We start from the raw sequence: 60,948 nt of genomic DNA, 5'->3' as shown, positions 1-60,948 counted from the left end.
AAGGATTTTTTTTTCATTTAATCCTGAGCCAAAGTACTCATTTGGTACAGCAGATAAATAGTCCCTTTGACTTATCCAAAAGCAATCCCACATTAAGCGATTAATTGGATGAGACAATGAAGAAGTGAAATCACATCTGTTCTTGGTTTTTCTCTCTGGTTACATATGGAATATATTAGTCACACGCAGACACTAACCTTGGATAAACCCCCCCCCCCCCCCCCCAGTGCAACAGTCCTAATGTTAACATGTTTGCATTAATAACATCCTGGCAGGATTTAAAGGACTTGATGTGCTACCATTCACTGCAGAGGTTCTCATTCTGAGAAATTATGGTTCTCAGTGGCGGTCATGTGTCCTCCCTGCACAATTACTTAATGGCTTCAGCAATTACACATATCTACAGGAGTAAAAAGACATAAATGTCAGCCAGTTGAAAATAACTGATTTATTTCCTTAGTCTGTATCAAAGCGTTAGTTAAGAGAGTTTATGACATGGTAAACGTATTCGATAAAGACAACGCAGCTAAAAGCATACGCACATGCTGTAGATATTTCAAGGACCATTTACAGTATGCAAATGTGAATTTGAGCTTCCAAATGCACAAATGCAGAAATTCCATCACTGGCCAGAGTTCAATAACTCTTCAGTCTTCAAGTGTCTGGATAATGGTCACTGTGACTGCACATCACTGCAATTCAAAACCTCAACTATCCATCACTGGACAATGTTTGCCACTAAAACAACATGGATAAGGGAGTGCGTGTTGATGCCGGTGGGGCCCTGTGCTATTGTAAGTGACGGCGAGTGATGGACAGCAGAAGACGGGTACATACCATTCACGGTGCTCCATTTGGCAGCTTGCATTTTCACCCTGGTACAGTATGTTTGTCAGCCACAGACAGCGCAGACACTTACGTAGTGCCGTGGGCACGCAAAGTAGTGTTTGGCCAGGCGACTGCGTCATGGGCACATGCATGTCCTACGTACCACAGCGGAGTCCCTGGTGATACATGCCTGCATGCTTTGTAATGACAGATGTAAGATCTAGGCCTCCTATAGAGATGCCCAGACCTCAAAGCATCTTGATATTTCATTTTAAGTACAAGCACAAACGTCTTCTCCCCAAAATAATCACATATACTTACCTTAAACATTACTAGTGCTGTGTTCAAAGTGTTAGGAATTTTGGCACTTTATGTGAAGATGTATGGGTACACATTTATAAATGCCCTCACTATCACAAAAAGAAGCAATGGTTTGCACCACTTTTTTTATTCTAGTAAAGAGGTTTCAAGGCACATAGACTATTAACTGCATTTAAAAGAATGCACAGGCAGTTATGGCAAGATTAGACTTCAGTACCACCATTCTTTGAGAGGAAGAAATTACATGATAATAGACCATAATCGCGTTCAGTGAAAATTTATATTCTTTTATTGCAAAAATGGATGAGTGAATGAACAAAGGAATGAATGAACTGAGAGCATCAGATCCTCTCATTGACATGGCAAGAAAATGTCCTGTTTAACAAGTTTCCTGTAGAGATTACCACAGCGCCCATGGTGTTCATCTCTACATTTAGAACATGAGAAAAGTGATCTTTGAAGTTGAGGGGATTCAGAATCAGAGCACTGAGTAATAGGGTATTCACTTTAATGTGTTTGAGTCAAAAGCCTTGTGAGTCACAGGGCAGAACTGTGATGTCTAATGTTAGGGCTACAGCGTGGTGCCACACACGGACTGTTATAATATGTATTTTTGGGAAAAGATACACTCATCTGAATGCTCCCATGGGGCGTCTCAATGCTGTATGACAAAGATTGGGCAAAGTGAGCAAGGGCAAATAGTCATTTTGATCATTTTAATATACATGTACAAGAAACTTGCTGCTTCCAGAAAATGTTTATTTTGTTCATAAACCTTTCATAAAAATAACAACATCAATATTAATTTAAAGTATTGTAGAAACTGTGTATATACAAAATCTTTACTTGAACAGTTAATATAACTTAAGGCGAGTTAAATTACTTTTTTGCAGTACCCTGTTGGTGACAATTCCACCAAACGTCAACGTTTTTTTTTTTTTTTTTTGCTAAAGTGAACATTTCAGCATACGGTATCTCCAGCAAAAGATACCAGGAGTCAAAACCCTTTCATGGTAAACTCGCAGCAATGTGTGCTACCTGATTACTCAAAGCAATGTTTTTTATGATTTGCTAGTCATTTCTAGCTTGATTAAACATACTTCTGTACATACTGTAAAATCATTTTTGTTGAAAAGCTGTAGCACAACTAGTGTACATACTGGTCCCTTTTAAGATCAGCAGTTCAATTAAATAACTCTTATCAAACCAACAATGGGATGAATTTCGAAAATGTTTCTGATATCAAATTGTAACATTTAAAATATTGTGTTACTAAACAATAGCCCTCAAAAACCAAGACATTATTAATGATTTAGAATACATTTCACCTTGATAAATGGCGCTCAAATGTGATAAATGTAAAATATACAGTTAGCTATAAAAATACAAAGAAGTACAGTAATACAAATATATTTATTTCCCATTTATGATATATCTTTCACAATTGTAATAATCCAAACAATTGTAACACAACACAAAGACCAATGACAAAAAACACTGACGGCCAAATGATAAGAAGTTAAACAAACACTAAATTTGATCAAAGATGGACAGCTTTATGGTCAAAGCCATAAATATGTTAGCCTACATTCATGTCAATAACCCTCACTGTGGAGTGAAGGAGTACCTTGACAGTGGTTGATATTCCGTTTAAAGGAAAGAAAACACTGACATAAACATGCATTTTAAGAAACATAGTCCAAACCATTGCTCTAAGAATGCTAAAAGCAGAAAATAAGAATCTTAAATGGAGATATTAATAATCTTTAAGTGCAATCCATACAGGCTCAGAGGCGATGGAGGCTGGAGCTGTCCAGATGAAGAGGTGCTGAACAGCAGTCATGCAATGCCGCAGCAGAGAGGTTTGGCTCTACTGACATTAACAGCAACAAGTCACTGTTGATCTGTCTACCGACTTTAACAACTTATGCATCTTTGCATAAAGTCAGCAGCATCAGCAGCAGGCAATAAGGCCGAAGCAGACCTCTCCCTCAGTTTCTGCTCCTCAAAAAAATGCAATATTTGCAAAAAAACCTCTTGTGCCAGGCATTGGCTTGCCAGTCAAACCAACTCGGACATCAACTTGTAGTTATCTGGCTTATCTTCCAAGACGGAAAGATCCTAATGTTGTATGTGGGGACACACAGCCTTGTCTTCAAATTCCCTCAGGAAGAGTGAAAGTCCATGCGCCGGTGGTCACCTGTGGCTTTATTTCCATTTTCTCCTTCTGTTTCAGGTGTACGCGTCCGTGCCGTTTCCTCTCGTCGCTCCGGGCGAACCGTTTGCCGCAGACGTCGCAGGAAAACGGCTTCTCCCCGGTGTGAGTCCTGGTGTGGGTGGTCAGGTGATCGCTACGGCTGAAACTGCGCAAACAGATGCGGACACTGGAAAGGTTTGTGGCCCGTGTGGATGCGGATGTGCCGGTTGAGCTCATCCGAGCGAGAGAAGCGCCGGTCGCAGCTCTCCATGGGGCAGGTGAAAGGTTTCTCTTTGGCTGGGCCGTGAGAGGCGGCGGGGCTCTTCCTGGCCCTGGTGGGCTTCGTCGCACGGGGGGTGTAACTTTGGGCGAAAGAATCTGGCAACAAGGAAGAGTACAGGATGGAGTCTATGGTGCTCGGTAAAGCTGGTGATGTGTATAAGGAATCACACTGATTAGATGGCTGTGGGGGTTCGGGGAAGGGTTTCAGGTTAGAGGAGAGGCCCATGGGAGGTGGTGGGAGGTAATTATTGTACAGGGGGCTGGAGTAGCTCTGAGAACAGGTGTCAGAGAAACACGGCTCCTGTTTGATACCTCCCTCCACTTTAAACTCCATCTCTGGATTGGGACAGATTGGGGGAAATGTGTCTAAAAGTTCCTTAACATCCATTTGCTGGTCAGGGGGGAAATCGCTTGACATCGGGAAGGTTTCTGTCTGGAAACTTGTCTCCAAACAGCCAGATTTGTTAAATGTTCCCCACTCGTAGCAGCTGCTTTCAAACTCATTCTTGACCACAACAGGGAAAGAAGCGGCCTCTGACTTTGGTTCGTCCTTCTTCTGGTTTTGAGCTCGGGGGGAGCCGAAGCTCAGTTGGGAAGTGGACGGGTCTTGGGCCTGGCTGCCGGCCTGATCATCAGCATACCTCGGGCACGTCTGGTCTGGAGAGTAAACAGGGGGAGAGGGTCCGGAGCAGGTGTAGGATTGCCTCTTGACGCCGGGGTCTCCAAAATTACCATTGCTGCTGTCCATCGGCGCAGGCGATGGATAAGTTCCCCGACTGTTGCCGCTGTGTTGCACTTCTAAAAGTGGCAGTGTGGATATACCCACGATCTCAGTGATCATATTGAGAAGTGTTTCAGTGCTGCACGGCGCTCCCTGAGATGCCTCAACATAGAAACTGCCAGAGTAGGCGAGCGAGGAGGGGGTGTAGGAGTCTTTTGGGCACTCGCAGGGGTTAAAAGCAAATTCCGAGTTGGAGGCTTCGGTTTTGAGGGTTGCAGGGGCTCCTTCTGTTGAATTAGCAAGAGAGAAAACTTTGTCATCGCGAGTGTTTTATATATGAATCAGTGCAAATTAAACGAGGAAGAAAAATCAGCGTTACATAAACATTCATGCGTGTTTTGGCACAGGAATGCCTTGATACGATGCCTTGATCTAGCCTACACGACTGCACGGGAAGAGTTCTCTATTTCCCGTGGTACTCATATTAAACACATTTAAATTCTCATGCATGCAAATGTTATCGACTGTGCAAAGATGCGAACTCACCGTGGCCAAACTGGGCAGGTACCCCCCGCTCTGCATCGACATACACCTCCTGGTTATCTTTCCGCACGCTGTTTTCCATTCCCATGGAAGAACTGTTGCAATTCTCAAACTGAGGGTAAAAAGAATCTTTCGCATTCAAATCCATATTGTTCAACATACTGATGCTGCACTTAGAAGTCCGTCTCTCCCAGGGAAAAAGGTAAAAGGGGAAAATGTAAAACAAATTATGCAGATGACTGTTTTCTTTCAACTCCCCTTTTGATGGTTTTCAACAAATGATCCAAAGTGGTCTGTGTCAAAAGGTGTACAAAGCAATTAAAGGTATTCCTTTTCGTCTCTGCTCCTCGGTAGGTATTTGCTTGCTGTGGATTTCACATCAGCGACTTCCCCTCTCTCTCCTTATATACACTTTGGCGGCTCCCTCGGCCCTCCTCCCCATTCATCAGCTCCAGTGAGAGGATTCCCCGCTGCGTGTAAACTTCATGCCCATACATGGACAGAGGATGTGACGGAGTCCCCCCTCCTCTAATCCTCCCTCCTCCCATACCGGAGAGATGGAGTCTGACGTTGCAACAAGTGGCGACCAGTGTTGGGTGGTAAAACGGTGTAATGATGGTAGATCTTTCCACAGTAACGATGTATCATTTCAATTAAAAGAACATTAAAGTAACGACAGTCTCGTTTACCTTGGTGTCACACCACCACCTCACAGAATATCACGCTGGAGGTGAAATATCTCAAACGGCGTAAGTACCTCCACCATCCGCCGATTTCATTTTGATAGTCCTCTAAGGTTATTAGAGGGAATACATAGAAAAGGGGACACCAGCGCTTTTTGACTGACTCGATACCTCAAAGGAGTTTTTTGGAGGCAATAAGGTAATAAGTAATAATGCAACCGCCAGGTCAGGGGGTGTAACGGGAAGGTAACGTAACGAGTAATGTGACAGATGTACTCTCAGGAAGTATTACAGTGTTGTTGAAATGAAATGTTTTTAGGTTTAAGGATAGAAACTTACTGAGGCAATTGTATCATTTTATTATAATTTACCGGGATATACTTGAAGGATATAATACTCAGGATATAGTTTATGGTCAAATATACATTCTAATACACTTTTTATGGGAAACCAGTAACAAAACAGCAACATATTTGCAACAAGTTCGTTACAGAAGATGTTTAGACACTCTATCTAATCTAATCTAATAAAATCTTATATCATTTTTTATAAGATATGAAAACTAAGAGCTCATGTCACACATTTTAGAGAGATATTGAGGCCTATAGTTGTTGCAGTAAATGAAACTGCATGTCGTAAAGGGAGTAATAATGAAACACAGATAAAAAGGAACAGAGCTACTAGAGATCAACATGCAGCAATATTAAGAAGCTATAAATATAAATACATGTGCAAGGTCAGTATGAAATAGTCGGCTATAATAGTTTAGTTGTTGTAGTTCCTTTATTAAGGATTGTGTTCATTGAAGGCAATACTAGCGTCCCAAAATCCAATTCAAGTTCAAAATCAACGAACTAAAGCAACACGTGCCATATGACGAAATAAATGTAAAAGCTGTAGAACAATAGGTTTATGTTTCGCCTTACAGGTAAGAATACCTGCTCTTAGACCTGTCAGACGACATTGTTAATCTGTGCAATTCAATGGCATGTGGCAGCTAAGTGAAGCTAATGCAAATGTACCAAATTTAACAAAGAGACAAAAGAGAGGCACAAAAGCATCACACTAAAGGACGATTAATTAAACGATTGAAGGCAAAACTCCGAGAACCTGAACAGATAATAAGATATTCTCCTGAGTCTGAGTCTGCCAGATTGTCTTTGAAGTAAGCACGAGTTAATTAATGACTTCGTTTTTAAAGACAAATACAAGAACAACCTGCAGTCTAGTTTAACTAATTTCTCTCCTGACGCTTCCCTCTCTGTCCGCCTCATATCTGGACCAGACTGCATGGCCTACATGTTTTCTAGCAGTTCAACTGAACAACTCCTCCTGGCAGTCCACCGCTTTGATTTACTTTCAGAAATGCACTCCCTCTCTTTGTGGTCGCTGGAAATTGTGGTCGCTTACACCATCAGGGCGAATAACTGCAATGCCCAGTCTAAACGAACCCTTGGCCTTTAAAAGCATTGAAGGGAGTCGATAACACCCCTGAGGTGTTCAGTGGTTGAACCCAACTGTTCACATGACATTTCAACCCCCAAAGCATTTTTTTCTGTTTCGCAACTGTTGCCGGGTGCACTCCGTGGTCACGCTTCCTATTACAAAAAGTCGATACTCTTTCATAGGACGTTGCAGTCTGCAGCAGACCTCTGGCACCGGTTGGAGGTTCAGGACCATGGATAGCGACGCTGCAGCCGCATTCAGCCGTGTAAGCACACATGAACCAGACAACACACAACCACACAAACCCTTTACTTTTCACTTTACAATCAATGGTTCTTTTTGGTTCTGCATTCATGTGCATGGCTTTCTTTAGCATAGAATCAACCCAATCAGACTATAGGAAAAAGTCACTACTTACACAATGATATTGCATTAATTATATATTAACAATATTCTACACTACACACTCATCACATTAAAGCGAGATGTTTTATTCTCTTTTTATAAAATGCAAGCCACACACAGCTCATGTTACTTGAGGTTTTTTTGTTGCTATTATGTACTTCATTTCCACTACATTTTTGAGGGTAATATCATATATTTTACTCCAGTACATATTTGACAGCTTTAGTTAGTAGTTATTTGTTAGATTGAGGTTTTACACATACATGTTCAGCCTGTAAGATATGGTGAAATAAAAACCTATGAAGTAAGAAATGATCAACTACATCATTAAAGTACTGTTTGGATGTTAATGTGTGAAATATCATTTTATAATAATATAACACAGACAGGAGACATTTTGCATAATAGTAGTTTAAGTAGTAAGGAGTCAACAATTAAAGGGGCAGTTTTCTTTTCTTTTTTCTTAAGTAACATTTTGAATGTAGGACTTTTCCTTATTTAGGAGTAACCGGTGATACGGGGTCAAGAGTGCACATGGCTGTACACAAGTAAGAATGTATCGATAAATGGACCAAAGCCCTAGAAAATCACTACCTTCACACCCCTACAGACAGCGTTTTACAAATAACCACAGATTTCTTTTTAAACTGTACTGAAAAGGCTCCTGTGAACTCAGAGCTCAGGCCATTTGAACAGTATCCGAGGCAGATTTGTTAGGGACAAGATTAACTGAAGATAGCTTGTGGGCTATACTGAATAAAATATGACTACTGCAGCACACATGCAAAGAGACTATTAGACATAATACACTGTCTGCTTATACTAGACGACTCAAATGTAATGTTGTCTCCATCGATACTGAAGGAGCAGTGGAAAATGTATCAAAGGATCACGCTGCCCTGTCATCTTTTTAAGGTAGTGTATGATAATAGCACATAAGCTCTTTCATTGCAGCAGTGACATTCTCCTGAACAAATCGTTTTCACCTCAGATGTGCACTCTAATTCTAGGCCCAGAGATGTTTAGCTTTGAGGAACTGCCTTCAAGTAATCCAGAGTCTATTAAAACCAATCTGATCACACAGAGTTCAGATCACGAGATGCTGTTATGATAACTGCAGTGTGGCTAACCTCTCTCCTCCATAAAATGCCACAGCACTGGGACTAAGTAATGGATTTATGTAATGTAAGCACTTACTGACATTATAGCGCAGGGGTAACTCCATACCTGTGAAAGTTAAATGAAAGCCTTTGTTTTATTCCTTTGCATCTGAGCACTGTGAGACATACCTGTTTCTTAGGGAATGGTGTGGTAGGTTGAGAAATAATGTAGAGCAATATAAAGTTGCTTCCATGTTTTAACAAGGATATTGACTTCAAAAGAGGTTCAAAGTACTGGCCGAGAACAGAAGATGAAACATTGCTTTAATGAAAGGATATTTTGGTACTTCTACTGAATGGATCATTTCAGCAAAGCACAAGTGAAATGCTTTAATATAGTCCTGACCTAAAATAAGCTCAACTTGTAGTATGTCTTTCCAATTTAGTGTCTAGTGTTTAGTGTCTGTCCACATACGACTGGAAATGGAGAGAGAGAGAGAGAGAGAGAGAGAGAGAGAGAGAGAGAGAGAGAGAGAGAGAGAGAGAGAGAGAGAGAGAGAGAGAGAGAGAGAGAGAGACCTCATGGTGGCACCAGAAGAAAAGTTAGAGGATCCATCATCTGGGAACCATGAATGTATGAATAAAAATTAAGCCTGAAGTATATGTTGAAATATTTCATAGGATAGGTGAAAACTTTGGCACGAGAGTAAAACTTGGAGGATCACCAAGTCAGTATGTTCCACCCTCTGGGCATCATGAATAAAACTTCATTGCAATCCATCCAATAGTTGAAATATTTCAGTCCTAAGTGATGGAGCGACAGAGTGACATCCCTAGAGCCGTTCAAGTAGCACGGCTAAAAATGCTCCTGTACAGCAAAAACAGCAAATTTTACATAAAATAAATCCTGTGTTTTTTAGTTTTTTTTTAAAAAGTACAGTAGTTTAGTCTCTACATGCTTAAAATCTCAACATCCTGGCAATTACAGATCTACTGTGACTTGCATTTAAACTGTTAATTATTTTACTCCAGCTGTATTAATTGTGTCTGTGGTGCCTTATATTACTTTCATAACTGAAGTGAAAGCTTTGCAGCCTAGGGAAAGGTAAATACTTTACTTTATATTGCATATGTAACCCCCTGGCCGTGTTATTTTCAGGTTCACTCCTGGACAGGGAGTGGGAGTTTTGCTTGCAGGTGGGTGCCTGATAGAGTTGAAGAGGCAGTGAGGAGTGACTGCCCTCTGAGATCACCGCCTGCAAGATGAAGGATAGGGTGGACAGTAATGTCTGTTCTATATTTTGACTTTTGTTACTATTCTTTTTGAGTTTTTAATAGGAAAAAGAGCTGCTATGCTGACAATACTTAACTCATCTAACCCAGTAATACAAATAAACTCAGTTGTTTCTTGCTGTATTGAGCTTTTCTCAAACATAACCACAAACAACAACAATAAAAGCATTTATTTTAACAAGATACTTTCCCTTCTACGTTCTGCATCGGACAAAGCTGAGACACATCTAAGGATGAAATCTACGTCAAGCTGTTGACAAAAAGGCGCATCGATGGATCGTATTAAACATCGAATTTAGACTTTCAACTACCCATGAGCATGAGACAAAGATCTCAAATCTCAGCCAGAGACCAGAGGTGACCAGAGGACATTTAGCAGTAATGACAGCAAAATTACTGTTGTCATTTGTTGTATTTATTGTTATCATTATTGCTTTTGTTCTGAGAAGCACATTGTAATTCTGGTGTAAACCGAATTAGGTTAAGTGGAGGACTTTCACACGTTATTGAAAATCAGTAGCCAGTTTCTCTTGCAATGGGAATTCTAAATTTAGTGTACAGTACAGCTCCACTGTTTTCTATTTTCTCAGACCTTTTAAACCCATGACTAACTTGTGTCTCAAGACTATAAGAATTGAAGTGTTATCTGCTTCTGGCGTCACGTCCACATTACTACTCGACGGTATAAAAAAACTATCATCATCAGTGAAAAGTCATTATTTCTTCAAAATGAAATATACTGTATCTCACTTGATGTACAGTAGCTCCTCAATCTCAATGCCTTGGCATGTTGTCAACCAACTATGCAACCCACACTGTTTGAGAGTAAATAATAGAAGAATCTTATCCATACCAGGAAATCCACTGAGATGCAGAGGCTGCCATTTGCTTTTTAAACGCTTCAAACCTACCATGATCTGGAGAGGTTAAACAGGAAATACTGTACCGGATCTACAAGTCAAATTCGAAAAACCTGAGATTAAAAAATAAAAAGGTGGCTAAAGCTTTGCCTGCATCCATAAAGTAATGAAATGCATATAGATCATACAGTACCCTCATTTACATTCAGCCTCAAGTGCTTGTGTTGTACTTTTGACTAATGCCTTTTTAAGTTTGTGGATGCAAAGCAGATTTTTTGGAGCATTCCTTAGAAAGCTAAGGTTGCACAAGAGCCGGAGAAATCCATCTGCCTCCCCCAAATCTCATTCTGACATGTCTCACAGTCAAATCTCCCCCGAAGGCGCTAGATGAGGGAACATCTTCAATCTAAACCTGTATACAATAGGCCCTATAAGACACCGCAAAAATGGATTGGGAGTGCTAAAACCACAGAAACCTCTGCCGGAAACACGACTTTCTATAAATACGAGATACTCGCCTCAGCTGCCAAGTTCGTTATTTTCTCTCCCTCTCTCTCTCTCTCTGTCATGTTGGGCTCTGGGTAGTTATATATACTACATCATCATTCAAACACTGGGCAATTGAAAGAGAAATAGCACAAATAAGAAAAATAAAAGCAGCGGAAGCGTGGTTCTTCTTTTGAAGGAACATCTCTCTCCTGCTCTTCCTCTGAGAGTGGGAGTGGGTTAGGGAAGCCCGGTACCAGGCCCCAATGCTGCTGCTGCTGCTGCTGTTGGTGTGGCAGGTTTCCCGTGCGATCCAAAAATACTTTCGCACTCGCCCACTTTGGTCCCCAGCCGCCTGTACTCTTTGGTTCGACAACAGGGATGGGTGAGAATCATATTCAGCTCTCCAATCGTGATTGCGGAATGCCCCAGTGTTTCTTTAACCATGCCCCCAGACTCCTCCACACACATTGCACTCGCATGGCTCCCACCTTGCCCTCTTCTCTGCTGGATCCATGCTCGCAGCACTCTGACAGTCAAATTCTTGGGCCTGATCCAGCTACTGTACCTGCTGTTATGTAACTGCTTGGACATTTTCAAGAGAAATCCGTGAAATAGAACTGTGAATTTTCATATTATCAAATGTTTGATTCAAACTAAAGAATCCCAAATAACTGATGTGTTATAGTTAACAGTGGATTAAAATGCAAATATCTAGGTTATGTGCTACACCAGTTGCAACAACTATCCCCTTCGACTGAAACTCAATGATATCCATACGCAAAATCATTATCATGCAACATGAGACTAATTGCATGTACTTTTAACCAACAGTTAGTTGACATCTACATATTCTCTGACTCATCTGCTCCCACACTGATTTCTATCTGTTACTCTTTCCCCCTATTAATTGACAGCACAACATGTATGAAAGAATAATGATAATAATTAGAAAGCATTGTTTCCATCACTGCCTTATCGATGCACATACAGTCATTAAGGGGACATGCAATGAAAACAGATTCAAACAAATAGCTAACAGCAGACATGTGAGGAAACAGATGAAGAATGTTAAGAGCTTGCAGCTAACAAAAGTAACTATGGAAACGGCCAGCTCTACATTGCACTAGCTTCCACAGCTCTCTCCAGAAATAAAAACTGTTGGGCTAAGAGCGAATCAGGTAAAGACAAAAGATCCCGGGTGAACCTATTTATAGTGGGCCTTACATAACATACATAGACCTATGTTGGCTGAGGCAAGTTTGGTGCTCAACAGCGAGCTTCTGGGGGGGGGGGCAAAGGCAGGGTACAGAGAGCTGGAGATGCTGGATCCTGCAGGGTATTTTATAGAAAGATGATGATGCTGAATTAAATAGAGGAAGGACGGCTTGCTGTTTCGATGTCAGGGAGAACAATCACTGTTACACTGTCCTGGGAGGCCAACGCCGGAGTTCCACAAACAGCATTAAAATGCATATGGAAATCGATACATTAAACAGTTCATAGCCATGAGGCTTGAGGGTTACACAAAGACGGAAAAAGGACAAATGCCTACGTCACAGGGAGCAGAAGTTCATGGCCAGTTTTCAAAAAAAGGCCTTGTTTATTTGTTTGGGAGGCAAAACAGTTGTGTCAGAGAAGGACACACACACTCACACACCTATATTATAACGCGGCCTCAGGACAAAACATCTGATATCGCCAGTGAAATAATATGAACATAAATAAGCCCACATACACACAGAAAACCTGTGTGAGAGCACTGTAATGCAGGAGCAGTGATCATCCAGAAATACAGCCTGCCACCATATCTTAAATCCAAATTGAGCCATTAGCATAATTATCCACTTATACTGCTTTAATTCTAAGTAGCTCTCCATTGTAAGTAACATGATAGCTAAACTATATTCAAAAAGCCTCTTTTCCACTCACAAATGCCTTATTAATTAGCTCCCTCTAGCATAAGTTCCCAGTAATTACATTCAATACAGCAGTCAGTGCTACAAGGGGGGTATTTCCAGCAACTTTTAGACAACTTTAGAATTACTCTGCAGATTTATAATGATTTTCCATCATAAAAATATTCTATTTTAACACAGAGCGGCGGCCATTTCGGCACTGCGTTCTTCCCATTCTCACTGCTCTCACTAGCCAATTCATTGGCAGTAGGCAATCACAAAAATATTCACTATATAGAAGCTCTGATAAGGTTGGGTTGATATGCAAATGAATACTCCCTGACTCATCTGTTTATTATGCAGTCACATTAGTTAGCTCTGATGCTGTTTGGCTATTATCCCATCTCACTGTGAAAAAAGGGTCTTGGGTGAGGGGGATGGATGGCGCAGTGAGTGCTTTAGTCACACAGATTGTCCGCACTCTTCAAAGAAATAAATGCATTTTCGACTGTAGTCGCATTGAGGGGATGTGGAATTTATTTCCTCTAAGAGAAACAGCGAAAGGCAGAGGATATGGCTCATCTGTGTCCAAATCCCTCGATACCGTGCTTTGCGTTAACAGGTCAAAGGGTCAAATGATCAGCTTGTGTCTCCCACGACTGAGCCTGAAGGCAATCACTGCACATTGATACATCATACGCTAGTTTTTGAGATCTAAACTCACAACGATTCAGCCAACTGAACGTTTCAAAAATGCTAAAAGATGGATTTAGACAGGTACTGTGTTTATTCATGTTGCTGTTTAAACTACAGGATCTACAAGTGAATCATGCATTGAAAAAAACTGAGGACATACTGTAGCTTCTAATAAATGTGTTGAAGCTACCGATCTGTGGCTTCACAGCCTATCTGCTGTTCTGCTAACTGATAGAGGCACTATTTTTAGCCATAATGCACCATGCTAAGCCTCCAACTATACAACTGCACATCTAGCCCATTCAAAGGATTGATACAAGTCTAGAGGTTGGAACTCAGTGGTCATGCACACAGACTGAGGGCCCGTATCAGTTCTCCCAGCACCTACGTTTTATATTTGGTGTCAAAGTATTAATAAGAACATTGGCACCGTATCCCCGGTGTGTAAATCTATGCCAGCACATGTCAAGGAGTGAAATGAATTTGCCATCTATGTACTCTTCATCCTTTTTGATTTTAGCTAATTAAGCACCAAGCCCTCACAGCAACTGCGCTCCATGGAAACCATGAAAAAGCAGATTGACGTCAGCTAGAGGCCTTCGAATGTGCCATCTGACAAAAGAAAGAGGACAGGGCTGCTGTACTTAAGGTCACAGCGAGCTGACAGTCTGCTTTGACTGACAGAGGAGAGCTGACATGTGTACTGAACACGTGAAGAGTTATTGACTGCAAGCTGTATAAAAATATTCTGTCATTTGAATACTTCACATTACATGCAAAACAGGGAGAGTGCATGTCAATAGCTGGATATGGAGGCAATTAACAATTTGTGCTACTTAGTTGTACTGCAAGCAAATCAATCATATTCCTACTGCTAAAGCTGCACATCTGTGCATTGTGGAAGTCATTAAATATTACAACTCCTTAATCTTCAGCATATTCATATTTTTTGGGATAATATTTCACCCCTAGGCATTTTTAGGAGAAATAGAAAGATTTTTAAAAAATACAAGAAAAGGGTGCCTCGGTAGGATTTCATCGACCGGCAACAAGAGCAACTTTACTAATCCACGAATATACTCGATCACCAAGATATAAATGTGCACATATTCAATACCCATGCTGACTGATGTGCATGTGCCATACATGTATGTACTGTAACATGGAGCTATCAGTTGTGAATAATCAGCCAGGTGTGAAGGTGTGTCAGAGCTTTACAGGTCAGGTAAAAAGGTTATTTTTGTGGTCTATTGCATTTCAAGCAGAGATTAAAGCTATAGGCTTATATTCAATACATGTTTGATTACATCCATGGAGGGAAAACACAAACATTACTAAAAGAAAATACAGTATGACAACATTTATTATTTAAACTGTTTATTGTTTTTAACAAAACAAAACCAAGGTAACAGTCAGTGTTGTATTCCCTGCAGGTCAAACCACAGGCTGTATATACAAAACATGGCTGCTTTTAGAAGCAGTCATTTTAGAAACAGAAAGACTGTGATCAAACAATTACATATCAAAATGACCAATCGTTAAGACGGAGAACTGAGGACTGATATGATTAAAGAGAAATGGCACAATAAAGAATAATGGCCCTCACTTATTTTCCCAGATAGAGACTTGAGACAAATATGATAAGAGTTCATATACAACGCCACAAGTGGACCAGCGGCTTCGTGCATTTTAAAGAAAAACACTTGATTTTTCATAATAAAACAACGCATGGTGAAGCAATGAAGTTGCACGTGGGACATGAGTTCATTAAGTGTTTCCTAAATTAATATTAAGTATAGAACTGATATAGCTCCACATACAGCAGAGACAGGGCAGCTGCACTTAAACTTGTTTGAAATTGCCTTTGAAAGATTTCCTGTGTGAAACCTGCAATTTTATTTGAAGGTTAAACGTGGATGTGATCATAAATGCCTACTGTTTTAGCTGGACATTACAGTTTGTTGAGTTTCATCAACCAGACAAGACCTATTACTATATCTTAACACCTGATCGTGTTGTGGTTTCAATCACATCCAGATAAATGAGGCCAATATCTTAAAAAACACTAGAGGACATGTGCAGTATCAGTACTGTTCAGCCATCATTAATACTGTCAGGGATGACCAGCCTGTGAACGGATGGCTCCCCTGGCCCCTGCCAGTACTGTCATTGTACTGTTCCCAGATATACCCTGTTTCAACATACTGTCTATAAACATTATTGATTATGTTAGTCCTGAGTTCCTCATAAAGAGCAGCTGCCTTGTCTTGATATGGCCCTTCTGTGTTGGTGTAGTGGTGCAGGGCTCTGACTGCCAAGTAGTTGATGTTAATCCATATCGGTCCCCTCCAGTAGGGGGCGTCGTGCTCGGTGTTTCGCTTCATATACATTGGATCGGCCTTAGAGATTGAACGCAGACCGTAGGGCGTCCACAGCTTGTTGGAGTCTCTCATGTCACGGAAGATATGTTCTAGTTGGGGTGAATCTGGTGTAAGAATGTGCAGTAAGAAAGGGAACAAGCTAACATAACCCAAAGCATTAACATACTGCAGCTTGGGGGCCCGGCGGACTGAGCGCACAAGGCGTGCCACAGGGAACTGATGACGAGGTTGTCCGGGAGGCACGTAAACCTTCTCCTGCTGCAAGGACACGGCCTGGGTGTGGTTGCCAAAGTCACTGAAAGCATGAAGTTGATCCGACCAGTGGAGCTCATTCAGCAGGTTGTTGTCACTGAGCACCTGGTGGGAGAGTTCATAGTCCTGATGCGGCTCGCCAAGAAGCCGCGCTATACTCGCCATGATGCCTGAGGACAAGGCCATCCAGCAGTGTAAGTCCACATGGCGCTCCTCTACTGAAGGGTGTGAGGCGCGAGGGTAGTCATCCAGCCCAGAAGTCAAGGTCTTGGGATTGAGGAAAAGATTGGTGTCCTTGTCACGTCCACGCCAGCGGTAAGAGTTTGGTAGGGGCCCTGTCTGGGTGGTGTTGTACCATTCAAACCAGGTTTTCAGTCTGGGGAAGAGCCGTCGTAGGAAAGGCAAGGTCGGTAGAGATGCTGCCTTCTCTGGATTTGAAGAGAGCTGTTCAATGAGTTCCTGAAGGGCTAAGAAAAGAGTAGGTGGGTTGGCATTCTCGTTACGCTGAACTACAAACTCAGCTGGGACTTTACTGCGAGCCTCGTCTCCCAGGATCTGCTCACGGGGGATCCAGCCCTCCATATTCATCAAGTCTATCCAGTGAGCAATAGACTCCCTTGTCACCTGGGGATCCCACTTGCTCAGCAGCAGCTGGTGAAAGCCCTCATCCCAAAGGAATCCTCTGGGAAAGAAAGAGCGTGATGGTACGGCAGTGAATAAAGCGCCTTCAGGGTACAGGAGCGGGTATTCATTGTAGACCGACTGTACCACTGACTGGCCATAGAAGTAGCCCATTGCACCCAACATGTTGCCGAGCGCTGCCTTGCCAAACTTAATATTTGCCTGGCTAAAACCTTTGCTCTCGAGCCCAAAAGTCTTCTCAAACTTTGAGTCGAACTCAGCTTTCCTCCTCTCCAGCTCCTGAGTCATGACTGAGCCCACAAGTTGGTTTGGACGGCTGTGGAAACTGCCAGACTCGAAGAGAACTTCGATCTGGAACGGCATCTGGACGGTCACCTGGTGAACCACAAAGTCACTTTCTTTCCTTGAGTCAGCGGGTTTCTGTTGGTTTTGGTGGTGCGGGGGCTTGTAGGTATCGACAGCTATGTAATGCCTCTTCTCACCAGAAGGAGGGCTGTAGACAAACCTGCGGTTAAGACTTTGCTTCACAATGTCAGTCAGCTTCTCCAAGCCAGGAGAGACAGTCTGAAGATAGTTGTAGCTGAAAAGACAAGACCATATTGTCAAATGTCCTGTGTTTTCAAAATCTATGAAATCAAAGCAGTCACACAAACCTTTAAAGTAGTTTATATTCAGTCATTGCCCCACAAGACATCTCAGGTGCACTAGCTATGTTTGGGAAGCCTTAACACACTGTGTCAACTTAAGAGAGAGGTTAAGTGACCGGTAAATCACAGTAAAACCAAGCGTTAAGCTCCCACTTTCAACTTCATCACCCATCTTCATCATCTTCACCCATAATTCAAACAATTCTCATGATTTCTATCAGTGAATACTGTACCTTTTCATTTTGCTATGCTTGTCTCCTCTCTCATGAAAGTGTGAAATATTAGTGCTCCCTATAGGTGTTGCCAGCAGAGAGTCCTGATCCTCTGAAACGACAGTTCTTTCTGAAGGTGGATGAACACCTTCACTAATGAAACGACAGCTGCGCCGTTTCAGAAAGGACTAGAGCCCTTATGGAAAGGGTCTGCTTTTCTTTGGCTTTTCAAATGTTATATATAATAAATATATCCTGCTATATTGTATATCAGGATGTTCAGAAAACTTTTAGAATGAAGAAAACCTAATTCCTCCAGTGTGTTTTTGAAAGGCTCAGAATCCTGCTTTTGCTGCCATCTAGTGGTTGGATTTAGTTTTTACCCCAGTAGTGAAGTTGGTTAACGCTGTAGCTCAACATGACATTATTACTGAGTATCATCCAAACACTGATGCTGGAGCGGTCCAACAGACCATTGGAATAGTGTTTTTCTTCTATATAAGATATATATACAAGTGACTCATCACACTTAAAATCACCATTTTGCATTTTTAAGAATAAACATTGTGCTCAAATGCAGTTTAAATGGCCACTGTTCAGCGATGCTATATGACAGTGTCTTCTCACCTTTCTATTGAGATGTATCTACATATGGCTTTCCAAAGCCCTGACTGTAATAATTTAACTATTTGGATCAGCACAGCAAAACAGAAGTAAAAACTGTTCATTTATTTTATTTTTTTATGTTTTAATAATTGTTGCAGACAATTCCTAATGTTCAATTTGCTGTGCTGCACATCTTTAATCTTGATAAAAACATTGGCAGTCATTGTGCAGTTCGCTCCCGCTTCCTTGTCTATGATCACGCTCTTTTGAAACTGCTGCGGACTTTAACATTCACTCCTGTATTCGTGCATTTACCTTGCATACTTGGCACTGGATGATTCCCCAGTAACTGGCTTTCGGAAGGTGATCTTAAAGTTTCCAAGCTCCTCTGAGAAACCAGCGATGGATGCGAGGCGGTTTCTATCCTCAACGTGAGCCTCCAGTGAGCCCTGGGTGTCTGCTGCTGCATAAAACATCAGGGAGATGACTGGCGCTTGAGGAGCCGAGCTCTGGTGGGTGAAGACAAAACAAGAAGCCTAAAATTATCAAAACTTAAAACAGAAATCATTAAAACGTAAGAAATAACTGCAATTGCTTGGTATATTTTAAACAAATCGTCAAATATATTTGGGTCACGTGAGGAAAGAAATCTGCTCATAACGCTGAATAAAACCGTCACACTCACATGCTGTTTGGCAGTGATCCTCCACGTCCAGTCTCCTCCGTGACCCCCTCCCATCCTCTTGACAAACTCCGTGGTTAGTGTAAAATCGTTGTCTCGGATTTCCTGGGCGCCAAAGGTGATCCCATCATGCATCATCCAGCCGTAGCTTTGCAAACGATCCCCTTGCTCACAAGTGTGCCTCAGGTTTACATCCATGTCAGAAAACTGACGCATCCACATCATACCTGGGAAGAAATATCAATGAGAGTTAAGTTATTTGGTTGTATTGTACAACACAAATGATGCACAAATATATCATTTGGAAAATAATAACTAGTCAACAGTTTCACATAAAAAGGTGAGTCCCAAAACTCACTGGCTACACGCACCATGTTGCTGGCCAGCTGGGTTGTGAGAACAGCAGCAGTGCTTAATTAACTGATGTTACTCAAAATTGGGAAATGTAGCTCACTTCGTGCTGTCAACTAATGAACAATATTTGTCGTTCAAATTGCCTGACAGGGTAAACAGTCCCAGGAACTGTGGCCAAAATTCACTTGAATTTGACAAGTGCCTGGGCTTGTTTCCCACCATTCCCCTGATCTAGTGCAATTAAACATTGAAGATTGCATCACTATTTTGTGAAATCAAAAATATATATATTAAAAGGGAAAATACATCCTTAAACAGATGTTGGTATTCCAATGACTTAAGTGAAACAGAAAAGGTTTATGTATGTACGTTTTTTGTAATTGTTATATCAGCATAATACTACAATTAACATATATGTACATTTCCCCAAAGTTCAGCCTGATACCTTTAGTATATTTAGAAACTTTAGGATCCCTGCAAGAGTTTTAAATAAAGAATCATTAGGGTTTAATCCGTTTTTTTGTTTTGAATCTTTTAAACTCATTAAGGTTAATCTGAGTGAACATTGCTTCTTAACTTGCTTTGTCATCATAGCCAACAAGTCCAAAATATGGACACATTGTTATATCATATACTGTATATCAAGACAATCTGTAAATATACTCTATACTGGGAAACTTGGCTGTACAATCTGTACAATATTTAACAACATTTATTTTACTTTTGTTTAGATTTTCCCTTCCCCTGTTCCTCCGCAAATGAATTGAGCAGCTTCAGCCTACCTGTCACAATCGACCTGGGACTCCTGGTTTTCATGCCAAAGTAGACCTGAGGCCTGTACGAGCCCCAGAATCTCTCCGTGGAGACCGCGGCACTGCTGCTATTGGCATCCAGGACGGGAGGCGATGGGTGCAGACTCATCACCCGTTTTGCCAGACTGGACCGCATGTAGAGGGCGTAAAAGAACCAGATCAGGCTGAATATGCAAAGGCCAATGGAGATGTTGATGAAGACTTTGCCAATATCAATTTTCTTTTTCTTCTCTTTACGGTTAAATGCAGGGGGCTTCTCATCTTTCCTCGGAGGGGGAGCAGCTTCACCGGTCACCACCCTCTTCCTCTGCCTGCCCATCCTGCCCTTCTGAAGCTGGAGACAAGGAGAGGAGGGAGGGAGTTATTTTTGATTTAATAGTCCAAATCCTACGTACTGATTTGTGCTTTTGACCTATATAAATAAATAATATATAAATAAATAATATATAAATAAATAACACTGACTTGAAATTGACTTGTATTTCTTGTGTGCTGGCTTTGCTGTGTGGACTGTAACAGTTCTCAAGTGTGTCTCTCTCTTTTATTTATGTTTTTATATATATATTGTAGTTTTCATAACAGGGTCATACATTCAATTGCCTTAACAATTTGTTGTTTAAATAAACTCATGTGACAAACATCGCTTCCATCAAATTGTCATGAGGTATTATACATTGTCTTTAGACTAAGAATGACAATGCTTATGTAATAACAATGCACTTAATGTCCTAACAAGTCTAATAATAAAAAAGGGAAACTCTCCAGTTTCTCTTTAAAAATAGATCCTAATCTCAATGAGACTACCTGATTAAATCAAAAATGTTTGAGTACACAAAAGTCTAGCTGATATACAGTTAAACAAACGAGAAAATACAAATGTTGGCTCGAATGTAGGCTACATAGCTGTAACAAAAAGGTAGAGATACCAACAAAAAGCACACAGGCATTGCAGTTTCTTTCCTGTTTGCACTGTAAACTACAGTTACACTCAGTTACCAGTTTATTAGGTACACTTAGCTAAAAACGAATACAGTCTAATACAACAGGCATGCAGCAAAACCTCCCTTCATGAAGGTTATATTGTTCAGTTGTTTTTTAAACTGTTTTAGAGAGGCTGCAGTTTGTGCTGACGTTCAATTGTATTGCAATGTACTGGGCATATATTTCAATACTTTGTCGACATGATTTCTTGCAGGACTGTTGTATTAGATAGCATTAGTATTAGCGGAAGTTGTGTACATAAACTCACAAAGCAGTGCAGTTTTTTTATATCAACCAAAGCAGCTGGAAATACTAGCGTTACAGGAGTATATAGCAGTACAGAACATGGCCATAATTATAATAACATCTCAGATAAAAATCGACCTAATCCTTCCTGTTGTGAATCGTTAAGTCATCTCAGGCTAAAATAAGCGGTTTAGCTAGCTAACGGTTAGGTTAACGTGAACCGTGTTGTATGATTGCAGAGAGAGTGTTATTACGGTGCCGAACATTGTATCATTAAACTCGGTTTCTATTTATAGTATCTCCAATTTAAGTAGCGACACCTGTTCTACCCAGAACACCTTCAGCTGGTAACTCGCCACTACGCCCCGGCAATACAACGTTGCCTGCAGGCTGCGCGCTCCTCGCTAGTAGTGCTAACGTTAGTTTTCTTTTCTTTTTAGCAAAACCCAACGGCTGTCGCAATATAATGTGGCATTGATTAATCATAAGCTAATACGTGTAAGACCAATTAGTAGTTCTAGCTTAATGTTCATTGACGAATGGTTACCGACCTGTCAAAATACCAAAGTCTCAGCTGCTCATTATCCGTTGCTAGCTTACTAGCCACTTCCTGGTTACGGCTCGTTCCCACTGACGTGTACTTCTTCTTCTTCTTCTTCTCTTTTTTTTTTTAAGAGAGGACACTTCAGGTGAATAGGTTAAACATTTAACTTCTACATATCACAATTAAACTTCCCCAGTTGATTACTAACGTAAAGACATTTATTTGTATTACAATTTTTCTGAAATGTTATGTTTAAATATGCAAATGAGGCATTGTCGTATTCAGCATTTGCTCATGTGCATACACTACAGAAATCTGAACAGCGGATATAGACAGGTTTAACATTCTTCTTCTTTTTTCATTGTGTTGATGTAAGTGTCAGCAGTTTTCACAGAGGGAATTTTGGATATCTCTATGCAGTCTATGCATAGTTTATGCAATAATAGATTAAACTATTGCTCAGAAAGAGCTGTTTGTCTTTTTTTCTGCATGTAGTAATGGTAATATGTATAAATACATTTGAACAAAACCTCCTTCACTTTATTCACGATTAGGTATTTATGAGAAAGCATCCAGACCTTCTTCCAATAAATATTATATACCACTGATGTGTACTCGCTCCATAGAGCATGTGCATATGATGTCAATAATTACCGTGTGGCTTGCTCCTCATACTACTAAATCAAATAAATATAACCATCATGTGTAAGAAGAAAGCATGCAAATATGACATTGTAGAGGGAATTATTTAATTTTATTGAAATGTATAAAATGAAGTTCTTGTGTCAGGAAGTGTTATGAACAGTGTACAGAGTACAAAGATGCTTGTAGGAGTACAGAACAAACGTTATAGCCTGTATTTGACAGTGGACAGCAGCATGCATGAATGAGTGTGTGCTGTGAATTACACTAGTTTTTAAAATATTAACTATTTAACATAATTTCCCTCAACCACCTATTTACACTGTAAGCATAATAAAGCGATGCTATTAAACACAGCCATGTATCTTAGATGCACCATAAATGAGAGAAGAGTCAGAGAGAAATCCAAACTTTGGCCTCAAACTGTTTCTCAGTTACAGGTTTAAATTAACATTTGTAAGCGTGCTCTGACCATTAGTCAGAGAAAGATGTGAAATGAAACTGACAGAAGATACAGGTACAAGGTTGAAATATACAATAAGGATCACAGCTGATGAATGATCAACAAATGTGATGGATGTACATCTCTACAACACTTGCCCAACTACTTACTCCTGATGACTCTTTAATCAATACTGCTGTCAGGACCAGAAAAAATAAAAATACAGAAAATTATTTTTGTTGCTTTTTAATGAATGGTATACATTTCTCAGCCACATCTTTAACTTTCATCAACATGAAGAACTGTTACAGTGGCAGAAAAGAATATGCTTGACAAATCAAAGCTGGGGTTGCCATTTCAGAGACATTAGACAGGTAAACAGGTAAACATAAGACAATTTCCAGATTTCTTCTACTCTCTCCAGAAGGTTTGACTTTATATTGTAAGGTTACCTATCCAGAATCATATCCTGCACATTTGAGCTTTAGATTCATAATTGCAAGCAAAGTCAGAGTTCTGAAAATGTTGCACCCTTGATTTTATTTACACACATCAACCCCAATTACTTTTTATATTTGTTTTTTCAGAAAAAGCGCTTCCAAAGTACATTTGCCCTAAAGTAAGTTTCAATAACCATCCACGCACTTCTTGCTTTGACTGCTTTGCTTTATAATGTGAACATTTGGCTTCAGAGACCCAAGATGCAATGAAATGAAAAAAGAACAAAAAACCTTATTTATAAAGGATCAATAGAACAACTTGAACCAGAAGGTACAAAGCATGTTGTCCTTGAAATAATTTCAAATAATTTGTGGCTTGTTGAGCTAAATATCTAAGTGCTCACTGACTGTAGAGTATGCTCTCTGTCTTTTAAGTGCTTTATTGTATTAATAGCACTTTACATTGGAAAAGAAAATAGAGACATGGCAACAGGTGACGCAAAGCAAGAGGCAAAACACCCAAATTCATCTCCCACACACCCCAGCCAGTCCACCTGCCTTTCTGCAGCTCTGACTCAAAGCGTTCTTGATAAAACAAAACAAAGACTGAGGCAAGGTGGGCGCATAAACCACAAAAATAAAGAATTTTCTTAAAAAAAAAATGTCACAAACAGTGATCAACAAGATGAATGGAACTGAACGCCTGGGCGACTTTTCAGTCTACTTTCACTGAACGTAAATGCTGGTTTGTGTAATGATAACATTATCAGGGGAGGAACAAGGAAACTTTAGACTGCCAGCATCCCCGGTTTCAGGGGAAAATGGGGTATAAGAACCTGTAGACACCCCCCCTCCTCCTCGGCCTCCTCCTGCTCTTCCTCTTCCTCTTGTGGATTAGGTCTTGATCGCGCCTCCATCTCCTTCGCTTACAAAACGCTTCCGTCCTCTGGTGGAGGAAATGGAGTTTGAGAAACATGTCGTATATTTGGGATTCACCTTAGAATACTGACAGGTTTATAAGGCTAGATATGTTTGATAGTTGTTGTTTTTTTATTGTCAACAAAACCCTGTGAAAATACCAAAAATATTAAGTATTTAAGTACCATAAGTATTTTCTGTGCTGTCAAAGCCGGATATATCATATTCCTCTGTGCCATAGAGCTCCTTTGTTGTCCAAAAACTATTAAAAACACATCAATGAGCCCCAAATGCACTTTTTACTCCTGTAATACTTGCTATAAAAAGTATTTCAGTTGTTTTAGTAAATTACTCAGCCTTTATTAAGACATATTTGTGACACCCGTTTAAAGATTTACATCTTGAAGAGGAACATGTGGGCTTGGGGCCACAGACCAGAGCCCTGCACTGGGTCAGGAAGCCCGCACAAAACTCGGGTAAGATACATTAATATAAATTCTCAGGCGCAGGTAAAATGACCTAAATGCAGGCGGGCAGTGGGTGAGTACAAAATTGTTCTTTTTTACAGGAGAAATCAGAAATTAAAATGAAAAAATCTGCTTATATTTTCAAGTATTATCAGCCACCAGGACTTTTTAAATTATGAAAGCCGGGCACTGATGTGCCGCAGAATGTGCTCGCCATCTTGGACATAGTCATCGAGCGCAGCCAGTGAAAGAGACATTTCTTTGGCTGGATTTGTGATTCAAGAACAGTGAACCCAGCTTAAACTAGGGTAAAAAATAAAGCACTTTAAAGTGAGTCACTGTAGCAGCCAGTGCGTTGAGTCTCGTGTTGGTTCGTGGGTCTCATATTAACAGATCGGGTCAGGTCCGGTTAGCAAAACATGACTCTTCCACAGAAAAGGTAGGCGATTCAAAAAGCATTACAAAGACAAACAGACCCATTGCTGTTTTTGATCTTTTCATAGGATTTGTTGACAATAATATAAAATAACACCAGCCATTAAGAATGATTTAATTATGGAATATGAAAAAAGGAAAAGTGCTGATTAAAGGCCAACTCACCTGACTGGACAGGCATCTCTCAGCTGTTTGGTGATGACAGCCTCCTTGAAGCAGAGGTCCACAAAGGTCTCCATGATAGAGTGGGCATGTGGCACATCAAGGTTGATTTCTGGAAGCTCGTCATAGACACGCTGGAAACCCTACATGTAAAACAACGCATAAAATGCACATTTTCAAACGTGTATGTTTAACTTAAATTAGGCTACAAGCTAGAACATAAAGAAGGCACTGACCCGGTTCATCTGATCCACAGTGATGAGGCCCATTTTCCAGAAGGCCTGCAGGAGCTTTATCATCATATGACTGGCAGTGTCTCCTGTCGACTCCAGCACCATCACTACAACCTGAACAAAGCACATAAACACATAATGTGTAAGAAAGAGATGCGTTTTGCCATCATTTCATTTATTTAATATTTAACACCATCAAATACTGAAGTCAAATATCAAAAATGATCTTTTCAGAGAAGTGCGAGCTGCACAGTTCACCACATGGTGGCAGTGTTTGCCATTATTTTATACATGAGAAAGGAGAAGGTGAAGGCGTTGTAGTTCAACACTTAAAGGAACATTTTTATTTTAACTTTAATTAATTTCTGTTTATTTGTAGATCCTAAAAACCTGATAAGAAAAATGGCTGGGTGAATCCTTCCTGAATGTGCTGCACAAGTACAACAAATAGCAGCAACTACGTGTGCAACAGTACATCGTACGAAACTGATGACAAATGAAAACCCGATCTGACATTTGGAAACCAATTCATGATCACCTGTTTTTATTTACAAAAAAGGAGATGTCACGCAGAGGAAAGTTTATCGTCTTTACTCAAATAACAACCATCGCAAATGTTTATTCAGCAACACCCTGAACATACAGTGCAACCAATATGGAGGACAGCTTCATGTTATGCATTTCACTTGACTGGTGGACCAGGAAGAGAAAATACTGTCTAAAGAAATGTTCGCTCCGCTGATTTTATTTTTATTGTCATAATGTGTGAAGAAAATGGAGAAATTCGACATGTTTAACAATATCTGGTTGCTACAATTTTATGCTAAACGCTTTGTTTATTATATTTGTTATTTACAGTTTGATTGAGTTTGATTTGTGCTTCTGCATGTCAGTGTTGTAATTGGTTTGAATCTGTGTGCTTTTGTTTGTTTGTTTTCTTGGTGAATATGTGGGAACGTGTGTAATGTGTAGGTTGTTTTATGACCATACAAAGACTGACACATGAACATCACGTCTTTAATACCTCATAGACCAGCTCATGGTGGAAGTGTGGGACTTCCAGGTCCCGCAGACAGTGCTCTGCCTCCGAAATGTCTCCTGATATCAGGTACTCCTTGAGAAGGAGGTTCATCTGGAACAAAGACACACGCACACACAAATGAAACATTAGTTTTTGTTCTTTGTTGTTGAGGTTTTTGTGTGTAAACTACATCAAACGCAGCTGAAATGAAGAAAGACGCATAACTATAGTGACTGGAGGGGATTGTTCTGCATGTAAAGCCCGTCAAATTAAATAAATATCCTTTGGAGGTTTTCGGTGGGGACGGTTTTCTGTTGAGTCACAGAGTGGCGATTGTGGCATGACTATTGGTGGAATAATGCTGTGGAAATGTAAATGATGCTGAATTGTCCATGTTTAACTACAGACTTTTATCCAGGGCAAACCTTTATTTGTTTCAACACACCCTTGGATATTGAGACACCATATAGTTGTCTAAAATAAAAATAAAAAACATAACAATACATTCATATCCACAGGACTGAATGAAGACAGAGCTGAACAGAGAGCTCAATAACACTTGGAAGTATCAGTTAATATGATTTAATCAAGGCACTATATATAAGGGGATTTACTCAGGCAATAACCTGACTTCCTTGGGAAATAAAACTCGCCACACATGTCTGACGTACCTTACTATTTGAAAAATAACTGGAGCTGAGCTTGAATGTTTTAGTCTCTGCTTCATTTGTTATGTAACACTCACTGCAAAGCTGCGCACACCAACCATTTTGCTTTAAAAAAGTATTTTTGGAACAATTAGTCATCCCACTTGAGATTTGAGGGGAGCGCGATTGATGCAACAAGTTCAAAACCCCTCGTAGCTACACCGACAGTTGTGAGTCAGCTCTGGGTCTAATTCACTGAGCTCGGGGGATGCGCGTTCGTCCGAGCATCTGGGGAAAACCAACATGAGGGGATGTAATGTGGACAGGCAGGAGACAGAGGAGAGGGCGTAGAAATTGAAAGGATTAGAAGAGGCTGCGAGTAATAGCAGAACAATGGAGTAAGAAAGTGAGAGGAGCGAGGGAAAGAGGCCGTGTGCTTCCTGCAATAGTGGTTTTTCCTGCGGCTGCACACAACCGGGCAGGAAATCAAAACTGGACAGCCTGCAGGTCTGAAGGCTACTAAGGCTTTCACAATGCCATATGACTGAGGACACTCTCCTGTTTCTAAACATGCACAAAATCCATTAAAATGTTGCATAACTTACAATTTACCAGATGTGCACTTGAAACTACACTGTACACACCCACATTAGCACAAATAATACCAGAAATTCCAGATCATGGGACAATAATTATAAACAAAGACAAAGCCGACAGCACGTGGAGTGTAAGTGCATGTACATTGTGCGCGTGCATGCGCGTGTGTGTTCAGTTAAAGACTAGGGTGTGTATCCATGCTGGCCCCTCCTGTGCCCTTGTTTTTGCAATTCCAACTTCTCATGGGAGAAAAGTGCTCTGCTGACACAGCAACATAGCAGAGGGTTGGCCTGTAGCTCTCTACCCAGCATGCATTTCTGCCCTCTGTTTACCTTATGTAATATCAATGAAGAAGCAGAGCTTGTCAATACAAACACTCTGGCCTCAGGTGTTGGGGATTATGTATTCATTCATTTTGAACGTGAAAACGAGACTCGTCAGTTTATTGTTTTGTTTTTTTAATATGTGCTTACCTCTTTGACGAGATGTTTGACAGGTCTCAGGCCTCCGCCCACGCCCCACACATTATCTAGACGAACCATCTCCCTCTTCATGGTCAACAGCACTTCGGCACGGTCTAAAGCCACTCTGAAAAGAAAAAAACCCCAACATCAAAATGTAGGATTTCCTTTGCAGAGAAATGGCAGAGTATGTACATTAAGTCATTAAGTAAAAAAGAAAGACATGGGTTTGTCCTAAAAAAGTGAAAAGTAGAAGCTTTTCTCAACACAGAGGAGGAGGAAAGTTTTTGTTGCGTCAGTAATTAGCTTTTAGCTTTTCTTACAACTGTTGCATAGAAGGTGGATTTCTTTAGAGAAGCTACTGTATCTGCAATGTAGTTTTGCGCGGCTCAGATCACCTGGCATGCTCACAGTCCACTTTGCCCTTGTAACAGTCCAGGAAAGACATGGGGAGGACGTGGTCCGCTATGGCTCTGGCTACAAACTGGCCTAACATCTGCGAGACATTAGAAGAAGAAAAAAACATCAGGCTGCATCACGTATATTTTTGTAGTCCTCCTAAGTATAGCAATATGACGAAAATATAGACGTTTACCTGTGGAGCCTCCGGGGTGTCCAGCATGAGGTCTGGCAGCTCTTTGAGTATCTTGTCGAAGGCGCGGGCCATTTCACTTTGGGACAGCATCTTGCCCGACAGATCAGAGAGCAGACGGGAGGTCAGCTCTCTGTGGCTGGCTTTGCCCTCGAGGGACAGGGACACGGCCAGGGAGGAGAACTCGTACTTATGTTGGCCCAGGTTGAGCCCCTTCAGCAGCATCTGAGAGAGGGAGGACAAATAAGAACATTACAGTTAGTCGTCAATTGATCAAATCTGAAGCTTTACATATAAAAAGAAGTGTAAACTGTAACGACGTTACATAACTATATAGTCTCTCATCAGTGCTGATCTAATGATCTGTGCGTACAAAACGCTCCGTTACTTGTTCATTCGAACATCAATAAGAATTCCTGGACAGCAGTGAAGGGAAGAGGAAATGTTTTTATTTGAAATCATTTACCTGGACCTCTTTTGTGTCTCCATGTTCAAAGTACTCCTGTACAATTGGGTTGACCATTTTTTCCAGTTCCTTCTCATCTACCTCTGGAGCAACTGTTGCATAAACTGTGTCCCCCTGTGCAAGAACAAACACATGATCAGTCCATCCATATACATACGCACACATATATATGCACAACAAAAGGGGAAGCACTTTTATTATTACGATCCAAGACTGCAAAGTTATAATATGGCAGAATAATTTTAGATTTCATCCCCATTCTATCCCTCTTAGCTAATATAACATAAGCGTTTCTCTTTTTTGTCTCAACCCTCACAATCGCGTCAAAACCGGTCCAACAAACTTCTCAAGTGATGTGTTTCTTGATCAAATATAATCTTGGCAAAGATTGAATGAATAAAAAAAATAAAAAGAGCCTACAAACTATAATTATAGGTCAATAACTAGTTTAATAGAAAAGCTGGTGCCGATTTTAAAGTCCTATAAAATCTAGAGCATAAAAAATAATTACTTAATTGTCTTGACCTCTATGGATAAGCCAAAGTTTATATAACAGGAAACCAAATATCGGTATAAAAAGGGAGGATTGTAGCCAAACCGCTGATTCACTTTCCTGTTTTTACTGTGCCTGTTGTTGCATGAAGTGATCGTTGACTGTAGAACGTGAGAGAACCGAAACAATCAGTTATGTACAGGCAAACGACTGAACCTGTATTCAACATTTCTCGTCTCAGCATGGAAGCCAATGACACATTAACTAAGGATTGACCGAAAGGAAAGGAAGCATTTTCAAGCGCGTTATAGTTTCAATTCAAATTATTTTTACATATTCCCCACGTACACGACGACCTGTACCCTTCAGAAATCCTTCAGTGTGGTTCAAGAGAGTACAGTCTGCACATGTCATCTGTATTTTTCTGTAACTCTCCGACCAAGTTCCCAAGACATCTTTCCTCAACACCGCAACAACATTCAAGACTGAACCGCACTGGCTTAACAGGGCCCTTCCTAAAACAGTTTTTACTGACAGAAGCTTTGTTCCCACTCTGCATTAAGTCAGCGTGACCAGAACACGAGGCAAACAAACGCGGCCTTCAGCGTCACACGGAGCATTTGGTTGATAACAGGGTTAAAGATTAAAAAACACTGTTGATTGTGAAGGGACGGAGCCACCTGGATGAAACAATCCTGTGTGTTTTAAATGAGCTTTGAACTGTTGACCTTGACTTTTTGATATAAACCGCATTTCGCAATAGATTAATGACGTTTGTTGATAATATGCCACCCAATTACAATTCAACAAAAGAGATCGATGCGTTGGGTAATTGATTAGAGATGCAAGAGTGCATATGCTTCGCAGTATCTTTTATATTCGGTGTGTTTCAGCAGCAGCCCCTCAACATCAGCATGTTTGTTTGACACAAGAAATAAAAGGTGTCAGCTTTGATCAGTGGGCCTCTTTGGAACAAAAAAAAGCTGCTCCGCACAACTTGTCAGCCCAACAACAACTGTGACAGACTAACCTCCGCTGGTGAGGCTCTTTCATCAGAGGCAAAAACAGTGTGTACAAACTGCTGATGTTAAAGGAAACATTTGGAAAACAAAAAGGATCAACCTTCCACAGTATTTTTCAGGTTAAAAAAAAAAGGCAAATATCTTTGGGTTGGTCATTTTAGAGATTGCATAATTAATGGATTAATGGATTTACAGATTAATCAATATTGAAAAAGAATTGTTGGTTGCAGCACTACTTTAAATGATTGATAAATAAAACAGAAAGTATTACACCTACTCAGAGACAGCTCAGGGGGGATAAATGTAAATGAACATTTTATTTAAGATTATTAGCACAAAACCCCAGGCACATTGGAGCAAGTCCTGCCACCATCATTGTTGCAATGTCATTTCCCATCTCCCATGTTTCATTTCCTGTCATCTCTCTACTGCCATCTGTCTACTAAAGACATACAATGCCTCCAAAATATCAGATAAATATGCATATTATGAACAATCCAAGTCTGCTGTACTCGCTCACCTGTGCAGCCTCATCGTAGTTGGGGTCTCGCATATCAGGCTCCTCATCTTCATAAACCATCCCAGCAGCCCCCCAAACTCCTTTACCACCTGCCCCACCTGGAACCAGCAGACAAACCATAAAGGCATGCTCGCCATCATGATCACGTGAAAAGGTAATTGCCACAAACACATTTAGTGCAGGGAATGAAAAGCAGGTCATGCAATACATTTCCAACTAAACCAATTATTATTGTACTGTACTTATATTACTGTTACTGTATTTTTATTCTATTTAATTGTCATTTTACTCTCTTTGCTGTAACAACGTAAATTTCCCCATCGTGGGACAAATAAAGGATTTCTGATTCTGATTATTATCATCAACAACCAGCACACGTGCACAAATCACAGGCACCGGAAACTGTCACATCTTCATGACATATACCAATCAAGGTGTTAATCTGTGCTTTTCCATTGTCAGTCAGGTTGGTTGAGGTTATATAACCAATCAGCTGTTTATTTACACCAAAACCCTGTATGTTCATGGAAGCTCGTGTCCTCTACAAAGTGCCCTCTTCTATGTTGCTGTTAAAAGCTTTTGGCAGCTTTCAGAAAGTGTAGTGTAGCTCAAATGTACCTTTTTTTGGCAGGCCTCTGCCTTTGCCCGCCCTGGATTTGCGGTCGCTGGTGTTGACTTTGCCCTTTGGACTGTTTGGGTCACCTCCTGATACTTCTCCCGATTCAGAGATGGACTCGCTGGTGGAGTTGCGGGATGAGGACTTGCGCAGGCGGCGCTTGGCTTTGGCTTTGAGTCGCGCCTCGTGGAGTGCTTTCTCCTGAGGCGTCCAGTTACCGTTCACCTCCGCCTCATTCAGCAAGTCATCGTCAACGCTGTAGGGGCAGTTAGCCTCCGCCAGGTTTTCGTCGAAGGAGAACACCCCTGTGGTAAGAAACAGATATTGTTTGATTAAAGATACGGTTCAGATTTTACCACGATGAGATGATAACAAATATGGAAAGGGAATTTTGTCATTGTGCTGCCAGAAAAACATGTCTCAGGTGTAGGCATTATCGGACACCATTTAGCTAAACGTATTTGGACACAATAGCAACAGTTTTGGGGAAGACTCTTTCCGCCAACATGACAGTGCCACGGTGTTCAATGAGACAGAATTCAAACTCCTATGGAAAGCCTTCCCAGAAGAGTGGACGCTGTTGTATGTCTGTTTCATCACATCTACACTGGTGGAATTGACTTAAGATGAACACCATGTTTACAACTGTAGTAAAACACTTTATGACGCAGCTCTGAGACTAAATCTGAGGCTGGCTACAAGCCTAACAAGGTGAAAGTTTTCTGCTAACACAATCCTGCCATTCGGGTAAAAAGATAAGGTAGTGTTCCTCATATTGTTGCTGCACTTGAATAAATATGACTCGTGGATTTGGTATGCACCAAACAGACAATAGTGATACATAGAACACCGGATAAGGTTTCAGAAAACAATGCATTCTGGCATTCTGGCTACGTGTGCTCCAACACGTATGTCAGGGCCATGTTTTGCATATCAAGCCAAAAGGTCACATAACACCTAAAACATTACACAAGCTGGCTGCACAAATACACAAGCACAGTCTTGTGACACTCACCCGCTCTATTAGCAGGCGTTAAGTTTAGGTGTGACATTTAGTGTCAAGTAACTTCATGTACTTTTATGTGGTGTAATGAAAGTACTGTATGTAGTAACAAAACGTGGCTTCTTGCAAGTATGGAGACAACAACAACAACTACAACAACAACAAGTGGGACGGTAGTGTTCTGGCAGGCATGGGAGGAGGGAGGGACCAAAGGGGAACACATGCTGGAGAAATGCTGACTACACTGTTTTTTGTTTTTTTTGCTCCGTCTTCTCGCGATTTGTCCGCAGCAGTTAGAGTGGACCTGACTACATATGGCATGGTTGGGTCCATGACTGGTCACATGAGCAGGCTGTAGAAGAGAAGGAAAGCAGGAGGAGGAGGAATGTCTGAGGGTGTAATGAATACTTTCAGTCCTTATGCATGGACCAAAATGGCAGCTTGAGGAGTTATGGCCCTATACATTACAGAGCTTGTAGAAAACACACAGAGGGAGGGGGTGGGGTGAAAATGTTCGAGCCACAGCTAAAACTATATCTAAAAAAAAAGTCGCTGCAGCTTATAATACTTCTGGTGCGGGGGGAAACTATGCAACCTATTTTATATAAAATAAATTAAAAAAATATTTAAAAATATCTCAAATGTTTGACTTGCAGTGTGAAAAACAAATTAAAGGAAACAAAGCAGCACAAAGACACCTCCCTGAATTAACCTGTTCCAGTAAAAACAGTACCACACCCTGGGCTTCAAAATCTGACCATGTGTCATCTCCTCCTCCTGTTCCCTTGTCCTTCCCTCATTTGGCCACAGGGCCAGCCAGTAAATTGAAAACCAACCAAAGGCGGCGTGCCAAACAAACAAGCGGCCAATTGGAAAAGAGCAGAAAAATGAGAAGGCAGAAAAAGTCAGAGCAGTTTGCCAAGACGAGAGTTGCAAAACAAGCTGAACAAAATGCAGCCGAGCTAAATAAGTTTCTTAACTTGGCAGAGATCATGTGCCTCTGTGACTTCAACTTCTCACAAAGTTATTGTCTTAAGGTTTACTCTACAACAGTCTGTGTCACTGTAGCAAGAAACTCACTCTGCCGTCTTAAACCCCTGACGCCTACCAGAGCACAGCAAAATGAATAGCAAACCACACAACGCTGTCGTGATGGTTTTCAAAACCGCCCCCACATTCAACCAGTTCTTCAACACAGAGCCAGATGCAGGCCAGCAGAGGACTTCTGCCCTACATGCTGTGTCGGGAGCTTTTCACAGGCAGTGAGCCTAAACAGCAATGTTGATGTGTTTAGTTTTAGGTTTCCATATAGTAGCAGAGTTTATGAACGTGAAGGTCAGTGAAGCACATTCCTCCAGAGAGACAGTCCTACATTTCACAACTGTATACCAACTACGCAGTATTGTAATTTTGGGGTTAATCTGCCAAATGCAGCACTATTTATAGCCACCCTCCACTCAATAACCTATTGCACTTGTATGTGTTTGACACTAGAAGTCTGTTTTCACTGTTTTCCCTTTTCTTTGCTCACATTAGGTGTATACATACGAGCAGGATTTTTGACAACTGTGTCCAGCAGGCAAACTTTTGAAGTGAGCAATATTTTCATATTCATAAAGGATTTTTGCAACTTAAAGTTTTAACAAACTCACTTGTCAAAACTTTGTGAGATGAGTTTTATAAATCCCTGTGCATCATAAGGAATACATTGCAACAAATTCAAGACTCCCAGCAGCTTACGCGATACACTAACTTTTGATGAGTGTGTAAATTGTTTATAGTTGGACGGTAGCAGTGCACAAACCAACAGATTCATAGCTTGCTATGTCTTTATACATGTCCCTCAAGTCTTCAGTCATTCCTCCTCCTCTCCGTGTTTAAGTCTAAGTCAATGTCACCATTGAAGCCCGGACCACAAAAAGGAAATCAATTGCAATCTCAGTTTAACCTCCTTGTTAAATAAAATGGTCAAATCTTTTCAAAAAAATCCCAAAAAGCATAAATCTCTGTCGCACTAAGCACAGAACAAACACGCCTGATATCCTCTAAGCTTATGTAACTATCTGCACAACGATATAGGGGACAAAAAACAAACAGCCGTACTGTATATGGTCCTGTGGTGATTATCTCTCCGAGGGGAAAAAGGGTGTGGACGTTCTAGAAGTTTAACTGTCATTTCATTTAATGAAAGGCGACTCGGGCAGAATGTGACTTAAAAACATATTTCAGACACATCGTGTGCAAACGGTGATTATTGTTTAAATAAACAGTAAAAACGGACGCCACACACACACGCTCCACAAATAATAGTACAAGGGTTGGCACTCGTAGAAACGCGGTTATGTCTCTTGTTTTACTAATGCAGGGAAAGAACAACTTAATTTAATGTTAACTAGTGCTGCTTTGCTGACTGTGCTTCTGGAGTCACCCTGTGTAACGGCAACACAGATAAAGTACACGCACAGGGAGGTGCACACAGAAAGTTGAGCTACTAAAGATAAACTGTTAAGAGGCTGATAACATTGTTTTTATTATTATCAATTATTTCCAGTGATGCACAGTAAAGCACTACTTTGCACGCGTTTCACAGGTTGCTCAGTTTCCAAACCGTCTTCATGCAAACGGGGCGGTGTGTGAAAACGTGTTTTCATATATGTATGTGGGGGGGAGGAGGGTTAACAAAAGAAGAGAGGCCAAGACAATAAAATAATGTGTACTCAGCAGGCCACGAAGAAATGTGGCCTGCATCTATGCATCTGCATCTATGGTCAGTGGGTTTCTTCCACAATGCACAGGCTTTAAATCTGCAGCTATTGGGCACTCCTCACAGCACAGACCTGCAAGCAGATTATGGGTCCATTGATAGAACCTCAATTATGTCTAATTTTCAGACCTAGTTTCTGTATTTTGTCATTTAAAAGTTACCAAAAATGCACCATCCCCATTTTTTCAGGGCTTTGCTTCTAATGACGAAAGAAAGCATAGTGTAGAAAACTGCATCATGGCAAAACTTCACATATTCATGCTGAGATGAAGACCAGTTGCACGGGCTACTGTGTGTGTCAGTACTATGTATTTACCCATCTATCTATGCATCAGCTGTCATGAAAAGACAGTTATTAATTACTCAAACTACTCAAGAACTTTCAGGTTCAACAAACATGATGGTTAGATATAAAAAATGCAATAAGAGGCTTGTTTTTTTACAGATATTATTTAAAATAAAACTTATTGTAACTTATCAAAAATCATTCATAAGTCAGTCATTCAGCTTATGACCCAAAAACAGGTGTCTTTAACGCCAGGATAACGTGATAAGACTTGTGTGCGATAGGTTTTACATATTTCCCATACTGTTGTTAGTGACTTCAGTGTCCAGATTGACCCACACAGTGTATCGAGGATTTGTTTCCCCCTTTTTTCCCCAGCAGACAATAGCGTCTTTGTCTAATCAATCAGTCTAATCAAGCGTAACTGACCTTCCTTCAGAAAAGGAACAGTACATTTAAAGCAGAAAAGCTCATCTGTGCACTGAAGCACCGACTGCTTATAAACACGCGCGCGCGCACGCACATACCATGTGTCTCACATGCACCAATATAGCTCAGGTGAATCGGTGTCCGTGGTGTTTGACAAATTAAGGTATTAATGTTTGAGGTTAAATGCCACTCACACCTCAGTTTGATAAACTTGTTACAGTGCTAACAATACTACTACTTATGTAACCTTTAAATACACAGCAAGGGAGAGATTATGTAAGGCTTTCCTATTGGCTCTTATAGTAGGCTATACATGTCGACGTCATTGCCAGACTGAGCGAAAAGAACAGGGAGCCCAGTTTACCATGAGCATAACAAAATAATTCAAAGAACTGCAAAAGAGAAATGCTACATTAAACATCAGTGCTGCCCGGCTGGTGCTATTTATATCAACATTGCTTGATGTTTTTGTATTTTTCAACAACGAAACGTCGTGTTCTGCAAGCATTTGCTTATCAAAATAAATAATGTTATACAGGAAGGGGCGAGTAATGTACTGCGTCTAACACAAAGTGATTGAGGAAGCGTAACATTTTGCATGTACACCCTCAGGAGAAAACAAAATCAGGAACCAATACAGCTCAGTCTTACTAATGCATGTATTCGTTTAACACGGAACATTTAACAGCAAAGAAAAGCCCCCCCGTGTATAAAAATGCACTCAGCAGCTGGTGTGTGCAAACAACGACTTGTCAAAGCGGAAGTAAGCAGTGTCCTCGTCCAATCACAAACGCGAAAGCAGTCCAACAACAAACACCGTAACAAAGCACCGTAAAAAACAAACACAAAATGCAAATGGTGTTTGGTTCCAGTTACATCGTTCAACGCGCAAAGCAGCGTCAGTGTACAGAGATTGTTGCACTAGTAGTGCTCGATGTGTGTGTGTGTGTGTGTGTGTGTGTGAGTGTGTCTGATTTTAACAGAGCACATGGTGGAGTATGGCTGGCTCTGCAGCCCATCCCATGCGGGGACAATAGATCAGGGAGAGGACGTCAGCAGGCCCGTCGGTAGCTCTCTGACACTTTGCACCGATGTACGCAACATAAGGCGAAGCTGAATTTAGTCACTCACCGTCGGCCTTTTGAGCGGAGGACCACGTATCCACTTCGGTCGCCATGGCGCTCTCCAAATGCTCGATTAAAAATCCTCACGATGAGCTCCTCCAAAAAACAGCAAGCCACACGTCTGCAGAACAAGATATTTAATGCACAACAATCTTTGACAAATGGCACGTGCTGGAGAGGAAAAACTGGAGTCCTGATCCTTTTTTTTTGGTGCTGCACAATAACAACTGCAGGAAACACAAAAAAATTTTTTTAAATTGAATTACAAAGAGATCAGAAATGCTAAAGACTTAAGGAGTGAAATACAACGAGATGCGCACTCTTCTCAGCGTTTACGGCTGGGAAGAGTAAAATATCTACGCTGAGAAGTAGGTTAACTAGTCAGAGAGCATTTCAGCAAACAACCTGCAAGATAAACAAAGTCTGTTTTAACTTTGCAAGAGCGAGCGAGCCGAGTGGAGTCACGTGAACAAAGCGCGAATGGGGAGTGGTCAATAGAGGGGGTGGGTGCTGGTCCTCTCTGACCAATCACAGAGCAGGAAAAACATGTCTACAAGGACAAGCAGCAACATAAGTGTTTGTAGCATATAGCACCTAACATTCCTTATATATATGTATTTAATTATTCTATTTTTTTACATGTTTATTGATAAGTAATTATCATTTTAGTTCAAACTGTGACGTGGTTGTTGTACATTGGCTTTGTTAACAAAGATTATGCTAATAAATATGAATTGCATGCCCGTTTATGACCCCACGTATAACTTCTAATGGCAGTCCTTTCAAGCATTATGTATTTTTTTGTGGGAAATGATGCAAAAACAGTGGCTGCTGGGTGTGTTCGTATGTTGACTTTACTCATAATAATGATTTAATACTAATAATTCAGAGTGTGGTGACCTAGGGGTTTGAGATTTTGCATCGGTTGGGGATTTATGTTGTTTCATGTAATTTCCCAGCTCAGCAGTATCTCCAATCTAATAAAGGAAAACATGGCACACACATACTTGAAAGGGGGAAACAATAAGAATAACAACTTGTGCTTAGGGAGTAATACACGTAAAGTTGCTGTAGCCTACATTGCAAACACCTTATAAATCACATTGGAAGTATTTTTGTCATCCAAATTCACACCACCAGGTGGAGCTAAAAACACATGCAGCTAATTTCGGAACATGTAAATTTAAAACTGAAATAACGAAGGTCTTGAAAATAAATACTGACACAGGGACCTTCTCCAAGGCAGGCCGAGATTATGTATTATGACACACATTTAATTCAGGAGCTTTTGAGGCCCCTGTGTGGTTTGGGGGACCCTATAGGCTGTTACCCTGCTTTCCCTGGTGGCTAATACAGCCTTGGTAATAATAAGCAATATGGTAAAGTAAATTCTTGGAGTTTATCTCCTCTGTTAATCTCATCAGGGTGAGAGGAACAATGCGAACAGATGGGTCTTGATAAGTATTTGGCAGTATTTGATATAGAATAAGCCATTATAACATGTATGACAACAAATGAAGATATTCTCACGCTGTAGATTGAATTTGTCATCGCTGATACACAGTGCTGTCTGCCACACACATATCACACATTTTAAACACGTTTAATTGCAGTTCACTGCTAAATAGATGAAGCTTTCAGAGTGTGTGCAGCCTGGTGATTCATCCTGAGTCACATTGACAGCCACTCATGAGTGGGTGTTTTTAGCTCATTCCCTGCTGAAATAAGTTTGTGCAGTTCAAAGCAGTGTTTGTACTGCAGGCAACTACAAGTAAAGATGTTGTATGTTTACAAAAGCACAGACATGTATTTGGTAGCATTTATTTTGACACAAATCCACAGTTTCTGTTGAATAAAAGTAGCGCAGATGTCTGTGTTAAACAAGGTAGAATCCCAATGAGCGTTAATGAAAGAACTCAAACGGAAGGAACCTAAATACAATCGCGCCTTCTGGGGGGAGAAAAGCACCAGGATATGTGCAACCAAACAAATATCATAAAAATTTGAGATCTTCTCATTGTTTGGATTTTACATTAGAGTATGCGTCAGAAATCTATACACCAAGATACAAAATCAATATTCATGATGACATAAAAATGTTTGGATATTTATATTGACAAATATCATGTACCAACAACAATCAACTTTGGCCTCATAATAAGCGACAATGATTTAAACACCACAACAACACGGCCGACGATAACTCTCTCACACATGCGTACGACACACTGAAGAGCTGCAGGTAGAATTGCACAAGGATACCCTCAAAGAACACCACATTTTGTAGCAATATTTATCTGAACTATTCACACACAATCAGATATAGACACTTTAATAAATCCTGCTGCCTCACAGCTACAGGAGTAAAAGGAGAACACTTTGTTTCCCGGGAGACGAGCAGTCTTGAGAAATCCTGAATTAACAGGGATTGAACTTTTCTTTTTTTTTTTTCCTGGCAAACCAGCAGTTCAGGCGTACCATCGTGAGCTCTGTGTTTTCTTTTTTCAATTCTTCAATTCTCAGCATTACAAAATAAAGTCAGTACAAATATAGAGTAAATACTATCTTCATAAGTTGAAGTAAACAGTCCTTTGCAGTCAAAACTCAGCGAGGTAACAGTCTTATATCAGGCCTTGGCCTTCAGTGGCAATGAGGGTAGAGTTTGGGCATTTTGTCTGTGTGTACTAGCTGCTGACAAGGCAAAATAAATCAAACTAGTTCTATATACACTGAACTCAGATTAGTTTGGCTTCCATGTAAAATTAGAGCTGGGGTAAAACTAACCCTCGTTTGTGCCTCTTGTGGGTTACGATTACATTCGAGCCACAGAGCTAAACATCTGTTGTACCTGAAAAAAAACCACAAGGTCATTTAACAACAAATCTGAATAAATAATTAAATTAGCAATCGTGCCTTCTTCTCCAGGCTCTAATTATTAATAGTTTGCATGCAAGAATAGAATAGACAAGATGTGATATATGGTTCAAGGCAAAATAAATGCAACTTTTGTATGAAAATTAAAAAAAGAATAGAAACTATATAAAGAAATGTACAGCTAAATGTTGTTTTACTTTTTGGTTCACGTTGTACACATGAAGCAAGCTGCCATTTGTGTGTGGAATGGGAAACAGAGTTGCAAATTTGTAAAATGGCTCAAAAATATTTTGTATAATTATTTGTAGAATCTAGAAAAAACCTTCAGAATAGATATTCTTAAGAAACAGATGCTTCGCTCTGTGACCCAAATGTTGTGACAATACACGACAGGCACAAACTGGGTCTAAAAAGGTAAGAACCAGATAATCTGAGTTTGCATTTGGGAGAAACCTTAAGCCAAATGCCTCTAAAATGCAGTGTCGTATACAATCACGGGCCTCTGCCCAGCACAGCTCACGGATCAGTTATAAAGAGGTAAATGTCTTTTTCACAACAGTTCATTTCCTATCAACCAGCATTAACTAGAGTAAGGAAAAAGGTGTGAATACTATTGCTAAATACAATTTTTGCACGTCTCACATGTACTGCGCATGGTGTATATTTTATAAAGAGACTGCTAAGCACTGCTAGAAAATGTTTGGCCAATTAATGTACGACTGTACACAATTTAAAGAAAACTCACACACACACACACAAACAAACACATACTCACTCACACTCGCATAGCAGCAGTAAACTATAAAATGCCTTACAGAAAGACTATTCTCATCTAGGCACCATATACTTTGATAAACATACATTAGCTAGAACTAATGAGAAAATAACAACTTGTGTACAGAAGCCACCAGAAGGCATTCGTGTAGATAAGTTCAGAGGGGGGGGGAACAGTCTCCGTCGGAGCATTATTCACCTCTGAGACACACCTGTGAGTCACTGCAGAAGAGCTTTGAACGGAGAGGATGTTAAAATGATCTTCATAACAAATCAAAACCTGCTTAGACTCCATGTACAAACAAGATTAGTCCACGACAAATGAAGGTATTATTGAGCCGAACAGAGGAAACGCTTTCTGTCCGCAGAACTATAAATGAGTTGAAAGTTTCTGCCTCCAGGTGTTAGACAGTTAAAGTTGGCTTTGCACGCAGCCAAGGACACAAACAAAGTGGCGTCTAGTCAACGAACCACAGAGACATTCGTCTCATAAGAACTACTGCAAGACAAACGGGTACGAAAATGTGATTGGAGACGGTCTCCCTTTCTAAATCTTGTTCTATACACTTTATACTGAGAATAAGAATAAATTACAAGAGAGTACATTTGTGCTATTCCCACTGCTAACACCAGGATGGACTAACATAATCCTAGGAAGTACGGAGCATCAATCAAGGGTATCAACCTCACAGTGAGGCCGAGACTATTCTCTACCGACAGACACTGTACAACTGACGAATGATTTTACGTACAAAAACAGGATTCACCGGGATACATGTAGAGAAAAGCGGTCCAATTCTCGGAAGTGACCACATGTTTAGCCACAGCAATAGTAAAAGAGGCCTTACTCTGACTTTACCTCGTACATTTCCACCTTTGATATCTCACAAGCGTTACTTGAGTCAGACATTACAATGGGCACTTCATTGTGTCTTCTCAAAGCCCACACCTGGCGGATTGTATTGCCTTTGCTGCAGTTTTCAACACTTTTCTAGAGGTTTTTCCGTCAAGGGGCATGCTATAAAAATTCTCCGTAAACAATGGTAAGGGTTTCTTTTTGTTGCGATGCATAACCTTTTACATTCATCATCAGTGACGGGATTAGGCTTAAAGTTTCTGCCTCGTAAAAACTCAACAGTCCGCCCGTGGAGGAATCAGATTCACATTGCCTTGCAAAAAAAATGGCAACGACCAACCAGGAACATGTTCAAACACATTAAATCCAAAGTCAAACAGTCAGTTCATTATACGGTATAATCATGTAACAGTCTGAAACAACAATATAATACCATTGTAAAGCTTTGCCACCCCCACGTTATAATTAATGTTTGCACCCCTTTTCCTTTAGGGAGCAACATAAGACACAATGTATAAAACACACACATCTGGATTCTGTCATAATAGTTCCCTTCTTGTTTCCTCTAGAACAGAGGGAAGTAGGCATACATTCCCCCTACGACAAAAAAAGGTCACAATATGTCACCAAATATCTCAAACTATGTTCAATAGTTGTGAACCTCTTCAAGGATAGAATCCAGTGAATTAAGATAACGTGATCAAGAGACACAATAAGTTAGAGCTGCTCTTTTGAAAATGAATTGTTCGGTGATTCTACTTCATATACTCCTAGAATATCATGTTTTCAATTGAAAAAAAAGATGCCAGGTGATGATGAACAGTCTTGTTCGTTGCTGCTGGAATGATTTGAATAATATTGTTTAATCAGGTAGCGGTTCCCAACCGTGTTGTTGTGTGACCCTCTGAAATGAAAAAATATTTTTTGTGCCCCCCCCCCCATCACACATTGCATATGTCGAGACGTCGTGAGCAGGTCCACTAAAGATTGATCTTTGCGTCTCAGATTTCAGATATTCATTTGAATCATTTGTAAATGCCATGAGGAGGTAAAACTATCTATAATTTCACATAAAAAAAGGCAAAGATTAGAGAAGCATTAGCGTATCATTTTCTTCTTTAGGGGAGGGGTCCTGACCCCCAGGCTGGGAACCACTGACTGTTAGGGATTCTGTTTCAAGGAGCTAACATGTTCTTTTAGTAATGCTGCGTCATGCAGAGAAAAGAGAGATGAAAAGAGACAGGGTAGAGGGACACAGGGATGCTGACACCGAGCCACTGGTAAAAATGGAGACAGAAAAAGAGCAAGTCATTCGGATTTTCATCACTTTAGGGAAAAAGATAGACCTTCTCCCAAACCATAAATAAACTAACTACAAAATTGGACTTTCAGGAGTCGGCTTCTCTTGGAGTTTCTCGTTTGAATACAGAGCAAACAAGAGGATCCATAACTCATCCTGTCCCTGACCATTAAAGTAAGACCTGCAAGACTTTTCTTCAGTGATTCTACTTTTCACCTACTAGTCTTGATCTATGAAGATGCTATCAAGCATTATCAGCTCACTTCCACTTGTTTGACCACATCTCACAAGCTGTCAGCTTACGAGGACTCCACAGGGACGATGGCCTCGCCCGTCTTCTGGATGACGCTGGAGGATGAGGAGACGTGACCGCGCTGTTCTGCGCAGTCGTCCAGGAGTGGCGACTGAGCCGTGGCCTTCGCTCGGAGGGAACAGTCCATGCTGTCATGCAGCATGTCCGCCCTCTCCTCTTCCTTCACGGCTTCTTTTCCTCCTTTCCAAAAATTCCCCTTCTGCAGTCCCTCTTCTTCTTGTTCTTCTCTCTTCACGTGGCAACGACATACCTCGATACCCGAGTCACCCGTTAGTCGTCGATGCCGGAAATGGTCCTCCTCGTCCTCTTCCTCTTCCTCCTCTTCTTTTTCTCGTTTTTGCTCCTCTTTGTTGTTGCAATGTGTGAAAACAGCCACATTTGAGGAGAAGAGAGCATGTTTAGGGGGAGACAGAGTGGGCCGGGGGGTCGGACCGCAAGGCGGGGCCTCTTCTTCTTTCTCTCTCTGAATGACCACAGCTCCAAGTGGGTCTGAGAAAACGAGAGGATGGACTTGACCAGGAGGGAGGGAAGACAACAGAATGAGGGGAGAAAGTGGGAGACGAGAAGGGTGTGAAGGACGAGAGTGTAAAGGAAGAGAGAGTGGTGGAGCTGAAGACGACACTTCACTGCTGTTAGAGGACCGTCTACGTACGGGTATGACATCTGGAGTGGCCGCAGGTATAACATCAGGTGGAACTTGTGAAGGAGGTGTCGGGGAAGAAGACGGTGTGAAGTTGGCGCCAGCCCTTGGCATGCCAGCACAGTCGCAGCCTGCTTCACAGGGCGAGGAGATGTGGCTGCTGTCATACGTCTCATCTGTCACCTGGACAGAGAAGGAGGTGCTGGAGGGGGAGGTGAGGGAGCACGACTCGCAGGAGCAGCTGGTGTAGTTGTCAGAGCTCTGGGAGGAAGTCAAGCCACTGGGACCGGGGCCGGGGCCAAGATAGGGAGGGCAGGGAGGGCAGGGAGGGCAGGGGTGACGGTGGTGATGATAATGGGGGTAAGAGGAGCTAGGACCCCCCATGGCACCTCCCTGCAGGGCAAAGACGGAGCTGTAAGGCGGAGGAGGTGTGCAGGGCTGCGCCGCCACCTCCTCGTAGGAGGGCAACTTGAAGGAAGCCAGAAAACCTGAGACAAAAGAAATATCACTCATCAGCTCAAATGTTCAGTCTGCTACTTGTTAAAAGGGGTAACAATATTATTCCTATATTCTAACTTCTCTTTGCAGCATGAATGTTGAAATTGACTCTGCAGTTCTCCTGACAGCAAAACCACACTATCAAAAATAAAAAGAAATATGTGAAATGAAATAACATAAATAAACCTACTGAGGTCCAGCATTGAGGAAGGGTAGTTGCAGGCTCCATTATAGGCGATCAGATTGATCTCCCTCTGTCTCTGCTGCTGTTGGATCCTCAGCTTGGCCCGGCGGTGGCGGTAAGCACAGAAACAGCTGAAGAGGATCAGCATCGTCCACAGCAGCCAGAACCCTGCACAGAACAGGAAATGAACCAAACATCATTATGCAAAACAATCATTTGCTCTGGTGTTTACAGTTACACCTCAGATCTACTCGGGTCACATAGAGTAGAAACACACTGTTTTAAAACGACAATAATGATGATTTTGTTCCACAAATCATTTATGTTTCACATTCCTGTTCCGTAAGATTTTAAGATTGATTTGTTTGCATTCATTTGACCATGAGATCAACTTTTAGACAACATCTTTGAGGTAGGTAAATGATTTTAGTAAAGAATTTACTGCTTATATTTTTTACAATAGTATATTTTGAAAAGTAAAACATTTGCCTTAAATATTTTAGTAGCCCACAGTTGTAGGATGCACATATCCATTTACTTAACCCTTATGATCCTGTGATCTGACCAAGAAAAACACAGATTTGTTTCAGATGTTATTCCCAAGTGATTTTTAAGATCTACCAATCAGATTGAACTAGATAGCGTTGCAACATGCACCCTGAACCTGTTGTTTGGTGCCTCCTAGTGTTGATTTAAAATCTCAGACCATGGCAGCCTTTTAGTTTAAGTCAAATTAAACAAATGACATAATGACAACAATGAAATGTAATGTGCAGGGAGAAGGGAAAATCCCAACAATAGTGAATCTCTGAATTAGTTTAAAAATTAGACATGAAATGATCTGGACGACATTTCACATGCAGTTTGCAAAGATATGTTGGTTGGATACATCCAGTCAATTCTGCAGATATTCAATCACTAGCCAGTCTGATTATTTGTGTGTCCATGTGTTTCACGTAACACGTCTTGGCAGGACTGCATAATAAATGTGTACAAAGTGCAGCCTGAGCCTCAGGAGCGCGTCTACAGTAACACAACGGAGAAGAAGTCAGTCAGTTGACTCACACCAGAGTTCATAATAGTAGGTACAGCAGCCTGTCTCTCCGCAGCAGTGCCCTGTTTCACACAGGTAACCTGGATTGTTGTTTACCCCAGGACAGTACTTGGGACTGACAACAGGCTGGCTACCAGAACCCCCGTGATGCTTCACCACCTAGTGGACAAAACACAGCATCACATATCACCACAGAGAAAATAAGGTTACTGCACAGTTAAAGATCTAATGCTTGGTATGATGATGGTTTCCTTCGATGAGCGTAAGACCCTTTCAATTTCAATTCTCAACCCTTGCAAAAAAACTTAAACTTGGTTGATATGAGCCTGAGTCGGCTCAGTTGTGGGCTATAAAACCAAAACAGTGAGCTGAAAGAGGCTAAAATGCTTCGTAGTGGGTGATCATTCAAGTGACCCTTTTACATTACACATCACACATTTTAATCCGCCGTTAACTTTGAAATATCGATTAGCGCGGCTTGAAGATTATTTTAAGTTGACAGTATTGTTGGCAGCTACAGGTCACGGTCACATTTCAAATAAATCTCACACCTTATTAACTGTGCGCATGTCAGCCTCCTTCTGAGAAACAGCCACCTAAAATGAGAAATGGAAGGACCTCTGTGTTACATCTTAATGATCATCAAGTCAGTGCGAGGGAGAGAAGCAAGTGAAGAACTAAACACAGACGTTAAATATTAAATGTTTGACACACCATAAAAAGACGTCAAATTTCAATGCATGGGGGGGGAAGAGTCAAGATGAGCTCAGACACTTAAACCACAATAATAATGTAGCGAGAAGAGGCCTCTATATCTGTTATGTACATAGTTACCACACATGAGAAGTGCTAACAAATAATTATGCATTGCCATAGCAACCACTGTGGTTACGCTTTGAGGCTTTTTTTTTTTTTTACTCATATGTGGTATGAAATGTTGAGTTGTGGTTGAAGGTCGAGCTCCCTACCGTAGCAGTTTCAGTCCCATCCAGCCCCTGCAGGGACATGGTCATCTGATGAAAGACAGAGAGGGACAATGGTTACAAAAGAGCAGCAGAGAGAGAAGTAATACGATGTATATGAAAAAAGGGGAGAGAGAAAAACAAAAGATCTGCACTGCACAAAACTGACAAGGGTACATGCTCCACGAGAAACACATTATACTGTGCTGTCATTCTAGTAATCAAGCATGACAAAAATAAAAGGCCTGTGAAGGCAGTTTCCAGTCTGACGACGCCGGTTACCCTGCTCTCCTGGTTTTTCAAGGAGCTGGGAAGGTCAATGGCTTTTTCACAAAACCGATTTCTCCTCTGTGGGTCGAGTTAGCGTGACAGAAGGCACCCAGACACTCTCCCTTTCTCTTTCCTCCTTTCTTTCAAAATGCACACATGCATGCAAAAGGTTCACCTCTGAAAACTGTGATGAGGTTAATAACTGTATGGTCTTTAAAATGTCAGAAAATAGAATAAAAGCAGCCAACATGCATTTCCAAAGCCCAAGGTGACATGAGAAGATTGCATGTTTTGTCTGAGGGTTTAAAACCCAAAGATATTCATGTAATTAAAAGCAAGAAAAAAAGAAATTCTAACGCATTTTGCTTAATAAATTAAATCATTGAATAAATCAGAAATTAAATGTATCGATTCCCTGTTGATTGAAAAAGCACTAAAGCAGTCGCATATATATGAAACATCTGGTCATTTGAAGAGAATACCAGCTTTCCTCGTGTAGCATCTCAGCAGGCAAATAAAGCTAAAACAATCACACAGGCTGACCTACCTTTAAGTGAATTAGTGAATAATTATATTATGATTTGTGTCTGAATATTAAACTGCAGTGGAAATAAATACTATACGTGCGTTTACACTAATCCAATTCTGTTTCGGGTGCAGATTAAAACATTCTGCGTGCCTCTGTAATGGTCAGGCACACTGTGAGTAAAAGGAAAATATGCCTGCGTGTGTGCTGCTGGATGTGGGGCCACTGTCAAAAACAATGTGGAGACACTGGGGGCTGCGGCCATGTTAATGAGACTTTTGTTAACAACTGGCTGCTGTTATGTAGTCAGCACCGGGAACAATGTTGGCTGCGTTGACTGTGTGTGTGTGTGTGTGTGTGTGTGTGTGTGTGTGTGTGTGTGTGTGTGTGTGTGTGTGTGTGTGTGTGTGTATATATGCATACATGCCAGTTCACACTGCTATTAACAGGTTCAGATTTACAACTAGTCTATTTACAAAGTACAAATTCCACAAGCAGCTAACTCCACACGCTGCTCTTGGCTGTATACATGACAGTAGTATTTGTTAGTTAGCCTAGACGCATTCATATTTACTGTAGTATATCATATACGACTGTGCATAGTAAATGCATCTGCAACACCTGATGCATCCACAGGTTTATGATAATTGCATAACATAACATTACATGACATTTTGTGGGAAAGCAAGGACATACAGGTGGAGCATGGGACACCTAATAATGAGTTGTCTGCCAAAAAAGTGATGTGGCTGCTGTCAGCGCTGTGTGGCGATGAACACATCATTTTCACAGGCAGCGCTTTAATGGCTGGGTAAGTTTTTCAATACTGGTGTTCAGTTGTTACAGATACCTTTTCATATCGTACTTTGAGAAATGTGAACTTAATTAGTTTAACTAAAGAAGCCAAAGTGTTCAAATCTGGTTGCACAAGATGCACAAGATTTGTGTCTTCATGAAATATTCCAAAATTATGATTTAAATCAGAAGCGGATCAAAGAATAGGTAACAATTCTTGGCAGTTTTTAATATTTTGTGCTACAGACACATTTCAGTGGAAACTAAAAAGTATTGAAGTTTGATACCGAGCTGTAAGTTCCGAGCACTAAATATTGTGCCTCGACAAAAACAAAAAACAGAAAAGTCATGCTGCATATCCAACTGTCAAATATAACCTCAGGTGGTTCATAAGTACGTTTTTTTATACGGTTATGAAAGTCAAGAGGGTTTCAAGAAGGAGCCGAGTTCCTGTGGTGAGCCCACCACACGGCACACGGTGCACGCAGACTTCCACAGTGAACACAGACTAACCACAAATGATTTCCACCCCTGGAGTTACACTGTCTCTATAGCATCGCCACACATACCTTCACTAACTCCGTCCTAGATGACCTGTAAATAACATGTCAGATTATTTCCTGAAACTACAAAAAGAGGGAACTCGAATGGAGGCTGACTGTGAAACACTGAAGGATGTAAGACAACATTCAAAGTTGTGTAAAACGCCACAAACAACAGCATTAAGTCAAAGATATGTTAGCAGATGTTTCAGTTAGCGTCAGTAAAGTGAGAGCATGCTCAGAAAACCTGCCATCATGTAATCCAGTCAAGATTATTATGACCAAGGATGTTGGATTATTAAACTGGAATGAGGAAGAAAAGATGCGATTAAACTGAGGTTAAGACTTGTTTAAGCAAACTGTTGTCGTCACCTGGTTTTAAGAAGTTCGCTTTCATTGTCCGACTTCGAGAAAGACAAACACGCTTTGCTATAATAAGGTCAAGACATATAAAGGCTTTTTTCTTTGTTAGAATAAAAATCAAATGCCAAAAATGTGACGCACTCGTACACCAAAACTAAATGTACTAGAGGGAAACAACTCCTTTGTTGTACTTGAATATAACCACAAGTAAATGTTAACATGACAATTTAAGTTGAAAATATGACTTTCTCTGCTCACATGTCTTTCATCTTTTAGTGTCAGAGGACTTGTGGTCAGTTATTTTACATGTCACAATGACTGGCTGAACAGTAGATTTCTCCATGAGTACTTTTAAATAGTAAGCCAATGTAGTTTTCATTGCGGTGTAATAAATATAGTTGTAAAAGCTTTACAGTCTTCAGACAACAACAACAACAACAACACACTTGAAAGAAGAAAGCATAATCCTGTGTTGAGCCAGCAGCCTCCTGAATCAGCAGTATGGTGTTCCTCTGCTGGACAAGCAGCTGTACATTAGATTTATGAGGCTATAAGGGTTTGGCAGTGAAGCTCTTTTAATCACACATGCATAAATTACAGAGAAGTCCTTGGTGCATTACGGCAGAGTTTGTCAGCTTCTTTGTTTGAAACAAGAGAGTCAAGAGACTTCAAATCAAATTGCAGTTTCAGCAGCACAAGTCAACAAGTCACAACCTACTACTGAAATCAATAATAACTTTAGTTTTCCCAGAGAAAGTCGATGTCAGTGGTCGCCCTCTCAATTTGGAATTTGAGTTTAATAAATTTAACAATACATTTTTAAATATTTGTCAAATATATCAATAAGATGTTTTGTTATGCATTGCACGGTCCATGCAGCGCATTAATGTTTTTGCATTAACTATAGCACCACAGACAGCATTTCCATTAAACCATCAAACAAATCAAACATAAACCATACCTGACTGACTTTACTGGACAGAAAACATTTGCTGCAGTGGTGCACCTTTTGTCCTCGAGAAATATGTCAAAAGACACAATAACTCAAGGTGAAGAAATAAAAAGACTAATGATTACAGAACAAGTTGAAGCCACTGTTTGTCAACAACAACACAGACCAAGGGAAGCATGTTGCTCTGCAGAAGAACTGAAGCCCAGCTGTTGGCAGCAGTGTTTGTATCAAAGGAAAGCTGTGCAGTGCATTACCTCCTCAGCCTTCAGCCCGAGGCAGAATGTCAACGTTTTCTCTGGATCCATGGCGAGAGCTGAATACCAAGCTAAACAGAGAAAATATAAACGCACAAGTGGGATGTTATTCTGCTAAGCCCCCATCACCGCTGTCCCACTCCTCAGACACGGTGGCTTCCCCATCCGCCATTGCCCGGACGTACGGACTTGATGCCCCTCCCAGACTCCGCTGCACACACCGGAGCGCGAGAGCCAGATTCCCGGTGTATTTTATGGATGGCACCGCTGAGTATCACAGTGCAGACTCCTCGGTCGTCGACTGTTCTTTTGCAGTAGTGAAATAAAGATGTTTTACTCTTTGTTTTCGCAGAGAGGGTCGGAGCTGTGTATGATGTCATGCTTCTCCAGCCCCCAAAGTACTTGTATGGGAGCGCTGCGGCTTTGATTGGCCGGAGCTCCCAGCAACAGCCGCACAGAGGCTGCCTCAACACAGCTTTATACACACACACACTGTTGCTTTAGTAACTAACTACTGCTGATCTTAAAATGTAATTAAGTGAAACAGAACCGTGCTATTTAACAGTATAGTTGCACACAATGTCCTACAATATTGTTTAGAAAGTTATTCAAATATTAAACACAATGCAAATGTAAATTCAGGATTGTAATGATATACTTATGTTAGATCTTTTAGTTGGGTATGGTGCAATAAGCTCATACGTCATTACTCAGGCAAGGAAAACCTACATAAGGAATTAGTGAACAAGTAGGAGAAGTATAAAAGGTCAAATAACTTAGTATATTATTAAGAATGGTATCTTTTCAGTGTTGAATTATCATTGCATGCAACTTAGTGCACACCATATTTATCATTGCATTATGGTATTTAAACTGCAGCCATTCCTCATATTTTACTAGCTGTTGATAAAGAAATAGCTTCACATTTGTATTCATTTTATACTTGAAGTATATTTTCTTCTGAAATACAACAAAAGTAGTAACTTACTTAGTGACACCTTATTAAAATATACTCGAGTCGTACCTTCCATTATGAAACATAGGTCTACTGTTTTGGTCATTTAGAGCTCAAATATTTCAATAAAGATTCTAAAAACAATTCCTGACCAAATAGCACTACATATGTCCTGCCGTTGTACCTCACTGTAAAAACAAGTTACAAGTCCCATTCAAACTTTTAATAAAATTGCAAAATGTACAAGAAAAGTAAAATCAGGCCTCTTCTTTATGCATAATGGCCCCTTTCAGAGTTTTACATTATTATTCAGGCCAACTTTTAGAGCATGTTGATGTTGGTCAAGCACATTATCGTTTTGTATTTAAAATCTTTACTAATAACTAATGTTTCCCTCTGAAATGAAGTAATAAAGTAGCAGAACAGTAAGATACAGTAAAGTACAAGTACCTCATATGTCATATGTCTTGATCCACATCATAACCTACCAGTGGACACAAATCCAGCGAGGGCCATCAATGACACTTTGTGTCTGTGAGTCACTAGAGGGCAGCAGACTACATGTTTTGCTTTTTTGCACTTAAACTCTGAGGTCAGATGATTGACCTGTAGTAGAAACATAAGACTGCAGCAAACAGTTACAGTTGTATTGTTACAGTTAAATAAATACTAATGAACACTTTATTTGAGATGTACTTATTTATACACCATTGCTTGTCCACCTCTCTCTCTCTCTCTCTCTCTCTGTCTCTGCCTCTCTCTCTCTCTCTCTCTCTCTCTCTCTCTCTCTCTCTCTCTCTCTCTCTCTCTCTCTCTCTCTCTTTGTCTCTCTCTCTCTCTCTCTCTGTCTCTCTGCCTCTCTCTGTGTCTCTCTCTCTCTCTCTCTCTCTCTCTCTCTCTCTCTCTCTCTCTCTCTCTCTCTCTCTCTCTCTCTCTCTTCACACAAAAGGGGGAACAAGGAAACTTTAAAGTATTTTCATTGTCCCGCCTATATTATTTTCCCCATATTTCATAGTTCATACCAGTGAAGTTTGAGCTCTTGCTCACCAGTATTGGTCGTGCATATGAGTGTAAAGCCATTGTACCGTGGATTAAAAGGAGCACTAATTAACACGGTGCGTTAACCCCTTAGAGGTATTGTGTTAGAGCAGCAGCGGTTGTTAATTGGTTGGTAACCACAACACATGATTCATCATGTGTCATCCGTCAATGAGCCACAAGCAGGCAGGAATCTATAAAGAATCATTATTCAGGATTCAAGAACCTTATTGTCATTATACCAGCACAACGAAACTGCAGTTGCCGTCAGTTGAGTTTTTGTATTAAACCTTCTAAATTAAGCACTATTTCATTCAGAAAAGGTAGAGATTGAGCGTTCTGTCAGTCGAGGCTTGTCTAGCATGAACAGTGAGTCTTGATAAACTTGTTATAAACAGGAACGCTTGGAAGTACACAAGAACAGCCCACAAATTATAATCAGTCATTTAGAAGAAACTCAAAATGAAACTCATGTTATGTTTTGTTTTCCCTTCCACTGTAATGTTAGACATGTGATTTATGCCGTAATTACTCCTTCTAATTACTTTAGTAAACACCCTGTTGGAATATGTATATAGGTTGCTCAAATTGCAAACTGACATCCAGTATGTGAGCTGTGGCCTTGAAGCATGTCTCCCTCCCTCTTATCTCACATCAAAGTCATCATCCCTTTCTATATACAGAAGGGGAGTAGCTACAACCCAGCAGCTACACATCCACAAAGACACCAAAAAAGGTTACATGAAAAGCGTGTTTTCTCCAAGTTTATATGTCTTGCAGTGTCACAAATACATGATTTTCATTCAAGCAGAAACTTATTTGGGGATCGGTTTAAAGTGACAGTTTAGGTGAGACTTATTTAGCGTTGAATCCTCGTGAGCCAGCAGCGAATGGGTGGTTCAGACGGTTACAGCCACTAAAGCGTTTCTTGATAAGGGACCATTTATTTTCTGCTTTCTGAAAAATACTAATGAAGCTGCAGGATGCAAGTGAGTTATTAGTTATTAGGTAATATAACTTTGTTATATGAGCATGCACAATATTATTATTCTTTATTAATTAGTAGATGTGACAATAGAACAAATATTAGCTTGTTCCCTTTTCGTTCCACCTTATGATGAAATCTCACAACTCAACGTACTGTAGGGGCTTGTAGAAACTTCCACTGTCACGTACAGCTGGCATTCACGCCCTTAACAGCACACACAAAGGACACTGACAGCATGGGGCATGACAAAACGTAGTTTTGTGAGAGACTAGATGCATAAGGGCCAAAACTCAAGAAGTCATACTGTGGACTTTGACACAGTTGTCAAAAATAAAGCCCTTATAAGACAGTAAGGAATGTTTCCTGGTTGCTCTGTTGTTTTAAAACCTGCCCATCAAATGACAGTCATGATCCTTCACAATGATGTCACTTTGGAAAGCTGATATTGAAGTCATGCAACTTTAAACTTCCCTTATCTCTCTAAAAGTCCACACATCCACCACCAAAGCTCAATAATTTCATAATAATGGGAAATGCAAAGTGGTCTGGTGCTGCAAAAACAACATGCATATGCCTGCACTTATCACATTGTCAAGTCACATCCTGTGCCTTGTGGACATGTGACATTTAAAAATGGCACTGTAAATGACAGCACAGTGCACGATGGGTCCCTGAAGCGGAGGGGAAAAATTCCTTATACTTTGCATTATTACCAGCCATTTTCCCAAGCAATGAGGAGCACTTAGCCTTTTCCTTACCTGCGTGTTGAATGACAGCTACTTATGTTCATATTTATCTCTGTGTGTGCCTTTGATGACAAGTCTGTGTCAGAAACCTTGATATTTGAATGTTGTACAAGCAAGTAGCCTACTATTCCCTTTGTGCTGCGTCTCCCTGGGCCCCTTTGAAGGCCCTAATTTGCATTGTATTTGACTTGGTTTTTAAAACATGCAAAGCCACAGCTTCTTTATTTACTGAGATGCCTTACTAGAGATGTTCGCATAAAACTCAATCACTGCTAAAGTTCAACACACCAAGTCAAACAAATCCAATTCAACATTTCCTGTTCTTGCTTAAAGGCCCTAAAAACCTGTTTCCTAATCAGCTTCTTATTATAAGAAATAGAGTCCTACATGAATATAATATGTTCTGTTTAAGTTAAAACAACACGGTAGGTGGTGTAACATATTTCAGAATGTAACAATATAGGAAAAAGGCTACATCCAAAATCAAACAAAAAGAATACAGGCCTGTAAGAACCCTTCAAATTAAACTTTCTTAGATAGTTGACAACTCATGTCCATAATCTCTGACCTTTGTTTCATGTTAAGGAGTCACAAGCCAAAAATAAAAGATATACATAAAAGACGTTTAATAGTTTATGGAGTGAGCAGTAAAGTGAGGTTTCAGTCCTGATGAAGCAGATTCTTTCAGCGCTTAATGCTTGTTTATGTTTAACTTTTATTTGATTTGATCATTTCTTTAAATATTTAATGTTATGAGGAAGATAAGATAAGAAAACTTTATTTTTCATTACAATACATGAAGTGGAAACTTTATTGTTATTTATAACAGTGGCTAACAGTGGTCATGGACTGTGGGTGAAGAGTGTGGGGAGGGGGGTGTAGGCTCTTAAGTTGCAATTATTTCTAATGTTCTTATAAGCTTGGTTAACCCATGGATGTATAATATAATAATAATAATAATAATAATAATAATAATAATAATAATAATAATAATAATAATAATAATAATAATAATAATAATAATAATAATAATAATAATAATAATAATAATAATAATAAGCATTTACAGTACAATAATCACAGTGTTGATGTAAATGAGTCTGAAGTACCATTATAAAAATAGCAGAATTAAAATATTACAAAATAGCAGATAAAATAGCAGAAATAAAATAGTATAAAATAACATTCATTGGCACACCATTCTTGTAAATGTTTTAAACTATCAGGACCATATTTTGAAAGTATGAGATCAACAATGGGCCCCTGTATAAAGAGAACTGGATACGTTGTTGGAGGCGGGGCCCCGTTCAGTCCGATAAAAGTTGCTCAGTGGCGCATGAAGTCAAAAAAGTTTGACTGCCGATTATAAAAGGACCCGGATCCCAGCCGCTCTGTCTCAAGCTCATTCACACGAAGGAGGGGAAATAACTCCAGATTCGGCTATTAGTGAATTTTACAACTTTTAGGACCTTTTGATTTCAGTACGGGCCATTCAATTGTTCATACTGAAAAGTTCATTTATCTAAAAACAACAGACGTCACTTTTCCATTGTAAGTTTATGGGAAAACATCTTTCTGGGTCAATGGTATCACGTGACGGACCCGGACGTTGTAATTCCACAGCTTGGCCACTGAAATTTGGCTTCAAAGCCCGGTGTTCTTCCTGGTGGCTTGGGTTAACCACCTGGGTCAGTTTGTTCCTGTGTCTAACTGAGCGGTTCCCATCCCAGGAGACGGAGACTGAGTTATGGGAGAATACTCTCAGTCAGTGACCTGGAGATCAAGGTCAGGGTATGTTTTGAAGCTCCTCAATTTCCAGAGAAAAGAATCATCGTTTGAAAACAGGTTTTTAGGTGCTTTAAAACTTGTCAACAGACACCTCGTCGTCACCTCTCCCATCAATCAAGTACCTGTTGATGATATCTGACAGCCAGCACAAGGCCTTCATATGCCCCCGAGAAGATCCTCCACCAGCTGTCATTGATTAATTCAGACCAAGCCGCCGGATCAGTGTCATTGGCCTCTTTGTTTGACGCACGGACTGCAGTGTGTTATCATCAGCATTGTAAATCAGCTGTCCCTCTTCTAATATACTACAGCTGTCAAACAGAACTACAGGGAGAGAGATACACAAAACTATTTCTCTGATGTTTGTTGAAGGATCACAGGACTAATCCGGCTGCAAACATTTGTCATTACGTGGAGTGGTACAGCCTTACACCAACCACATGCAAACCAAACATATAAAAACACAATACATAACACTGCTACGTTATGTATGTCAATACACAGACACAGCAGGTCTTATTGATTCTCCTTTATGATGCATACTCATCTCCTCTCATGTGAGTAGACCATGCAATATTCAATGTATTTTTGCTGATGTGGGCGCAATCAATTTGTGGTATTTGGTTACACTAAGCAGTTTTATTAATGTGAGTCACTATCTCTTGGAAAGAGAGCACTCCCTGACTCTGCTAAATAATGATCTGGCATTAAACATCTGCTGTTTGTGCACAAACATCTCACAGACACAAACAGCTTCCTGTTCTAATACTCATTCGTCTTCCCTGCGGGTCTTTGTGTGTGTGTGTGTGTGCGTATTCTGACGTCAGATGCATTAAAAAGTCAGATGCATTAAAAAGATGCCAAAAACGTTTTTTTAAATAATAACCACCAACAGCAACGAGGTGTGAGAGAGAAAACTTGTTTGTTTGGAAGCAACACATGCATACATAAAGAGCTATAATGTTTGTGACTCCCTAATGTAATAAATGTGATGCATAGGATGTATGCTGCTTTTGGAAGCCACCCCTTCAGTCTATTTCTGACGCGTTTGCTTGCACACAGCAGCGACACAAACAACAGTGGTTAACAATGCTGAGAGCCTTGAAAAACACAATATATCAAAGAGAAAGGAGATACAACACACAATTGGGATATAATTCCAAATAAATTATCCATAGTTAACTGAGACAAAACTCTGGCTAGAATAACTAAAGTATTGGACAACAGGGATTTGAAGATGAGTGAAGAATGGGGGAAGGGAATTGAAAGAAGCACATATGAAAAACAGAGAAGTAAAAAACATGAATAAGTTAAAAATGGCCCTTCGTATTAGTGCAGTTCCTCCCTTTACCTCCTTGTTGAATCCACTCCCTGCACAGGACCTTGATGTTTATCTTCAGTGTTTGCTGCTGCTGACATAAGGCTTTTGTTTCAGCCAGGCACAACAACAAGAGGAACCCAGAGGACCATCAGAGAGGAACAGAGAAGCACGAGCAGGACAAGTAATGCACCAATCTGAGTTGCACCACTGACTTCTGGAAGCTAGTCAGCAGAGGAAACACCGGCACAAGCAGAAAAGCTGGTTCCCAGTGCATGTCTGAAACGTGTCTGTTTGTCCATCTGCATGTCTCATTTGAGTTCAATGACAGTGTTTCAAAGACTGATTCGAGTGTCACTGCTGCAGCCATATGTTGATAGATAAAACACCACTGCAGCACATAAACATGCACAAAGAGAAAAACATGCATTTCTTTCAGTATCTTGTTTTGTATTTACCATGGCGTCTGGTGAGACACTCTCAATATTACCATATTGAGAGTTTCTCACTATAGCAAGGGACTGACTGATATTGAAACACTTTTCTGCCTCACACCTATTTTGGTGACACAAGATGAAAGTGTGCCTGTGAGGAGTAACGCTTCTGCAAATACAAAACAATATGGTATTTTCTGACTCACAGTAAAACATTTCTCAAGTAATCTGGCGTCTAAGTTCCGCCCCCTTCTCCTCCCTTCCTTGTAGATTTGTTGCTGCACATTTCAGTCCAGTGCTCGTTGGCCTGAGTTCACCACTGACTCTCTCTCCGTTTTCCCTCATCCACTGCTCCTATGCTCTCTGTTTTCTTCCTTTTTTTCCTGAGTCCTGAGACACAGTGACCCACTTCCAGTTCCTTCCTCTCTCCAAAGCCGAGTGTGTGTAAATGTTAAAGCTAACGATTTTTGTTTTTGCAGCATTTCTGCTCCATAGACCCCCCCCCCCCCTTTTTTTGCTCTTTCTCCCATACAACACACCCACCCCCGCTCACTCACTCTCTCTGCATGACCCAGGGAAGCATCCTGTTTGCAAGTTGTGAATAGGGATCTTTGCCATGAGTCATTACCAGGGGACCCCTGGCACTCGGCTGTACCCCTCCTCTGCATGCAAGGAATGTTAGCTAGATGCACTCCAGCCTTAATGAAAGGGGGCACTTATTCAGCTGCAGACAGCAGAACTTTATGAAAGTTGGATTTACAGCAGGGTGTTGACAAAGAAAAGCAATTTTGAAAAATGTGGATTTTCCAAGCGTAACGTGTCCATCCAGAGGACCAGAAAATTGACGGTCAGGATGTTTTCTATGAGTTCTTTTTTCCCCTTTTTTCTTTTTTAGGTGTGCACAGCTGCACTTTGGGGCAGTGGAAACATTTGCAGGCACGCACAGGGCTCTGGCTCTCTGACTTACTCTGTCATTAAACACGTATGCACGCCATGCAACCTGTGTTAAACCTATACCTGCAAAATCCATTATAACCGAAAAACAAAGCAAAGCAAATCTTTCAATCTCATTGTTTCTTTTACCCTCTTGACTTCAGCCTCTCTTGCCTCTTGTTCTTCTCCCTCATTCCCTCTACCTTCCCCCATGGCTGGCAGGGGCCACAGGTTCAAAGACGTGCAAGCACCAAAATGTAGGTCAGCCATTGGTGCTGAGTTACCGATTAGAAACAGCTGTGCGTTTGTGGGCCATTCTCTCTGTCTGCTGAGGCCAGCAGCCATCGCTGAGTTATAACTTCAATGTTCAAATGCCCCCCCCCCCCCCCCCCCCCCCCTTCTCTGAAACTCCTGCACTTCGTTCCACTCTCCCCCTCTAAAAATGATAAATAAGGAGATTGGTGGAGCACTTTGGTTTTGGTCAGCTCTTATGATGACTTAAATGTAAACAAATGAAATGTTGAGAACCCTGCTCATCGCTGTTGTCTCCTGATCTCTGTACTGTACATGTGTTAGCATGTTTTTGTCTTTCCCGACATGCATGTTTCCTCTCTTGTTGCTCTTTCGGTTCCCTAATAAAAACACCCCTGGAGGTTCATTGCCCTTCTTTTCTCCGAGCCCTTAAAAACAGCCGGGCATATCTGTGGTTCTGCCTATTGTTTTTTGATGAAAACATCGCTCACTGCAGAATGTGTTTCCCTCCCGCAGCTCTGGACAATAGCTGATGTGTAAAATGAATTAACCAGTGAGTGCCTGAGCTGAGTTAAAGCTGCGGTGGTCCTGAAGGTGACAGTAATACTAGCATGTGGGGATTAGCCCTCCATGCCCTTTCATCCCTGCCGTCATTGCTGGTTCCAATATATATATATATATATATATATATATATATATATATATATACACACACACACACATACACAGCACCTGGGGGTAATTACCTGTCACAGCCCATGGGGATGACACCTGTCAGGAGCCTCAACGTGTGTATGAAGAGAAGAAACATGGTTTATTTTTGTAGAGAGGAGTGCCCAGCATATAAATCTTCCCATTCAGTATTACGCAAGTAGTCACAGAGACCCCTCCCCAAAGCCATAGAGAAAACCACACAAGCAAGAAAACAACCCACTGAAGTTGTGTGTGAGGAAAGTGAAGCAGTGGAAGAGTACAGCAGGAAGAGAGCTGCGATGACTCCTCACAGTCCGGACCCTTTAACACCCCTCCCTCCACTGCCAGCTCAGCAGCAGATATGAGCCAAACCCTGTACCTTGCAGCTGTGGGCCTAAAACGCCAGATGGGCAAAAAAATGAATGCAGACACCTAAACACACACATCCACATATAGCACAGTCACATGAAAGTGTGCGTGCAAGCACACAAAGAGCATAAACAAAGGTTCCCAAGCAATCAGTCTCAAAAACAAATGCTGCACTGTATGTATGACCCTGTTAAGATGGTAGTAATTAGAGCGGCGCGCTGTTTCTGACATTTGTCTCTGACATTTGTCCCTGCCACGCCCTTTGACCACTTTTGAGTTAGCTGATGAAAAGCTGAAGCGAGACATTTCAGCAACGCAGGTATTCACATATGGAACAAATTACTGGTGCGGTACGTGTGCATGTATGTTTTCCCAAAGC

General features: G+C 40.8%; 4 protein-coding genes across 6 annotated transcripts; all 4 read right to left on the bottom strand.

Annotated features, from left to right (window-relative positions):
• Positions 1 to 2,013: 2,013 nt before the first annotated feature.
• LOC115010965 (early growth response protein 1-B) lies at positions 2,014 to 5,281 on the bottom strand. Its single transcript, XM_029435926.1, is given in 3 exon segments — positions 2,014 to 3,529; positions 3,531 to 4,636; positions 4,896 to 5,281. Coding segments are annotated over 3 exon segments (1,488 nt in total). The 5' UTR covers positions 5,053 to 5,281; the 3' UTR covers positions 2,014 to 3,304.
• A 9,838-nt stretch (positions 5,282 to 15,119) lies between these two features.
• mogs (mannosyl-oligosaccharide glucosidase) lies at positions 15,120 to 22,224 on the bottom strand. 2 transcript variants are annotated; one of them, XM_029442141.1, is made up of 5 exons: positions 22,126 to 22,224; positions 20,318 to 20,681; positions 19,185 to 19,408; positions 18,815 to 19,008; positions 15,120 to 17,614 (listed from the first exon to the last, which is right to left on the bottom strand). In XM_029442141.1, exons 2-5 carry the CDS (start codon positions 20,664 to 20,666, stop codon positions 15,844 to 15,846), a joined length of 2,538 nt encoding a protein of 845 aa, XP_029298001.1. In that variant the 5' UTR covers positions 20,667 to 20,681; positions 22,126 to 22,224; the 3' UTR covers positions 15,120 to 15,843. The 2 variants fall into 2 exon arrangements, with proteins under 2 accessions (XP_029298001.1, XP_029298009.1); XM_029442149.1 differs by lacking the exon at positions 22,126 to 22,224 and having other exon boundaries at positions 20,318 to 20,472; positions 20,585 to 20,681.
• A 629-nt stretch (positions 22,225 to 22,853) lies between these two features.
• pdcd4a (programmed cell death 4a) lies at positions 22,854 to 38,343 on the bottom strand. Its single transcript, XM_029438081.1, has 11 exons — positions 37,906 to 38,343; positions 32,295 to 32,597; positions 31,677 to 31,774; positions 29,642 to 29,755; positions 29,179 to 29,400; positions 28,982 to 29,079; positions 28,596 to 28,710; positions 26,882 to 26,989; positions 25,861 to 25,971; positions 25,628 to 25,767; positions 22,854 to 24,588 (listed from the first exon to the last, which is right to left on the bottom strand). The coding sequence occupies exons 1-11, from the start codon at positions 37,949 to 37,951 to the stop codon at positions 24,537 to 24,539; spliced, it is 1,407 nt and encodes a 468-aa protein (XP_029293941.1). The 5' UTR covers positions 37,952 to 38,343; the 3' UTR covers positions 22,854 to 24,536.
• Positions 38,344 to 39,703: 1,360 nt separating this feature from the next.
• On the bottom strand, positions 39,704 to 51,475 carry LOC115009713 (atrophin-1). 2 transcript variants are annotated; one of them, XM_029433909.1, is made up of 6 exons: positions 51,056 to 51,475; positions 47,360 to 47,404; positions 46,943 to 46,987; positions 46,403 to 46,550; positions 45,344 to 45,505; positions 39,704 to 45,143 (listed from the first exon to the last, which is right to left on the bottom strand). In XM_029433909.1, exons 1-6 carry the CDS (start codon positions 51,104 to 51,106, stop codon positions 44,002 to 44,004), a joined length of 1,593 nt encoding a protein of 530 aa, XP_029289769.1. In that variant the 5' UTR covers positions 51,107 to 51,475; the 3' UTR covers positions 39,704 to 44,001. The 2 variants fall into 2 exon arrangements, with proteins under 2 accessions (XP_029289769.1, XP_029289777.1); XM_029433917.1 differs by lacking the exon at positions 46,943 to 46,987.
• Between the last annotated feature and the right edge of the window lie 9,473 nt (positions 51,476 to 60,948).

This window comes from Cottoperca gobio, chromosome 1 (genome assembly GCF_900634415.1).
Source record: "Cottoperca gobio chromosome 1, fCotGob3.1, whole genome shotgun sequence".
Classification (NCBI taxonomy): domain Eukaryota; kingdom Metazoa; phylum Chordata; class Actinopteri; order Perciformes; family Bovichtidae; genus Cottoperca; species Cottoperca gobio.
This window is presented reverse-complemented; position numbering and strand designations above follow the sequence as displayed.

Excerpts from the sequence above, each read along its gene's own strand:
- pdcd4a (XM_029438081.1), bottom strand. The coding sequence starts at position 37,951 with ATGGCGACCGAAGTGGATACGTGGTCCTCCGCTCAAAAGGCCGACG. Across the intron at positions 32,598-37,905 it reads CTCCGCTCAAAAGGCCGACG|GGGTGTTCTCCTTCGACGAA; the intron begins GTGAGTGACTAA and ends TTCTTACCACAG. Across the intron at positions 25,768-25,860 it reads CTGTGGATCAGATGAACCGG|GGTTTCCAGCGTGTCTATGA; the intron begins GTCAGTGCCTTC and ends TTTTACATGTAG.
- LOC115009713 (XM_029433909.1), bottom strand. The coding sequence starts at position 51,106 with ATGGATCCAGAGAAAACGTTGACATTCTGCCTCGGGCTGAAGGCTGAG. Across the intron at positions 46,988-47,359 it reads ATGGGACTGAAACTGCTACG|GTGGCTGTTTCTCAGAAGGA; the intron begins GTAGGGAGCTCG and ends TTCTCATTTTAG. Across the intron at positions 45,144-45,343 it reads TTCCTCAATGCTGGACCTCA|GTTTTCTGGCTTCCTTCAAG; the intron begins GTAGGTTTATTT and ends CTTTTGTCTCAG.
- mogs (XM_029442141.1), bottom strand. The coding sequence starts at position 20,666 with ATGGGCAGGCAGAGGAAGAGGGTGGTGACCGGTGAAGCTGCTCCCCCT. Across the intron at positions 19,409-20,317 it reads TCCCAGGTCGATTGTGACAG|GTATGATGTGGATGCGTCAG; the intron begins GTAGGCTGAAGC and ends ATTTCTTCCCAG. Across the intron at positions 17,615-18,814 it reads TCCAGTGCCAAGTATGCAAG|CTACAACTATCTTCAGACTG; the intron begins GTAAATGCACGA and ends TTGTCTTTTCAG.